Source organism: Mya arenaria, chromosome 3 (assembly GCF_026914265.1).
Source record: "Mya arenaria isolate MELC-2E11 chromosome 3, ASM2691426v1".
In the NCBI taxonomy this organism is placed as follows: Eukaryota; Metazoa; Mollusca; class Bivalvia; order Myida; family Myidae; genus Mya; species Mya arenaria.
Genome location: NC_069124.1, coordinates 50,532,860 through 50,604,948, shown reverse-complemented (window position 1 = coordinate 50,604,948; position 72,089 = coordinate 50,532,860). Strand labels below are relative to the sequence as shown.

General features: G+C 34.6%; 2 protein-coding genes across 3 annotated transcripts; one reads left to right on the top strand and one right to left on the bottom strand.

Moving 5' to 3' along the window:
- Positions 1–14,524: 14,524 nt before the first annotated feature.
- Positions 14,525–52,436, bottom strand: LOC128228378 (protein SDA1 homolog). The gene is made up of 21 exons (XM_052939668.1): positions 52,298–52,436; positions 52,013–52,117; positions 49,498–49,596; positions 47,901–48,083; positions 46,525–46,590; positions 45,516–45,608; positions 45,164–45,238; positions 41,725–41,826; positions 41,463–41,535; positions 35,697–35,800; positions 24,736–24,793; positions 24,498–24,556; positions 21,743–21,819; positions 21,161–21,258; positions 20,508–20,584; positions 20,017–20,092; positions 19,527–19,666; positions 18,865–19,067; positions 16,481–16,565; positions 15,752–15,910; positions 14,525–14,663 (listed from the first exon to the last, which is right to left on the bottom strand). Exons 1-21 carry the CDS (start codon positions 52,385–52,387, stop codon positions 14,616–14,618), a joined length of 2,070 nt encoding a protein of 689 aa, XP_052795628.1. The 5' UTR covers positions 52,388–52,436; the 3' UTR covers positions 14,525–14,615.
- A 1,118-nt stretch (positions 52,437–53,554) lies between these two features.
- LOC128227718 (hepatic leukemia factor-like) lies at positions 53,555–70,489 on the top strand. 2 transcript variants are annotated; one of them, XM_052938494.1, is made up of 7 exons: positions 53,556–53,745; positions 55,777–55,976; positions 56,358–56,616; positions 58,570–58,722; positions 60,957–61,115; positions 63,701–63,783; positions 65,826–70,489. In XM_052938494.1, exons 1-7 carry the CDS (start codon positions 53,655–53,657, stop codon positions 66,051–66,053), a joined length of 1,173 nt encoding a protein of 390 aa, XP_052794454.1. In that variant the 5' UTR covers positions 53,556–53,654; the 3' UTR covers positions 66,054–70,489. The 2 variants fall into 2 exon arrangements, with proteins under 2 accessions (XP_052794455.1, XP_052794454.1); XM_052938495.1 differs by lacking the exon at positions 60,957–61,115 and having other exon boundaries at positions 53,555–53,745.
- The last annotated feature ends 1,600 nt before the right edge of the window (positions 70,490–72,089 follow it).

Genomic DNA, 72,089 nt, shown 5'->3' with positions numbered 1-72,089 from the left:
AAACTTATCCTGCTTTTTTTAATGTAGACAATTTGTTGAGTTTAATTTTGGGAGATGTTAATAACTCATTGCAAATATCCAAAAGATTATATATTTCATGAACTTGATCTTCAAAATCTTTGTATTCCTGAACACTATCTATCAAATGCATTACTACATATTTACAGTGTTGTGTATGCCTCAAATGATTGCTTGCAAGCATTTTGCATATTTTAACAGAAGTATATGATAGTTTTGCTATGTGTTAAACATTGCTTTTATGTTATTTGCAGAGAATGAAGATGTAAGTTTTTCCTGTAGGACTTGTTCGTGTGTACACTATTTAAACTTGTGACATTTACAGCAAATGTGTTATTATTGAGCAGCATATAGACAATGACAGGTTGTTTAAAGGTTTGGGTCTTTGCATTTGGTTGTCAGGACTATTGCGTTTCATATATCATCCTCTGGTAAAATATTTTGAGAGGGTTTGAGAAGTCATTAGTATATAAATATGTACTGATCAGTTAACACTAGAAAGTCATATGATATGCAAATTTGGATTTGACTTTTTTCTTGCTAAATTTTAGAATATACTTTCAGTTGTGTTGCATGTTTGTCATTGTGATAAATGCATTTTTTTATCATATTGGGGTTTAAAAAATGTCCAAAAGGTTAAGAGAAGTCATTTGGATATACAAACACTTAGATAAATTAACATACTAAAATATACTGGGCCTTTAAAAGCTTTGAAACATTAATTTTTTCATACAATTTTGTTTCCTCGTCAGATGTAAAAAAAAAAAATATATATATATTTTGTTCAAAGCCAGACAAAAGGTTCACTCTAGATGAACTAAATTTGTAAAGAATGAATGTATACATGCATATTTCAATATCTAAAACAGAACTCTATTTGTATATACCAGAATTTAGCAATGCTGTGTAATTTCCATTTGAATCTTAACAACACATTTGTTTGTATTTAAGATTTAGAACAGTTTTTAACAGGTTTTGGGTTATACTATCTTTCACTTAGATGTTTTGCAGATGTAGTTTGATGACTGTGTCAGAGTTGCTTCGCTTCTTAAGATATCCATTTACATGTACAATCAATAATTACTTAAAATTTTAGAGTTAGGGATCCTTTTGTTTCATTATCATACTTTATCAAATGTATAGTTCCTCGATTTAAGTTGAAATGAGTAGGACAACTAAATTTTTGATAATATATATTACTATAATGTATAATATATAATGCATTCAACATCATTAATTAAATTGTCAACTGCAAACTGCTTGTTATTTAAAATGAGGTGAAAGAAATCCAAGTTGCATTAACATATATGACAAACGTTTCCCTTTTACTCTTAGTATGTTTGACTTAGTCAATAAGTAAACTTTAACTTTAATGCGGCGGAAAATAATACTTTAAGCCCATAGAAGCAGGGCAGGGCCTTAGTTCATATTATGCATATGTTAGTAGTCTGAGCAGGTGCACTTAAAACAAGAGCTTTCATTAGACTCAACTATACGCCGCTTTGTCTTTAAAATGAATACAATTATGATATAATATGTGCCTGTCAATAGCATTAAAACGTTCAAATTAAAAAGTAAATAAAAAACGCCGCCATCCGACAAAAACAGGTTTAAAATGATTGACAGAACTTCAGCGTTTGTTGTGAGATTCAACTTTTTTTCCCATTTATAGTAACAGTGACCTTGACCCCATGGAAGTCCTCCATAAACTCTTGCTCGCCACAATATGTCAACCCTAACTAAGTTATTCAGTACTAGCAATTTTTTATTTTAAGCAACAGTGACCTTGACTCTTGGGCTCTTTAACACAATCCCGTGAAAGTCTCTTTAAACTCTTCCTATATACAAGGTTTGGTCCCGATATGTCAGCCCTAACTAAATTTATTCAATTTCAACCATTTTTATATTTATTTTAACAGCGACCATGACCTTGATCCTAGGATTCCCAAAAGCAATCCCATGCAAGGTCAAAAACACAATCCTCTTCCTATACATATCAAGTCACTTTATATCAAACCTAACTAAAATTATTTGATTTCATAGATGAGTTGACACATTAATGTTGTTAAATGCTAAATTTTAACCATAAATAAAGGGCAATTATTTGCAAAATACAGTTATCTAACTTGGGTATTCAAGTAGGCTGGGTGGTTGAGTACAATTGTATAAAGACTCATTGCAATACATGAAGTAGTTGCTGAGATATTAACCTTTGTGTGCTTACATGCAAATACTTAACCAGAACTTCCAAGTCAAATAATAAAGGCCCATAATTTGCATTATATTCACAAGGGGTTATCTAACTTCATAAATTTAGTAGGTTAGATAATTGGGAATACATATCTAAAGTTACAATGCAATACATGATGTATTTCCTGAGATATTGACTAAAATGTGGTTACATGCAAAACCTTAACCAGAATTTTTAAGTCGAATAATAAAGGGCATTTATTTTGCATTAAATGCAAACAAGAGTTATGTCACTGAGTTTATTAAGTAGATTGGATGATTGTCATTGTATAAAGTCTCAATGCAATACATGAAGTAGTTGCTGAGATATAAACCTATGTGTGCTTACATGCAAAACCTTAACCAGAATTTCTAAGTCGAATAATAAATGGCAATTATTTGCATTAAATGCAAACTATAGTTATCTAACTTGGTTAATTCAGCAGGTTGGATGGTTGAGTACCATTGTATAAAGTCTTAATGCAATACATCAAGTAGTTGCTGAGATATTAACCTATGTGTGCTTACATTCAAAACCTTAACCAGAATTTCTCAGTCAAAAAATAAAGGCCCATTATTTGCATTAAATTCAAATAAGTGTTATCTAACGTCATTAATTTAGTAGGTTAGATAGTTGGAAATGCATATTCAAAGTTTCAATGCAATACATGATGTATATACTGAGATTATGACTTAAAGGTGCTTACATGAAAAACCGTAACCAAGGTGTGACGCCGACGCCGACGCTTGGGTGAGTAGTATAGCTTTCTTTATTCTTCGAATAGTCTAGCTAAAAAAGAATTAAAAAAAAAAGGTTTAAAAAGTCAATCAAGGGCCATTAACTTGTATTTAGGGTTAATATGGAGTTATGTAACCTAATTGTCAGATGGTCGTCAATAATTGTGTTAGTATTAATATTAAGTCAATTGAAAGAAAGGTTTAAGCCGGGGTGAGTAGTAAAGCCTTCTCGTTCTTCGAATAGTCGAGATAATAAAAGGCAATAATGTTATGCTTTTCAAGGGAAAAACAGAGAAAAACAAGAGATGTTTTTCAAACACTAGGCCCCACATGAGCGCAATGTTGTCAAGATTATTTGGGCTTTTGAATGAAATATGCATGGACCGAAATTACAGCTGATTTGTCATTGATAATGGATGCCTTTGAGGCACTTTTAAGATAATGACCATTCAAAAGGATAGTAGACCAGTTTTTAATCATGTTCAAATGATGACTGATCTTTGCAGATAAATATGTCACCTCTTAGCAGCAGGGAATAAGTATGTATGATGTAATTTTAATGGCCAATATGAGTTGTGACCTTAACCTTTGACTCTATGACCTCACAATTCATAGGGGTCATCTACTGGTCACCCCAACCTAAATGTCAAATTTGAGGGCCATGTGTGTAGGCATTGTTGAGCTATCACACAGACAAGATTTTTGCGTTCAAGGTCATTGTGACCTTGACTTTTGACCCAATTACCACTTAAATCAATAGGGATCACCTACTGGTCAGGCCCAACCTCCAAGTCAAGTCCGATGACCAGTGGTCCAGGAATTGTCGAGTTTGTGTTTAAGGTCAGTGAGACCTTGACCAGATGACCCCTGAAATCAATAGGGGTCATCTTCTGGTCAGGCCCAACCTCCAAGTCAAGTTTCATGGCCATAAGTGCCGGCATTGTTGAATTCTTTTAGCATTTAAGATCACTGTGACCTTGACCTTTGACCCCATGACCCCTAAAATCAATAGGGATCATCTACTGGTCAGGCCCAGCCTCAATGTCAAGTTTGATGGCCATAGGTCCAATCATTGATGAGTAATCCCTCTGACAAGCTTTAACAATTTTTCCCAATTAAAGGTTACTGTGACTTTGACCTTTGACCTGATGACCCCTAAAATCAATACGGCTCATCTACTGGTCAGACTCAACCTTCATGTCTAGTTTGCTGACAATAGGTCCAAGAATTGTCAAGTTATCACTCGGACAAACTTTGGTCTATGGACGGACCGACCGACGGACATGTGCAAAGCAATATACCCCCTCTTCTTCGAAGGAGGCATAACTAGAGCTATCACTGAAGGTGATTAATACCCCGAACGCCGCCTCTCATTATGATTTATCATTGTATGGGGTTTTATGAAATTCCATCTAGTAGTTTTCAAGTTACTGTCCGGACAAAAGTTTGACAAAAAAAACACAGAAAAAGGCAATAACTCTGTAATTTGCCAAAATAGTGTTATGATTCATGTACACTGAACCCCTTCTCATTTTGCTGTACAATTGTATAAAGTTTTATTACATTCTATCCGGTAGTTTTAAGTAATGCTCCGGACAAGAAAAAAGTAACAAAGGGCAATAACTCTGTAATTGGCTGAAATAGAATTGCGGTTCCTGTACACTGCACTTCCTCTCATTATGGTCTATCACTGTATAAAGTTTTATCAAATTCCATCCAACAGTTTTCATGTTATGCTCCGGACAAGAAAAAGTAACAAAGGGCAGTCACTCTGTAATTAGCTGAAATAGAATTGCGGTTCATGTACACTACACTCCCTCTCATTATGATCTATCACTGTATTAAGTTTTAATAAATTCCATCTAGTAGTTTGCAAGTTATTGTCTAGAAAAATATTTGACAGCAAAAAACAAATAAAGGGCAATAACTCAGTAATTAGCTAAAGTAGAGTTATGGTTCTTGAACACTGCACTTCCTCTCATTGTGCTTTACCATTGTATGAAGTTCCAATGAATCCCATCTAATACTTTTCAAGTTATACTCTGGACAAAAAAGTAACAAAGGGCAATAACTCAGTAATAAGCAAGAATAGAGTTATGGTTATTGTACACTGCACTTCTTCTAATTATGCTCTATAATTGTATGAAGTTTAATCCAATTCCATCCAGTAGTTTTTAAGTTATGCTCTGGACAAGGTAAATTGCAACGGACCGACCGACAAACCAACCGACCGACCGACCAACCGACCACGTGGTGACTCCATTATACCCCCTTCAAACTTCGTTTGTCGGGGGTATAATAATTACGATAACGCTAGCATTGTAAAAGTTGCAGAACTCAGAATAAAGACACTTGACTCTTGCGCATCTAATGAGACATTAACGGTATTTAAAGTTTTTATGTATTGCTACTGAATAAGGAGGGGCTGGCCATGACAAGTTCAACTAAGTGGGAGACGTGAATAATAAACCACAGTCAGTGAAAAGGACATTTATTCAATGTCAAAACTAATAATAAATACGAGTTTGACATCCTCGTAACATATTATTCACGACTAGCACATTGGGCGTCCAAATAACCGCCCAATAATGAATAACCGTGTAACAATAAAACCAAAATATACTAGAACAAATGCCTAAACATGTATATGTTCAAAGAAATGACAGTATAAAACAGTACACAAACAACTTAGAAATGAGTTGATTGCACTACAAATATACAACATAAAGAAATGCAAATTTTTTTTTTAAATAATATACACATAGATTATTTGAATATGTATGGAGGTGGATTGGGAGGTGGAGGAAAAATTATGCAAAAATATTTTTGCTCAAAATATGCAAGCACGCATCTCAGAAGATTTTTCTAGAATGGCTGACGCGGGAGGCTAGCGATAGGCTGACCCCCACCACGTGACCACTGGTCACGGCTTGGAACGCTGATAAGCCAAGCACACACCACGTGGCCACTGGTCACGGCGTGGAGCGCTGTTAAGCCACGCTTTGGATGTAAACGGTTAAACACGCACATTTAGCAAGGGGTGATTCAGTTCAACCCGCAGATCCATAAAACATTTTATGTCGGCATAAAATTATATTTTTCTAATATGGCCGGTATCTGACCAAGCACCTAGTTAAATACTCTGTTCCGAACAAAAACTGAAAAAATGATCTGAACAATCCGCCTAATTTTGACTACCCGGTATTTATTTTAACTGATTTTAACTGTTCATGTTTACCAAATTTAAAAAGCACAGCAAATTTTGTATCTAATGACTCATTTTTTTACAAAAGTCTACTTATTGCAGAGAGACCTCTGGGCCAGTATTCAATATTCATTTGATCTTATCGTTATCTTTAGACATGCCTCAATGAACCCATTAGGCCTATTGGTCTGCTAAATATACAGGCCAATCAAAACACTTAGTTTTTACTCTTAGATTTAAGGTCAATCTTAATTGCTTTATATTGAATATGGCAATAGCATGGCTTAACAATATAAATCTTATTTTTCTATGAAGATTATGTTTATGACCGGACCTGCTCAGTCATGCATAGAAGACCCACTCACAAGGTTTCATTGTTGCATAAAGAATAATCAATGTGGCAGCACTTTTTTCTGAGGTGAAAACAATATTGAAGAAAGTTTTTGTATTTATCAATATCTTATTTTCTTACACATGAAAACATGCATACAAATATTTCATATGTACATAGGTGGTAAAGTAATATTTAATAGTAATCATGGCAGCATTTGTTTTAAAAGTAGCATTGTACTTAATGTAAAACATGTTGTATTATCCTGGCTGCATGCCAAATTGAATCTTAATCTCTGTCGCATGCATCCAATGAAATGCTGTTGCACATCAAGGCCAGGTCCAGCCTGTTCAGAAGCTCATAGCAGTTACTCAGCATATTGAAGGCTGTGTCAATTTCGATATCAGCTCCACAAAAAAAACTTATGAAGTACCCTAGCCTCATGCCAATTGGAGACATTGTCCTCGTCTTGAATATTCAATAATCTGTTGTATCACATCAAAGCCAGGTCAAGCCTGTTCTGATGGTAATAACAGTGAAAGAGCAAGTTAAAGCATGTCAATGTGAATATCATAAAAACTTTTTTTAAAAGACATTGTCTCTTGTCATAAATTTCCAATGATCTGCTGTAGCACATCCAAGCCAGGTCCAGCCTGTTCTGAAGTTCAAATCAGTGGCCCAGCAAGTTGACGGCTGTGTCAATGTGGATATCGGCTATTTAAACACTGACGAAGTATCCTGTCTTTGTGCATGATGGAGACATTGTCTCTGTCATAGATTTCCAATGATCTGTTGTAGCACATCAAAGCCAGGTCCAACCTGTTCTGAAGTTCATAGCAGTGGCCCAGCATGTTGAAGGCTGTGTCAATGTGGCCTAGTGTTGTATCCATTGTGTACATGTGTAGGGTATCTAGTGCTTTTTGTGCTTTACTGTACTTGTGTAGCTCTGTGTAGGTGAGATGTTGTAGGTAGTACAGGAATGGGATACAGTCAGAGACTACATTCGACTTCCACCTTTCTCTAATGACCATTGGATCAACTGTAATCCATCTCATCATTTCTGATTGAAGATGTTGTGGAATGCAGTGTATTTCATTTATTGTGAAAGTCATACACATCATTATGTGCTTCTTTAGTACTTCAGTGGTTGACAATGTGATCAGCTTGTTCATAAACTCAGTGCTTGGTTCCAAGTGTTTTCTTTCATGATGTCCACAGCACTGGCATACTTCTGGCCCAAGCAGTCCTTGACAGTAAGTCAATACTTCTGCAGCTACCTCATACTGCCCACTGCAGTACAACATAGATGCAAACTTCAACCAACTGGACATTAGGTCCGAGTCAAGTGAACGCTGGTACCAGATTACGATATCCGGTGTGATTGGTTGTCCCTGGTAGATGCATCTTGAAGCCAGCATGGATGCATAGGTGCTGCACAGAAATGGTGTCCATAGAGAAACTACTTCCTTTTCTGATTCTTTTGGGGAATCTGAAAAAGTCTGTAAAACAAACAGGTGGTGTTTGATGTAATCAACTGGTTGAGCAGTTGTCAATATATCCATGTAAAATGAAAGCACATGTACGTCTTCAACCAGTAGTTCCTTTAAAACACAACAGGTTTGGGTTTCTGTGCTCACATTCTGACAGGGTATGTTTTCAAGACCTGAGCATTGTAGCAATCTCAAATCAATATTGTCCATACTAGTCCAAAACAAACACTGCAGTTTTGTGTTGATGAGATTGGAAATAATAATGCACAGTTTTGGAAACTCCCAAAAGTTCAATTTTCCCACAAACAGATTAACTCCAGAGATTGTAAAGTGGGGACAATACTTCCGTTTAACCCATCTTTTCAGTGTGTCCAAAAGCAGACACACACATTTCACAATATTGTCTTCCCTCCATATCTCAGCTGGATAGTTTTCTATTGTAAACATCATTGCAGTTTTAATATGAAAAGTGCTAAATCTATTTCTAAACTCAGACTTGAATAAAAAGTTTCTAATTATTTTGGTGAGTGTATATATTTTCACTTGAACAGGGCTAAAATCAAACATTAGAAATCGTTCCATCAATGAAGTTGAAAATCTCCACTGCCATTTTGAATAAGGGTAACTGGTTAACTTTGAAGGGACCATGAATGCTGTAGATCTACAGATTAATTGTTTAGCTGGGCTCTCAGTGTAGCCCTGTGGCACTAGGAAGACTCCAACCTCACTGGCCCTGGCTAGTGTGTCAGGTCTGGGCCAGTGTCCAGGGCGAGGTCTGTGAAACATGAACTGGCATTCCTGTGGCAGCTTGCTACAATGGTTAGCATTAACAACGTCATACTTTTCATCATAGGATAATGATGGCCCATGTCTAATTATTCTACCAGATTCAGATTGTTTCTGTACCCAGTCCTGTCGTTCAACACAAGTATTAGCCACTAGTATTCTTCCTTCTCCATCCAGCACATCATCAGGATAATGTGCATGTGCTGCTGGTAGTGGATAGTCACCTCTCAGTCTCTGTAAATAGCAGTGTTGAGGAGGTGTGAGCTCATTCTTTAACACCAGCAGATTTGTCTTTCCATATTGCCAGTCACTGAAGTCAAGGGCCACATGTTCATTGTTATAATATCGCAAGAGGTCAACATCAGATTTCATCCCAAGGGTTGTTGTACCCTCACTCTGGCTCCCAAATATGTAATTAGTCTGACTATAATTATCATTTGTCAACAAGTTATTTACATTGTCCATAATCTCCTGCCTCAGGAATGATCTCCTCCTCCTGGCAATCACCCATTTGTTGACCCCGATATCCCCCATCACCCGGGACAGCCTCAGGGAAAACAGTCTCTCACTCTCCCTATCGCTATCCATAATTCAGTATCTCACAATGAGTTGTTATACAATCAGGTTGTTTGTGGCACTTATCCTTAATATGTACATTGCCATAAAATGCATTTGAGTCAATGAATGTTTACTTTCGTATTCCAGGAATAAGTCATTGCATTGCTTTAACTTTCTCACTGCTTGTGTTGAAGATGAGGATAGGCAAAATATTTTCAAAATAGATCATATCTCAAATCTGCTACTCAAATTACTTTAAGTTTAGTGGTATCGTGATGATCTGTTTGTCAACGGGAATTTCCAAATAAAATGTTGTCTACGGTATATTTTTGAACTTTATGTAGTTTGTTTGAAACCTGGGTCTGTATTCACTAACGTTTAACAATCATTTACATATATTCTGTCAAGAAACACTACATTATAGATGATTCAGTGTATGACATGTCAGAATTTGCATTTTTAGTCCCACTCAGACTCATGATGTAAGTGAGTGCCCAGGGTCTTACATACTCAAACATAGCTTGTGTCTGAGTTTGAAACATTTTATTTTTGTTGTTAAAATGCTATTACAGGATCAAGGATGGTAAATAATGCAAAATAATTAGTTCTACACTGAGGCACACGTCTTTTGTCAAAATTTATTACATCATGTACCGTAAATGTCCGATTAAACGGCCTGTGTGTGTGTGTGTGTGTGCGTGCGTGCGTGCGTGCGTGTGTGCGTGCGTGTGTGTGTTTAGAACCCTGTGTGTTAACTGAGGAACTTTTATCCCCATTAAACAAACGTAAGAAATATCCGTTGCGTCTTAGCTCTTTAATAACCCTTGGGTGTATATTTATAAAATGGTCCACCGAACACATGGTTTCAATATATCAAGACACAACTTTTGTCAAGAATAATATTTTTTGTTGGCATTTGACTTTTTGATCTTAAAATCAGTAGGGGTCATTTACTGGACGCGGGCGGGCTGATGGACAGGGCAACAACAATATGTCTCAACCCATTTATTACATGTTTGCACGTGAATGTGTACCGATTTACAAGCACAGTGCTTTCCTTTGATTAATGAAGTATGTTGGATAGTTAAAAAATACATTTCTCTAGTTTCTATGCAATACATTATGTATGTATTTGTCGATATTTTGGGCTATCATAAATGTCATATTAGGCACACTGGACAGGTATTCTTAAAAACATTGGGCTAAATAAATTAAAACTTCTTTCCTCATTCAGCAAACTTCTAAAAATACTTAAAATATGGTGGTGGTGTTAGTAGTTTATACTCCGGTTCCCGGCGTGAGCACATTGAAGGGTTCCAGAGTGACAGTTCAATCACCGCACACCTATCCTGGGCAGACTATTAGGCGGTTAACCACTACTAGGTGCCTTCACCTCTGCAAGGAACTGACAATTTCGGTACATGCCAGCGGCAGTGGTACTGTGCGAATGGTCGTAGAAAGGATTTCATATCAATCACAACAGATGAGACCTGGTCCCCCCGGGGATCGAACCCGGGTTGTCAGATTCAGTGTCCAACGCTATACCGATTAGGCTAACCTTGCGGACACTTAATATATGATACAGGTAATCACTCCTATATAGAGTCATAAATATGATTTACCGACTACGCTTGTCAAAATCACCTAGACGGAAGGCGGAGTTGAAAGCCAGAGACTGACCAATCAAAGATCAGTATCCGCTTCAGCATAGATGTATACATCCCCTGGTAGAATAATCAATAAAATGGTCCACTGAACACGTGGCTTCAAATATATCAGTGCACAATTTTCGGCATGAAAAAGAAAAGTTTCGCTACTTCATCAAAGTAGGTTGTGTATACCTATAAATGATACGATTGAGTATTGGTTTATATGCATAACGTTTGCAGTCTGAGCAGGTGCTCTAAAATAAGAGATGTTTGTCAAACATAATGCCCACCCTGAGCGCCATGTTGTCAGGATTATATGGACGATTAAATGAAATATGCATGGACCTCCAAGTCAAGTTTTAGGGCCATGGGTGCAGGCAGTGTCAAGTTATCACACAGACAAGCTTTTTGCGTTCAAGGCCACGGTGACCTTAAATTAAAAGGGGTCAGCTACAGTTCAGACACAACCCCCTAGTCAAGTTTGATAATCATAGGCATTGTTGAGATATCACTGGGAAAAGCTTTGTTAACTTTTTCATGTTAAAGGTCACTGTGACCCGAAGAACCCCAAATTCAACAGGGGTCATCTACTGGTCAGCCATACCTTCCTGTCAAGTTTGATGACCATAGTTCCAGGAATTGTCGTCTGCCTTCAAGGTCACTGTGACCTTGATCTTTGACCTGATGACCCCAAATCAAAAGGGGTCATCTACTGGTCTGGCCAAACCTACAAGTGAAGTTTGAGGGCCTTGGGTGCAGGCATTGTCGAAATATCACTGGGACAACCTTTTATCATTCAATGTCAATGTGACCTTGACCTTTGCCCGATGACCTCCATCTCCAAATCAATAGGGGTCATCATCTGGTCGGGCCGAACCTCCAAATCAAGTTTGAGGACCATGGGTGGACACATTGTCAAGTTATCACTCGGACAACTTTTTATCATTCCAGGTCAATGTGACCTTGACCTTTGGCCCGATGAACCCCAAAATCAATACGGGCATCTACTGGTCAGATCCAACCTCCAAGTCAAGATTGAGGGTCATGGGTGCAGGCATTGTCAAATTACCAATCGGAAAACCTTTTATCATTCAAGGTCACTGTGACCATGACCATTGACCCGATGGCCCCTAAAAACAATAGGGGTCATCTACTGGTCAGGACCAGCCTCCATGTCAAGTTTGAAGACCATAGGTCTAGTCATTGTTGATTAATCACTCGGACAAGCTTAACAATCCTTTTACTATTTAATGCCACTGTGACCTTGACCTTTGACCCGATGATCCCTTAAATCAACAGGGCTCATCTACTAGTCAGGCCCTATCTTCATGTCAAGTTTGATGATCATCAGTCAAGGAATTATTGAGTAAATACTCGGACAAGCTTCGGTCTACCGACGGACCAACTGACCGACCGACCTACCGACCGACCGACATGTGCAAAGCAATATACCCCTCTTCTTCGAAGGGGGGCATAATAAATGGCACCAATGCCATGCTTTCTATGGGAAAATAAATGAAAAATAACTTTTACACGAGATAATGTTAGCAGTTTCCAAGTTGCAGAACTCAGAAAATAGACGCAAGACTCTTGGGCATCTATAAGGGCATGAGACTTACAGTTATTCTAAATTTTTTTCTAATATGCCCAGTTTCTGACCAAACACCAATTAAACAACTGTGTACCGATTGCCTTCCTGCCAGGTGCCCAGCATATAGGATTGACCCTTAATTACCAAAGACTGGAAGTGTTTGTTAGACTGTTGTTTTTTAGCCATAATTATCTATTGAATGTCATATATGTATTAACTTATAAATGGTTATAACTGAATGCTTATTACTATTACAGGTACAATTATTTAATAATAATATTTATATTATTAAATTTTGTTAAATATCTTTCAAAAATATGTTTTACAATATGCAACATATTGTTTAATACTTATTTAAATTACTTTTGTAAGATATTTCAATAAATTACAATGTACAACCACTTTTTGTTGTTTTCCAATTATCTTAGACACATAAACTTTCTTCAAAAATGATAAATATGTCATTAAAGTTTGCACAGCAAACAAACGAAAAGTCCATAGCGTAAATTATATGCAGATTCTCATCAAAATGTGTAATACAATTACAATTGCATTATTGATTTGTATTTCAGATCAATTTTTGATGCATCATAAGGTTTGTTGAGATCTCTTTGCCACCATGAAGTCAATGGGCTTTCAAATGCCCTTGAAGACAGAGGCTTTGCCAATTTCTGAGAAAAGATTGAAGGGTGTGATTGAAACTTTAAAGTTAAAATAAACTTCTCTTTGTCAATAAGACTGGATATGATGTGCCAAGTGTGATTCTTTCTGCAGTAGTAAATCGATGATTTCAAAGTATTTTAGCATCAAAATATATTGAACCCTAAAACTCGGTGACTATCGAGTCTCAAATGAAAGTGATGGTAACCCTACAAATCTTGTGAATTAAAACAGAAATGGTTCAATGACTGTATCATCATTAACAGCATCCATATAAGGCTAATGCAAGTTTGGACACTAGCAACTAATAATTTCTAAATCCATTTTCAATAAATTAAACCTTTGACCTTTTATGCTTGTAAATTTTAAATTGCTTCTGAAGTAGGTTATTCCTAGTCTGTAAAAAAAAATCGAGGTAGGGCCCCCAAACGGTTTATTTGCTTTTGTAGAGGGGAGGTCCAGTTCAAAAGTGCCTTCCCCCCGGGGTTTATACGTTTAAATGGAAAAGCCCTCAGCTATGTCTCTTTTGCTTAAATATAGCAGCACATAATCAAATAATTTACCTTTAAGTTAACAAAAATGCTGTTAACAATGTTGTGAACTTTATCAGAAATCGGGCCATTATGTCTAAATGTTAAGGTTGCATATAAAAGTCTGTACTAATCAATGGAAGGACATGAACAAAAATATGTATCCAGAGAAGTGGAAAGGTTACAAGCAATTAAATTTTATAGTTTTATTTTGACTGACCAGATGTTGATTTTTTCTTAAAACTACTGAAGCATTGCCTCTATCTCTAATAAGTGAATAATTATTACAATATACTAACAGTCTCAAGTCAATAGTTTAGACTCAACATGGCAAGTTTAATTACTTTGAAAACTGCAAGCCCCAAAAATCTTGATACTCTTCGAGTTCCTTAAAACAGGATTTAATAATATAGGCTCTTTATTTTAGTTTTTTTCTTTTTTTTGCCTAATGTTTACTTCTTTAAGTTTTTTGGATTAAGTAGGTATTATTTGTATGATTATCACAATAAACCATTTTTCATTGATCAAAAATCAGGTTCAAGTATGTATTTTGGCTAATTAAAGTAAATGTTTCCATTTAAATTCCAGAGCAGAAACAATTTGGAAGTTAACAACAATGTTGTTTATCACATTGTTAACTTTAACAGAGTTCTTAACAATCAGGCAATCGTGTCCATAACATTTTCTGAGTGTAAATCTCAGCTTAATAATGACCCAGGAGACATAATGGAAAACGATACATCTTCATTGTATTTATTTATTCATATCTTACTAACAATCTGATTCATATGTCATTAAAACTCAACAACAAGCCTTTTAGAACTCAATATTTATCTTTTCATTTTCTGCCTTTTCAACAGCGAATTCCTCAAAGAAATCTGAAAAAGAAACAATAACCTATAATATGTAACATGTGTATGAAAGGTAACTACAGGTTAGTCATTACAGAATTGTATTTTTTCTTACTTGCAACAAAGACATTATGGTTAGATATTGATTGACATTGTATTTCTGAAGGAAACTGTGCCTATATGTAGCCCAGTTTAACATGTTTATTCAAAATATAATGACATATCAATCATCAGATTACAACATTATATGTTTAACAAGCATATATTTCTCCGAAAGTTTCTCATGACTATATGAGTATGTTTATCAACAAGTAAATTTCATGAATACTAATTCATCTTAGTTCTATTGTATTTCACTGGAAACAGCTAAATGTAAAGGCTGATATTATTCATGCTCGTATTTCACTGAAGTCAGCTAAATGTAAAGGCTGATTTTACACATGCTCTAGACTATTTTCTACGTAGAAAGCAATACAGTACTAGTGTCCATCTACGAGAGGCCAGGAAAAAACCCTTTGAAGGCCCACAAGCACATAGTGTCCATCTTATCAAGGAAGGTATTGTATGATCGCCTTTTTTAAATTAATACATATGTGTAGTAATACAATTTAATCGAAAATTAAAGCTTCATTGCTCAGTTTAATCAAAGTGTATATGTTTCTGGAAGAAAAACTTTCAATTTAAATTGTGACACTCACTAAATAATTAACTGTAATTCTTGATCTTAAGATTCTCTGTTGAATGATATCGTTGATAAGATGCTGGAACTTCAACATTTTATAGATGACCTTTAGAGCACATTCTCTTGGTCTCACACAATGGACTCCCATAGTCAGCACTCGTTTCTACCATAGACACCCCAGAGTGATTCATATAAAGTTTTATCACGTCTCCAACATAAATGACGCAACGCCATTGGTCCAGGACTGGTCACGCGCTGACCCCATATTTTTCCATATTGGGTCACCAAATTTATATTATACCAAAATAGCATCTATTTTCTGATTCCGATGATTCAACAATTAAACCGAATATGGTTTCCTCTACCCCGTATGACCTATATCGGGTCACCTATAATCAAGCTTAAATCCATTCATACAAACTGAGTTGAATACCTGTTTGTCTCTGAAGGATCTCTTCTTCTTCCTGTTCATGACCTTGTGTTTGATCATGGTGTATGCTTTCCCGCGTAGCTTGTCCTTGTTCGTGGTACTGGCGTGGGCATTCATCTTCTTATGTCCGTGGGTATACTTCGGCCGATCCTCTCTCCCTGCCTGTAATGTATGGTATAGGTTTTATACACTGCGTTCTTAGTGCCAAATGGTTGAAATAGAAGACATTACTATAGTAATGCGATAAGCCCTTGATATGTTTGCTAGACAATAAAGCACTGTTATATACAAATGTAGCTAATAAATTAACATAAAACCAGATATAAACATTCTAAGATTGTCATCCCCCACCTGTCCAAACCACCTACCCCAACCCCCATCCAAGACTAAACCAGTTTGGAATGTCAAAGGGAACCTTAGACAGAGTGTGAATACATATTGTTAACATGCCAATATAAAAAATGCATTCATTAACTTGATCATCTTGCCATTTTTGATAATTTCTTCATATTTTGTCAGTTTAATTACCAGTTTTATAAATCTCATGTTTTTGAATTCTATAATACTGTCTCAATGTCTCAATGTGACTACTTTTAGGTTATCTTTTTATTAGCTTGATTGTGACAAACTGACAGCTTATATAATCTTCCCCCCCCCCCCCAATAAATCTAAAAATGGTCAACCAACATTAATTTCCTACATTACTCAAGTTTTATTCATTAATTATTTTACCATGACAGTGGCTAATCTGGACTCCTTGTCGTGGGCCCTTTTCTTGTGGACATTCTCAATCATAGACAGGCTCAGCAACTCCCCTCTGTAAAACCACAAAATATTGCATTAATCATTGATTACATATTTTTGTTAATGACAATAAAATGTTAGTTAAAATTTAAGTTAAAGAGGGCCCTGAAGGCCCTGTATCGCTCACCTGATCCAATTCAAGTGTGACATAAGTGTTTTCAGGGCAAGGGCAATTGTGACAGGGGAGGGAATAAGTGTTTTTCAGGGCGATGGAAAGTGCAACGAGAGGGGACTTAATTAAAACAAATTTAGAACTACCTAAAGATCATCAAGAATAACATTCTGATCAAGTTCCAGGAACATAAGGAAGATTGTTCCCAGCAAAGGTGTCGTTTCTTCAGATAAGCCACACTGGTTTAATGTTACCTGATAAATTACCGCTTTATCTCACTGCTAAAAGTTGGTATGGTTAAATACTTGGTTTTTGCGCTAACACTTTAACACAATATATTACTGTAATAGATGTGTATCTTTACTTGCTTGGTTTTTGCTGTTACAAACTAGGTAATAATGTTTCTGTTTGTTGCAGCAAGAACCCAGTATCAGAACATAGTGGGTTTATACAGAAACAACTGCCAGATGTGTTGTAAAATATGTGTGTGCAAAAACCCAGCACCTTGCCATACAGCATTTTTGCACACATCCCTGACTGGTTAACGTTGGCAATACAGAAATTATAAAAATATACAGGGGTATTGCTCTACATAAAATACCAGATAATTGATACTTGAATTGATCACAAATCAATATCTCAATAGTTAATTGAGATATTTCCCCAATGTTTTGACACAATGTGTATATAATGAAAAGACACACAATTATTGAAAAAAATGATTTTTGCAAAATCCACTAGATACTAGGTTTTTGCTGTAACCCCTCGATATGGTCATAAATGTGGCCTCTAGAGTGTTAACATGCTTTTCCTATTATTTGACCTGGTGACCTAGTTTTTGACCGCACATGACCCAGATTCGAACTTGGCATAGAGATAATTAATATAAACATTCTGATCAAGTTTCATGAACATACAGTCATAAATGTGACCTCTAGAGTGCTAACAAGCTGTTCCTATGATTTGACCTAATGACCTAGTTTTTGACCATACATGACCCATATTCAAACTTGACTTAGAGATTATTAATATAAACAATCTGACCAACTTTCATGAAGATACATTTATAAATGTGACCTCTAGAGTGTTAACAAGCTTTTCCTTAAATTTGACCGGGTGACCTAGTTTTTGACCGCACATGACCCAGATTCGAACATGGCTTATAGCTAATCAATATAAACATTCTGATTAAGTTTCATGAACGTACATATATAAATGTGACCTCTAGAATGCTAACAAGCTTCTCCTATGATTTGACCTAATGACCTAGTTTTTGACCGCACATGACCCAGATTTAAAATTGACTTAGAGATTATTAATATAAATATTCTGATCAACTTTCATGAAGAAACATTTATAAATGTGACCTCTGGATTGTTAACAAGCTTTTCCTTAAATTTGACCTGGTGACCTAGTTTTTGACCGCACATGACCCAGATTTAAACTTGACTTAAAGATTATTAATGTTAACATTCTGACCAATTATCATGAAGATACAGTCATAAATGTGACCTCTAGAGTGTTAACAAGCTTTTACTTAAATTTGACCTGGTGACCTAGTTTTATACGGCACATGACCCAGATTCGAACTTGACCTAGAGATTATTAATATTAACATTCTGACCAAGTTTCCTGAAGATAAGTCATAAATGTGACCTCTATAAAGTTAACAAGCTTTTCCTTTAATTTGACCTGGTGACCTAGTTTTTTACCCCAGATGTCCCAATATCGAACTTGTCCAAGATTTTATTGAGGGTAGCATTCTGACCAAGTTTCATTTAGATTGTGCCCAAATTGTGACCTCTAAGGTATTAACAGTCAAATTGTTGACGATGACGACGACAGAAAATGGACACAGGGCGATCACAATATCTCACCTTGAGCACTTTGTGCTCAGGTGAGCTAAAAACAAACAAGAGTGCCACATGTTATACCATCTTGGTTAACCAAACGTCATTACTCAACAGGTATTTCTGCCAGGGTAAAGACACTTGCTACACATATGCAAACTAAAGGTAATCATCTGTACAAACTTTTATGGCAATATATTTTCTGATGTTCTGCTTACTGTAGTGATAGCCATATTAAGTTTTTGCAAAATGACAACAACAACAATTTATTACAATTACAAAAAAATTACATTACACCTTTGCTGTGATGAAACTTCTATCATTTTACTTCAAAAAGCAAACCTCTATACCTTTCCTGTTCTTCCTCCTGCTTCTCCCTCTTTCTCTTCTTGCCCTTCCCCTTGGTCTTGGTCTTCATCCCCTCGGTCTCGCGCGCGGCCTGGTGCTGCTGGAGCTGCCGGAACTCTTCTTGGGACAGAACACGCGTCGTGGAGACAGACTTAGCCTTCGCTTCCTGCTCCTCCGAAGTCTCTGGTACCAGCGTGTCATCTACCTGTAACATTGGTAAACCATGCTCGTAATATTCATATAATTAGGACTATTATTAGGACTTCTCAACCTTGGCATACCACTCCAACTATATAACCACATACCTCCCCTCTTTAGATAAGTGGTTAACAGTTAACATCAGTAAATTCCCAGTAACTGTCAGTCATCCTCATACCTGACTACAATGAAACACACTACTATGTTACCACATTCCCCCCAGTCAGACAAGTGGTGAACATATATGAATTCACAGTCACTGTCTATATCCCCTTTAATACATGACTCCCAGGTTACACACAACAATACAACCACATACCTCCCCCTCTTCAGACGATTATGGACATCTATCAATTCACTCCCAGGATAAACACCACTATATAACCACATACCTCCCCATCGTCATACAAGTGCTGAACATCTATTAATTCACTCTAAGGTTACACACCACTATAAAAACACATACCTCCTCCTCATCAGAAGAGTGATGAACATCTAGCCATTCCCCGTCATAATCGTTATCTTCTTCCTCACTACACGACTCCCAGGCCTCCTGCTCTAGTTCCTCCTCATCTATGTCTTCTGTGTTCTTCAATGCCTCAGTGCCTGTTAACCATCAATAGAGGATAATGTGCATGTAAAATACATATCTTGCTGATAAAATTATAAATATAAATATTCAAAATAAGATAAATATTCATATGCCATTGATGTTTGTCAACATTATGGCCCCTGAGCGCCACTTCGTAAGAAACATGTCGAAGATTGAATAAAAGAGTTATAAGAAAAAATGCACCACGTGGTAGCAAAAAAGTTTTCTGGAAAATGAAGAGAAAAGATTTCATATTTTCATATTTGTTTAGTTCTGTATTGTTTTTTTCAGTTCATTTTGGTGTCTCATTGAATTCATATTTACTGGTATAGTGGATCAGTGCTTAATCTTTTATTTTCTTTACCTGGAATATATGTCCTGGTGTCTTTTTCACCATACTCAAGTACTTTCAAGTCTTTTGAAGCTTCTGTTGGCTTTCCCTGTAAAAAAACAACACCATTACCTTGAAAGTTTAACACAATGTACACTTAAGCTAAAAGTCAATTGGAGCATTTTCATTCTAGCAAAGTGGCATAACAGATTACCTAATTGCCAATCTCGTTGGTGCCAAATAGCATTGCACTAAGTACACTTTCGATTACACTTAATAGTTCAATTTGAGCTTAACAGAGCATTTTCATTCTAGCGAAGGAGCATAACAGAGTACTGTATTTAAATGCTGATCTCGGTGGTACAAAATAGCATTGCAACTGTGTTTGGTAAACTGACTGACAAGTATGTTTTGCTAAGTTTATTCACAAAAAAACTAGAATTTCTTCTGAGAATCTCTCTTATAAATCATTCTGAAATGGGAAAGAGAAATGACTAATTAAACCCTGTTGTAGTTTTTCTCACCTTATCTTTCTTCCTCAGGAGTTCCGGGTTTACTTTCCTGTACAGCTGGATAAGGGACCTGGACGCCATCATTACAGCTGAAAATGGTGGATGTACATTTAATTTGTGAATGGAACTGTTCTGTTTTATCATGTTACATGCACTGGAATACTTTGAGCTAGGCCTGCATACATTTCTTAAGGCTTATCCTTTTAAACAAACAACTCACCACAGGAGGGCAAGTAGAGAAATTCTATAGGGTAATGTTTCCGGTTTTCTTCTTCTCTTGTTTCAAAATTGGAAATAAACTTCTTATAAGGGACAGTCAACTTTAAGAGTGTGTTCACCAGGGGCCGTATTTAATACTCATCTAAGATTTATCTTCGTTTTACAATTAGAATCCGAGAGTTTTGATTGCACTGTAAATATTATTGACCAATAGACTGAATGGAATGACTGAGGCATGTCTAAGGATAATTATAAGAACTATATCAAATACAGCCCCTGGGGTAATGGACTAGCCCAAACTTACTGTTTATAAGTTGTAAATGAGAAAAACAAAATGTAATTGAATGAAGTTATTAATACACCATGATAGTAATCACACATTAGGAAAACTTTTTTCTTAATTAGGCTTTCACAGAAAATGAAATGAAATTCGAGTCCTGTCGTACATTTATCTCTGTGAGTTTTGTACTCGGCAAAGTCCTGCAGTAAATCCTCTGGTATGGCCAGTGGACAGCGGCAGCAGATTTCCTTCACAGCATTTAACCTATAACATGACAAACAAGGGGAAAGTGGGTTTGCATTGTTGTAATTCACTTTAAAAGTGCCATCTGAGACTTTCCATACACAGTGCAAGAATGGTTGGACATCATGTTTGAAACTCGAGAAAGTTTGAAAAGCAGAGAAAGTTTGAAAAGCAAAGTGCTAAAATTTAATTGTTACACAAATACAACACTCTAAAAATGTTTTTTCTGCTACATGTGCTTACTCTGAATAAAGTGTGTATTGAATATTCACAAGCGAAAAATAAATGCTAAATGCTTAAAGTTGGTTTCGTTATTTGTCCTGAAGGCTGATAGACAAATTCCATAGTAAGAAAATGGACATTAATTTTCTTACAAACAAATCATGCCATCACACTGTAATTAAAAGATTAACTAGTAAACACTCAACTTCAATGCTACTGATTCCTATTAAGAGCTTGTCAGCACAACAATGATACAGTTATATCCCTGAAACTAGGTACTTACCCTACTGCCATTACTTCACCAGAATTCCTATCTGTTATGAAGTTGTTGGCTATTGTTTTAATCATTGGTTCAATCATCTGCAATATAAAATACATATTGTACATGAATGATTAATGAAATATTCATGATGTGATAATTCATAACTATATAATGTCAGTGATTGATGCTATATAATGTCAGTAATTGATGCTATATAATGTCAGTAATTGGTGCTATATAATGTCAGTGATTGATGCTATATATGGTCAGTGATTGATGCTATATAATGTCAGTAATTGGTGCTATATAATGTCAGTAATTGGTGCTATATAATGTCAGTGATTGATGCTATATAATGTCAGTAATTGATGCTATATAATGTCAGTGATTGATGCTATATAATGTCAGTGATTGATGCTATATAATGTCAGTGATTGATGCTATACAATATCAGTGATTGATGCTATATAATATCAGTGATTGATGCTATATAATGTCAGTGATTGATGCTATATAATGTATGTAATTGATGCTATATAATGTCAGTGATTGATGCTATATAATGTATGTAATTGATGCTATATAATGTCAGTGATTGAGGCTATATAATGTCAGTTATTGATGCTATATAATGTCAGTGATTGATGCTATATAATGTCAGTGATTGATGTTATATAATATCAGTGATTGATGCTATATAATGTCAGTGATTGATGCTTGTCTGTACATGACAAAGACATGTTTGTCAAAGAATGGTCCTGTCCGGCTGTAGACAATGGCTGGTTGTTCAAAGTTTTGCAGCTTTTCATTTGTCTGTCAGAGCTATTATTGCTGTTTACTGTCTCAATCTTTAAGTACTGACTAGACCCTTGAGTTCTGTTGAATGTTAATTGTAATTGCAATAAATGCGTTTCTTAAATCATCCTGTGGGTTAAAATATTTTGATTGGGTTTGAGAAGTCATTTGTATATAAATATGTACTGATCAGTTAACACTAGAAAGTCATATGATATGCAAATTTGGATTTGACTTTTTCCTTGCTAAATTTAGAATATACTTTCAGTTGTGTTGCATGTTTGTCATTGTGATAAATGCATTTTTTTATCATATTGGGGTTTAAAAAATGTCCAAAAGGTTAAGAGAAGTCATTTGGATATACATACACTTAGATAAATTAACCTTACCAAACATACTGGGCCTTTAAAAGCATTGAAACATAACTGTATTCATACAATTTTGTAAAAGAAATAAACATTATTGTTGGAAAGCAAGAAAAAGGGTCACACTAGATGACCTAAATTTGTAAAGAATGAATGTGTACATGCATATTTCAATATCAAAAACAGAACTTTATTTGTATATACCTGAATTTAGAAATGCTGTGTAATTAATAATTAGGTTTAATTCATTTTCATTATAAAACTGTTAACATGATAATTGTCAAATTCATTTATTTTTCAAATAATTAAAGGTAATTTTAAAGTTTAAGCAATCATTGTTTAGATTCTTCTGCTGTATTGGTCTGAATGAAAGCAGTATTTGTATTTCCATTTAGATCTAAACAACACATTTGTTTGTATTTAAAGTGACACTCTTATTCAAAATCAATGCATACACATGTATAACAAACATCAATTTTGACTGATAAACCTTTAACTACTTACTAAATAATGCATTTCTGGAACATATTAATTACTAATAATAAGATTGTAACTGTGTATTTAATATCAGAAAGCGCAAAAAGATTAAATGATTGGTGAATGGTAAAATATTTACTATATATATTTGATGCTATATAATGTCAGTGATTGATGCTATATAATGTCAGTGATTGATGCTATATAATGTCAGTGATTGATGCTATACAATATCAGTGATTGATGCTATATAATATCAGTGATTGATGCTATATAATGTCAGTGATTGATGCTATATAATGTATGTAATTGATGCTATATAATGTCAGTGATTGATGCTATATAATGTATGTAATTGATGCTATATAATGTCAGTGATTGAGGCTATATAATGTCAGTTATTGATGCTATATAATGTCAGTGATTGATGCTATATAATGTCAGTGATTGATGTTATATAATATCAGTGATTGATGCTATATAATGTCAGTGATTGATGCTATATAATATCAGTGATTGATGCTATATAATGTCAGTGATTAATGCTATATAATGTATTTAATTGATGCTTTATAATGTCTTTGATTGATGCTATATAATGTCAGTGATTGATGCTATATAAAGTCAGTGATTGATGCTATATAATGTCAGTGATTGATGCTATATAATGTCAGTGATTGATGCTATATAATGTATGTAATTGATGCTATATAATGTCTTTGATTGATGCTATATAATGTCAGTGATTGATGCTATATAATGTCAGTGATTGCACATGGCCCATAGTTTTGTTCCATGCTGTGGTGCTCTTTCCTTGTTTCTTATATCAGTGATTAGAACTGTTTCCTATTTGAGAAACACTCTCGAGAATGAATCACAGCACCTTATAGTGGTCTTGCAAGTTAGCTTTAAAAGACTAACGCATGTACAATGTCATTCAAGTATAAAAAAATCAAATACAATAACTAATATTTTGTTATACCTCACATGACTTAGCCTTTGAAAAATACCTATAGTAATCACTTGGTATTCTATCAACTCAATTTTCACAATTTACTATTCAATTGCTGGATATTATCTTTACATGCGCAGTTTATAAATATATTTCTGAATAATACAGCGATACAAGTGTTGCTCACCTCTGGGGGTACAAGGTCGTGGCTGGCCTGGGCACCAAATAACAGCAATCGTGTCACCTCTAAATGAGAGAAAAACATGAGACATTATGACGGTACTAAAATGACATGGTACTGCATACTTACACACAAAATATTTCTTAGAAAACTGTTTTAGTTTGTTTTATTAAAGACTGACAAAACTACTGTGCATGACATTCCCTTATCACTGAAACACCTCAAACTGAGACAAGTCTAATACCTCTCTGATGGGGCTGAAGGAATCGCTGTATGTACGGGTAGAAACTGAACAGGAACAACTGAAATGTAGATGAATTAAGATGCAATACATCAAAGACTTAGCTGAATAGGCTCAAGTGTGAATAAATATTGTTTATCAATATTTGAATTAGGGAAAACATAGGTTTAAGAGTGATGGAAATAAGCAGGTGTGGTATGAATTGATATACCCTGGTCAAACATGACGCCATGTTATCAAACTATTAAAGAAACATGAAACATGTTAAAGATTAAAAACACTTTTATCCCCCACCACCTGAATGGCATTTTGCATTTAATGTCTGTTGGACAATTTAGGAGATATGTACATAATCGCTTTCTCTAATAAATAATTAAGCTCCATTTTTCAGAAATCTCATTATTGCAATAAACTGACACGGCTACCCTTTGTTTTATCTGTAAAACTTACGACAGGTCTGCACTTGAATATGTACTGATTTTCAAATTGAACACGGTTTTCTTCATAAGAACCATTGTTTTTGATATTTATTCATTCTTTTCAGGTAAATTAAAACAATTGTTTTAATTGTGATACTGCTTGTTTGGGAATAATAGTGCATCTTTGAATTTACTCATCACTTGACTCTCACATGCTAAATGTACACTTCATGGCTTCACGAAACAAGAGGCCCAAAAGGGGGGCCTATGCTCTACTGGCATGGCTTTTGTGGTCATATCAATCTACAGCATGTATGTATGGGTAAAAGGCAACAGACATATAGTTTATTTTTTGTGTTTGGGTTACCTGAAAACGTAGCACTTTCAACATCTGAGCCCAGAAAGTATTGTAAGCAGATTAGTTGCATGAACTATTTTAATATGTGCCAAGTAAAAGTCATCTGACAAAAAAAAAATGCTTTCAAAACTGTACTCATAGTAAAAATTTCTGTAGTTTTAAAAGTTAAAAAAAGTTGGTCAAAAGGTCAAAGTCAAGGGCATCCTAGGACAACATTGATCAATTTGAACAAACATTCACAATCAATTGTGCTGAGATGGATGCACGAACACACAAAAAGATTTTCAAACCTTTCCAGATTTATGTTTACCAAACCTGTGAACCCTGGGTGTGGCCAGTAATGACACCAGGTGCATAACTTAAACACTCACAACCAATTTTGTTAAGATGAATGCGCAAACTACAGAACTTAAAGCTAAAAAATGGCCTTTGGGCTTTCAACAAGAACAAGGCAGAGTAATTCACAAAATCAACTGCAGAAGCAAAAAGCAAATAGTCTCTCAAAATCCTAGACTTGCAAATTGTCTCCCTTAACTCTAGACTTGAATTTACATGTACATGTAAACTTGGCTAAAAATAGAATTCGCTCATGCAGACCTGGCTAAAAATAGAAAGCATTTCTTTAAAACTTTCATGACCCATAATCTAGGCATTTATGGGCGGATCTGGCTGGTTTTCGAAAGGATATTGTACAAGTTTCATCGAGATACAATCAAAACTGAAGACTGTATCATGTTCACAATCAATTGTTTACAGACGCACGAACGCACAACTGCACGGACGCACGACCGCACGGATGCACATACTACGTACACATTACCATCACATAAGCTCTTCTGGCCTTTGGCCAGTAGAGCTAAAAACTAATTATCTTCCTCTTACTAGGCTTGTTTTAAGGAATATTGGAAATACTGTATTAGCCTACTTTGGAACCATCTGGTGTCTAGTCCATATAATACACTTTAAAACAGTGTTCACACTAAGAACACATTGCCTGCTAAAATGGACAAGTGAAATGGCAATAGGGCTGGTTTATATTAGGGAAAATAAATGAATATAAAATTAGAAGGGCTGGTTTATATTAGGGAAAATAAATGAATATAAAATTAGAATAAGCAGTAGCTAGCCTGTTATTTCACTATTTGAGGTGGATCAACCACATTTTAATGAGAACCATGTTTATATTTATGGTCGCATAGACTGAGTTTACATACCGGTACATCTTATTTTTTGTATCTCGTTAAAATGACTTACAGTATGTATCTTGTTAAAACGACTGACATATTGTATATAAGGGCTCTAATGGTTGTATTTTGTGGTAATTACTGTTCATATATTTATTATCCAATTCCTAAATATAACTTCATTGTTAGAACAGGTGGGGGTGGGGGGCGGGGGGAATGATGACAGACCAGCCAGCCCAATTTCGATTAGTATACAACATCATGCGGTAATTTTATAGTGTTTCACAATCTCATTGTGGAAATGTATCAAAACTGTAGCATTGCATGAGCCAGATTGGTTCTTTAAGAAAACTTACCCTGTTAGTTTTATGCACAAATGTTTCATGACCATTGTGGCCGCGGTTTTGAGATAATATCATTTTTATCTGAGATCTTTTATTCGTCTGTGTTGTGAATCTACTTTAATATTATTGCTATTTCCTCCATACACATCAATATACTCTATACTCCTGTAAAAACACAAATGAATTGTTCATTCTTTCTATAGCTAGCCTGGTGACAAGAAGCTGTTTGTCAAAGAATGGTCCTGTCCGGCTGTAGACAATGGCTGGTTGTTCAAAGTTTTGCAGCTTTTCATTTGTCTGTCAGAGCTATTATTGCTGTTTACTGTCTCAATCTTTAAGTACTGACTAGACCCTTGAGTTCTGTTGAATGTTAATTGTAATTGCAATAAATGCGTTTCTTAAATCATCCTGTGGGTTAAAATATTTTGATTGGGTTTGAGAAGTCATTTGTATATAAATATGTACTGATCAGTTAACACTAGAAAGTCATATGATATGCAAATTTGGATTTGACTTTTTCCTTGCTAAATTTAGAATATACTTTCAGTTGTGTTGCATGTTTGTCATTGTGATAAATGCATTTTTTTATCATATTGGGGTTTAAAAAATGTCCAAAAGGTTAAGAGAAGTCATTTGGATATACATACACTTAGATAAATTAACCTTACCAAACATACTGGGCCTTTAAAAGCATTGAAACATAACTGTATTCATACAATTTTGTAAAAGAAATAAACATTATTGTTGGAAAGCAAGAAAAAGGGTCACACTAGATGACCTAAATTTGTAAAGAATGAATGTGTACATGCATATTTCAATATCAAAAACAGAACTTTATTTGTATATACCTGAATTTAGAAATGCTGTGTAATTAATAATTAGGTTTAATTCATTTTCATTATAAAACTGTTAACATGATAATTGTCAAATTCATTTATTTTTCAAATAATTAAAGGTAATTTTAAAGTTTAAGCAATCATTGTTTAGATTCTTCTGCTGTATTGGTCTGAATGAAAGCAGTATTTGTATTTCCATTTAGATCTAAACAACACATTTGTTTGTATTTAAAGTGACACTCTTATTCAAAATCAATGCATACACATGTATAACAAACATCAATTTTGACTGATAAACCTTTAACTACTTACTAAATAATGCATTTCTGGAACATATTAATTACTAATAATAAGATTGTAACTGTGTATTTAATATCAGAAAGCGCAAAAAGATTAAATGATTGGTGAATGGTAAAATATTTACTGTGGTCTACTATAGTCTCATAAGGTAGAAATACCGTGTTTTATGCTTATTTCTTTCAAATTAAACTCGTTAACCTTCATAAGAACCATTGTTTTCTACATTTATTCATACTTTTTGGAATGTTAAAACAATATTATCAATTGTGGTAAATCTCATTTGGGAGTAAGAGTGCATCTTTAAGATTTATTAACAGTTTTTAACTGGTTGTGGGTTATGCTATTTTTCACTTAGATGTTTTGCAGATGTAGATGACTGTGTCAGAGTTGCTTAGCTAAATATAGCCATTTACATAATTGTGAGTAAGGGATCCTTTTGTTTCATTATCATACTTTTTCAAATGCATAGTTGCTCAATTTAAGTTGAAATGAGTAGGACAACTCAATTTTTGATCATAATATGTTAGTATAATATATAACGTATTCAGCATCAATAAATAAAAAAATGTCAACTGCAACAAAACTGCTTGTTATTTGAAAATGTGGTGAAAGATTTCCAAGTTGCATTAACATATATGACAAAAATTTCCTTTTCACTCCTAGTATGTTGAACTCGGTCATCAAGTGAACTTTAACTATAACATGTCGGGAAATAATACTTCAAGCCCATGTAATATGTGCCTGTCAAAAGCATTAAAAAGGTCAAATTAAAAAGTAAATAAAAAATGCCGCCATCTGACAAAAACATTCCGGTTTCATTTTGAAAATAACTAAAAAAAGTTAAAAAAGTCAATCAAGGGCCATAACTTATATTCAGGGTTAATATGGAGTTATGTAACCTAATTGTCAGATGGTCGTCCATAATTGTGTTAGTATTAATATTAAGTCAATTGAAAGAAAGGTGTAAGCCAGGGCGAGTAGTAAAGCCTCCTTAGTATATATGATGTAATATTAATGGCAAATATATATAGGGGTCACCTACTGGTCAGGCCCAACCTCCAAGTCAAGTCTGATGACCAGAGGTCCAGGAGTTGTCGAGTTTGTGTATTAAGGTCAGTGTGAACTTGACCCGATGACCCCTGAAATCAATAGGGGTCATCTACTGGTCAGGCCCAACCTCCAAGTCAAGTTTGATGACCATGAGTGCCAGCATTTTCGAGTTCTTTTAGCATTCAAGGTCACTGTGACCTTAACCTTCAACCCCATGATCCCTAAAATCAATAGGGATCGTCTTCTGGTCAGGCCCAGCCTCAATGTCAAGTTTGAAGGCCATAGGTCAAAGCAGTGATGAGTAAGCACTCGGACAAGCTTTGACAATTTTTCCCAATTAAAGGTCACTGTGATCTACTGGTCAGGCTTAACCTTCATGTCTAGTTTGCTGACAATAGGTCCAGAAATTGTCGAGTTATCACTCGGACAAGCTTTGGTCTACCGACCGACCGACGACATGTGCAAAGCAATATACCCCTCTTCTTCGAGGGGGGCATACTAATTACGATAAGAGTTTAAAGTTAGCATTGTTCAAGTTGCAGAACTAAAAGAAAAGACACCCGACTCTTGCGCATCTATTAGGACATGCGCATCTAATGAGATATTTACGGTGATCTTTTTCCTAATATGGCCGGTTGCTGACCAAGACAAAAACTGAAAAAATAATCTGAACAATCTGCCCAATTTTTGACTATTTTTTTTAACTGATTGTTACTGTTCATGTTTACCAAATTTAAAAAGCACAGCAAATTTTGTATCTAATGACTTATCTTTTGACAAAAGTCTACTTATTTCAGAGAGACCTCTGGGCCAGTATTCAATATTGATCTTATCATTATCTTTAGACATGCCTTAATGAACCCATTCAGCCTATTGGTCTGCTATATATACAGGCGAATCAAAACACTTAGTTTCTACTCTTAAAATTAAGTTCAATCTTAATTGCTTTATATTGAATATGGCAATAGCATGGCTTAACAATATAAATCTTATTTTTTCTATGAAGATTATGTTTATGACCGGACCTGCTCAGTCATGCATAGAAGACCCACTCACAAGATTTCATTGTTGCATAAAGAATAATCAATGTGGCAGCACTTTTTTCTGAGGTGAAAACAATATTGAAGAAAGTTTTTGTATTTATCAATATCTTATTTTCTTACACATGAAAACATGCATACAAATATTTCATATGTACATAAGTGGTAAAGTAATATTTAATAGTAATCATGGCAGCATTTGTTTTAAAAGTAGCATTGTACTTAATGTAAAACATGTTGTATTATCCTGGCTGCATGCCAAATTGAATCCTAATCTCTGTCGCAAATATCCAATGAAATGCTGTTGCACATCAAGGCCAGGTCCAGCCTGTTCAGAAGCTCATAGCAGTAACCCAGCATATTGAAGGCTGTGTCAATTTGGATATCAGCTTAACAAAAAAAACTTATGAAGTACCCTAGCCTCATGCCAAATGGAGACATTGTCCTCGTCTTGAATATTCAATAATCAGTTGTATCACATCAAAGCCAGTCTAAGCCTGTTCTGAAGGTAATAACAGTGAAAGAGCAAGTTAAAGCATGTCAATGTGAATATCAGCTTCATAAAAACTTTTTTTTAAAAGACATTGTCTCTTGTCATAAATTTCCAATGATCTGCTGTAGCACATCCATGCCAGGTCCAGCCTGTTCTGAAGTTCAAATCAGTGGCCCAGCAAGTTGAAGGCTGTATCAATGTGGATATCGGCTATTTAAATACTGACGAAGTATCCTGTCTTTATGCAAGATGGAGACATTGTCACTGTCATAGATTTCTAATGATCTTCTGTTGCAGGTGAGGCCAGGTCCAGCATGTTCTGAAATTCAAATCAATGGCCAGGCATGTTGTAGGGTGTGTCAATGTGGATATCGGCTACGTAAATACCGAGCAAGTATCCTGACTATGTGAAAGATGGACACATTGTCTCTGTCATAGATTTCCAATGATCTGCTGTAGCACATCCAAGCCAGATCCAGCCTGTTCTGAAGTTCATAGCAGTGGCCCAGCATGTTGAGGGCTGTGTCAATGTGGCCTCGTGTTGTCCCCATTGTGTGCTCGTGTAGGTTATATAGTGCTTCTTGTGCTCTACTGTACTGGTGTAGCTCTCTGTAGGTGAGATGTTGTAAGTAGTACAGGAATGGGATACAGTCAGAGACAACATTCAACTTCCACCTTTCTCTATTTACTCTGATGTCAACTCTAATCCATCTCATCATTTCTGATTGAAGATGTTGTGGAATGCAGTGTATTTCATTTATTGTGAAAGTTATACACACCATTATGTGCTTATTTAGTACTTCAGTGGTTGACAATGTGATTAGCTTGTCCATAAACTCAGTGCTTGTTTCCAGGTGTTTTCTTTCATGATGTCCACAGCACTGACACACTTCTGGCCCAAGCAGTCCTTCACAGTAAGTCAGTACTTTTGAAGCTACCTCATACTGCCCACTGCAGTACAAAATAGATGCAAACTTCAACCTACTGGACATAAGGTCAGAGTCCAGTGACAGCTGGTACCAAATTAAGATATCCGGTGTGATTGGTTGTCCCAGAGAGATGCATCTTGAAGCCAGCATGGATGCATAGGTGTTGCACAGAAATGGTGTCTCTAGAGAAACTACTTCCTTTTCTGATTCTTTTGGGGAATCTGAAAAAGTCTGTAAAATAAGCAGGTGGTTTTTGATGTTATCTATTGGTTGAGAAGTTGTCAATGCATCCATGTAAACTGAAAGCTCAATCAGATTTTCAAACAGTAGCACCTTTAGAACACCACAGGTCTGGGTTTCTGTGCTCACATTCTGATAGGGTATGCTTTCAAGACCTGAGCATTGTAGCAATCTCAAACCAATATTGTCCATATCAATACAAAACAACTGCTGCAGTTTTGTGTTGATGAGATTGGAAAAAATGCTGCACAGTTTTGGAAACTCCCAAAAGTTCAATTTTCCCACAAACAGATTAACTCCAGAGATTGTAAAGTGGGGACAGTATTTCTGTTTAGCCAATCTGTTTAGTGTTTTCAAAAGTAAACACACACATTTCACAATGTTGTCTTCCCTCCATATCTCAGCTGGATAGTTTTCTATTGTAAACATCATTGCAGTTTTGATGTGAAAAGTGCTAAATCTATCTCCAAACACATCCTTGAAAAAAGAGCTCCTAATTATTTTGGCGAGTGTGTATGTTTTCACTTGAACAGGGCTAAAATCAAACATTAGAAATCGTTCCATCAATGAAGTTGAAAATCTCCATAGCCATTTTGAATAAGGGTAACTGGTTAACTTTGAAGGGACCATAAATGCTGTAGATCTACACACTGATTGTTTAACTGGGCTCTCAGTGTAGCCCTGTGGCACTAGGAAGACTCCAACCTCACTGGCCCTTGCTAGCGTGTCAGGTGTGGGCCAGTGTCCAGGGCGTGGTCTGTGGAACAGGAACTGGCATTCCTCTGGCAGCTTGCTACAGTGATATGCATGAACAATGTCAAGCTTTTTATCAAAGGATAATGATGGCCCATGTCTAATTATATCACCAGAGTCACTTTGTTGCTGTACCCACTCCTGTTGGAGAAAACGTGTATTAGCCACTAGTATTCTCCCTTCCCTATCCAGCACATCATCAGGACCCAGTGCATGTACTGCTGGTAGTGGACAGTCATCTCTCAGTCTCTGTAAGTAGCAGTGTTGAGGAGGTGTGTGGTCATTCTTTAACACCAGCAGATTTGACTTTCTACATTGCCAGTCACTGAAGTCAAGGGCCACACGCTCATTGTTATTATATTCCAAGCTGTCAATGTCAGATTCCATCCCAAGTGTTGTTGCAGCCTCACTCTGGCTGCCAAATATGTAAAAAGTAGTATCGTGATCAGTTAACAAAGAATTAACTTTAGACATAGTCTCCTGCCTCAGGAATGATCTCCTCCTCCTGGCAATCACCCATCTGTTAACCCCAATATCCCCCATCACCCGGGACAGCCGCAGGGAAAACAGTCTCTCACTCTCCCTATCACTATCCATAATTCAGTATTTCACCATTAGTTCTTATACAATCATGTTGTTCAGGTTCTTATCCTTAATATATACATTGCTATCAAATGACTTTGAGTCAATGATTGCTTTCTTTCGTATTCCAAGATTAAATCATTGCATTGCTTTAGCATTGTTACTGATTCATGATCTGCTTATAATGAGGATGAGGATAGGCAAAAAATGTTTAAAAGAGATCATATCTCAAATCTGCTACTCAAATTACTTTAGTTTAGTGGTATTGTGATGATCTGTTTGTCAACGGGTATTTCCTGATAAAGTTTTGTGTATATTTTATTTGAACTGAATGTTGTTTGTTTGAAACCTGGAACTGTATTCAGTAAGGTCTTAAATCTGAATGTGAGACTTAAGACTCAAACCTTCATTTTATTGAACAATCTTTATTAAAAAAATAATGTGGAATGTTAACAATTATAAACACATTTTCAGTCAAGGAAAACTACTTTACAGATAATGTATGGCAATAAGGAATTTGCTTTTCTACTCAGATTCAAGATGTAAATATGGGCTAGGGTCTCATAATATTCACACATACTTTGTGTACGAGTTTTAGACATTTTTTTGTTGTAAAAAGGCTATTATTGGATCAAAGATGGAAAAAAATCTGTTACAAATAATTAGTTCTACAATCAGGCACACGTCTTTTGTCAAAATTAATTACATAACATAGCTTAAATGTCCTATTAAATGTGCAAGGCATGTTTTTGAGAACCCTGTGTGTTACCTAAGCACCATTTTTCCTCATTCAGCAAATTTTTAAAATCTGCTGAATTCAATTCTTAATCATGTTAAAAGTAAAAAAAAAAAAAAATTAATACTTAATACGCCAGTCGCAATCATCCATCACCTAGTGGATAGGCAGATTAGAAAGCCAGCAAATGACCAATCAGCAATCAGTATCCATTGCATCGTAGCTCCATACATACCCTTGTGTGTAAATCAATAAAATGGTCCACTGAACACATGGCTTCAATATATCAATATACAACTTTTGTTAAGAATCATGAATGTTCGTTTTTGTTTGTTTCTGGTAATGTGTAAAAAATGTTGCAAAATCGAAGACTTCCAAGATATAATTTCTATTTCATAATTGTGGAGAAAATCGTCAAGAACATTTGAGTTTGAATTTTATATCACCTTTAAATATAAACTTCTAAAATTGTTTGGCAGCAGTGACCACCTTAGTATGACGACGTGCACATAAGACCTTATCCTTACCTTCAAGCTCAAGGTCACTGTAACCTTAAGAACTCAAGAGTCAGTTCTGCTATATAATCCTACTGATTAAAGTTTGTGTCTGGTCCATATCTTTGTCAACAATGGTTTGATTTTGAAAAAAGTTTAGCAGAAGTGGCCACCATAGCATGAGGACCAGTCAACCTTAAGACCCATGTCCCTACCTTCAAGGTTACATCAACCGTCTGAACTTAGTCATTTCTGCTATAAAAGCCTAACAACAGTTCCTGTCAGGTCAATATCTGTCATCATGGTTGAATTTTAAAATATTCTAAATAATAAAATATATTATATATGGTAAAACATAACAATATTTTTCAATCTTCATCATATCTCCCCATGAAATGTGTTCTATCTGATTCCTTTAATTATTTGGTCCAAACATTGTTTCTGACATTTTGGCATGCGGGGGTATTAATCACATTCTGTGACAACCCTATTTTATTCTTATTTTTAGAGTTTTTAATGTGGTCATATGCAAAACCGTATCTAGAATATCTAAGTCGAATAATAAAGGGCCATTTTAGCATAATATGTACAATAAATGAAGATTGGTTGGATGGTTGGAAACATTTTTGTATAGTTCCAATGCAATACATGAAGCATTAAATTTAAATTTTGCTGAGATATTGACTTAAATGTGCATACATGCAAAACCTCAACCAGGTTAGTAGTGCAGCTCTCTCTAATTCTTTGCATAATTGAGCTCAAAAAGTAATAATTGCGATCAATAAAGGAACATACGAATTTCTCAAGACAGTCTTTAAGGCATGTCAGAATGATATAATTATTATTTTATTACAAGAGTGGCTACGGTATGCTGGGAAAATACTCACTAACATCTTAAAACTGAGTTTGAGACTCGGTAGCAAAAAAGTAAATTCTTAATGTTATGAATTATCTTTATTAATAAAGTTATTTTTAACTGAAAATTTGTAAATAATTGTTAATCAAGTTATTCGCAACATATACGGCCAGTTTTACCGTAATTGCTCATTTATTAACACTTGTACAAAAAATAAGGAATTGCAATGTTGAGTGTTCAGTCTCAAACCAAGACAATAAGAACTCGGATATCAAATTCCATGTTAATGTAACTTATTTTAAATGTATTCACAAGCATCAATACGGTAATACCCATATCCCAAGCCATACCTGGTGTACACCAATGAGTCGAGAAACCAGATCTATCATCATCAGCTTTACCTCGAACCTCTCTGTGGTCGCATCCAGCTGCCGGAACAGACGCTCACAAAAACCTGCAAGTATCCGTGAAATGATCAAAGTTAATACAAGAAGATCGAAACCATCTATCAAATGATCATAGTTAATACAAGAAGATGGAAACCGTCTGTCATATGATCATAGTTAATACATGAAGATCGAAACCGTCTGTCATATGATCATAGTTAATACAAGAAGATCGAAACAGTCTGTCATATGATCATAGTTAATACAAGAAGATGGAAGCCGTCTGTCATATGATCATAGTTAATACATGAAGATCGAAACTGTCTGTCATATGATCATAGTTAATACAAGAAGATCGAAACAGTCTGTCATATGATCATAGTTAATACATGAAGATCGAAACCGTCTGTCATATGATCATAGTTAATACAAGAAGATCGAAACAGTCTGTCATATGATCATAGTTAATACAAGAAGATGGAAGCCCTCTGTGAAAGGATCATAGTTAATACAAGGAGATGGAAACCATCCGTGAAATGATCATAATTAATACAAGGAGATGGAAGCCTTCCGTGAAATGATCATAGTTAATACAAGGAGATGGAAACCATCCGTGAAATGATCATAGTTAAGGCCAAAAAAATAAAATATGTCTGGTTCAGGAAACGTTGTCCCAAAAAAATAGGAGGGTAGGCATTTTTTCCATTTTTTTTTTTTTTTTTTTTGGACGTATGTTGTCTATGTGTAGACGATGCACAGAGCAGTCAGATCACTTTGTAACTCCCAGCATGTGGTATTGTGATGTGTGCTTGTTTCGGATAAACCATAATTCGGATATAAAATTTTGTGTCGGACATTCGGACCGGCAGAGTTCATTATTCGTCGGACCAAACCACTTGAAATGGCAATTGTCCGACGGTCATTCGCCATGCCTGCCTTGGTCGGGGTATAATACCCCGATGGAGGATATACCTCGATCAGCAAAATTCCCCAGCCTGTAAAATACAGGTATGACAGATCTGACTGGCTGAGTATTTATTTTAAATAAATCTGACCTCCTATGGCTTTATCAACTACCTGTACCTTTCTGGTATTAATTTTAAAAGACATCAAAAATACAAATATTAAATTCGATCTTTTTTTCAAAAGCAAAGGAAGGCACATTTCACCTGCCAAAACGTTCCGCCCGGGCCTAAACTAGTTGCGGCTTCATATTTGGTGGCAAACAGTTTGGGGTTGGTTGGCCCATGGAGCTCCTCGAATACTTCCGAAGCTGTGCAACCATGCTGGACCGCTTTCATGACCTGCCGCTCTGCTCCATGTTCACATTTTTGGAGTTTTATGGCCATCAAAGTGGCTGGTGAACACGCCATGGGCGCCGCCATTGTTGTGCGCTCTATTAACCCAAAGATCAATATAAACGCGCTCTATTAACCCAAAGAGCAATAACTACAGAAAAGAAAATTTTCAATACACAGTATAGCGGTTTTCGGCCGCGATTTCGAAAAAAAAGTTTAGGGTCGGCGGGTAAAAAATAGGGTCGGTCGGGTTTCCTGAACCAGACATATTTTTTTTTTGGCCTAATACAAGAAGATGGAAGCCCTCCGTGAAATGATCATAGTTAATACAAGGAGATGGAAACCATCCGTGAAATGATCATAGTTAATACAAGAAGATGGAAGCCCTCCTTGAAATGATCATAGTTAATACAAGAAGATGGAAACCATCTGTGTAATGATCATAGTTAAAACAAGAAGATGGAAACCATCCGTGAAATGATCATAGTTAATACAAGAAGATGGAAACCATCCGTGAAATGATCATAGTTAAAACAAGAAGATGGAAACCATCTGTGTAATGATCATAGTTAAAACAAGGAGATGGAAGTCATCCATGTAATGATAATAGTTAATACAAGAAGATGGAAACCATCAGTCAAATGATCATAGTTAATACAAGAAGATGGAAGTCATCCATGTAATGATCATAGTTAATACAAAAAGATGGAAACCATATGTCAAATGATCATAGTTAATACAAGAAGATGGAAACCATCCGTGTAATGATCATAGATAATACAAGAAGATGGAAACCATCTGTCACATGATCACAGTTAATACAAGAAGGTGGAAACCATATGTCAAATGATCATAGTTAATACAAAACAAGAGGCACATCAGTGCCTGTGCTCCACTGGCCAAAAGGTTCAAGCAAAGACCACCTAACGAACATTTTCGTCAAGTTTCATAGAAATACAATCATCAATTTTTGAGGAGAAGTTATTTAAAAAAAAAATTTTACTTTAATAGCTCTGGCTGCCATGTTGTGCAGTGGACCGAAATGATTTGGGCAATTTGAGTAAAAGAGCACCAAACAAACATTTCTGTCAAGTTTTATCGAAAAAAGGTCATCGGTTTCGACGACAAGTCGTATAAAGTTTTTTTTATTTTTTAGCTCTGGCAGCCATGGTGTGCAGTGGACTGGAACCATTTAACAAATTTTGGTTAATGACCACCCAAGGAACATTTCTGTCAAGTTTCATCAAAATCTGATCATCGGTTAACATTTAATCTGAATAGATTATGAAGCAAATATCTAACCTGAACAAGAACTGACGAGATAGAATCGACTTGTTGTTTCACTTACACTTTTCGGCCATTTAAGTTACTAAAAATAGCTGTTTCATAAACTTTCAGAATGTCACTTAAACGAAAATTAATGTTCAGTCTATATGTACTTTCCTATGTATAAATGTAAGGTTTTTAAATTGATCTTTTTGTGAGAACTTTATGCTTATATGTTAACTCATAAATTATTATTGTTTAAAAATTATTTAAAGATGCTATACGTGAAAAATTAAGACATTATTTTTTTTTCTATTAAAGGGAGGTAATTCAGTAGTAAAATGTAATCAAAGCTATTAAAGCATGGCATTTCTTTTCTAACCATGTTGATATTATTACAGTCTATTCAAGCAAGATGCCTTTTGTTTTTACATAGTACCCATAGGTTCTGAAAAACAAGGAGCACTATTCCCAACAGAAGGATGTCACTCCCTATCACTGCATGAGCATCATAATAAAGAAATGTTTACTCAAACTGCAAGCTGCTCAATTGAAATAGGTATTTACCTCAAGCATACAGTTTTATAATGTGGCAAAATAGTCGGACTACTAGATTGTCATTCGGACTAGTAAAATATGCCATTATGCTAGTCCAACTGGCTAGTAGGTTAAAATGTTTTTCGTGAAGACTGCGGACGAGAAGTCCTTAAAAGTTTTTCTATTTTTAACTCTCGCAGCCATGTTGTGCAGCGGACCGGAACCATTTGGGCAATTTTGGTTAAAGGGCATCCCAATGAACATTTATGTAAAGTTTCATCAAAATCTGATAATCGGTTTCTGAGAAGATGTAGTTTAACGTTTTTTTCTATTCTTAGCTCTGGTGCCCATGTTGTGCAGCAGACCAGAACTGTTTGGGCTATTTTGGTTAAGGACTACCCAAGTAACATTTCTGTCAAGTTTCATTGCAATACGATCATCGGTTTCTGAGGAGAAGTCGTTTAAAGGTTTTTCTATTTTTACCTCTGGGGGCCATCTTGTGCAGTGGAACGAAACCATTGAAGCAAATTTGATAAAGGACCATCCAAGGAACATTTCTGTTAAGTTTCATCAAAATCTGATCATCGGTTTCTGAGAAGATGTTCTTTAAAGGTTTTTCTATTTTTTTGCCCTGGCAGCCATGTTGTGCAGCGGACCGGAACCATTTGAGCAATTTTGGTTAAGGACCACCCAAGGAACAATTCTGTCAAGTTTCATCAAAATCTGCCTATCCGTTTCAGAGGAGATGTCGTTTAAAGATTTTGCTATTTTTAGCTGTGGCGGCCATATTGTGCAATGGACCAGAACCATTTGAGCAATTTTAATAAAGGACCACCCAAGGAACATTACTGTCAAGTTTCATCAAAATCTGCCGAACCGTTTCAGAGGAGATGTCGTTTAAAGATTTTGCTATTTTTAGCTCTGGCGGCCATATTGTGCAATGGACCGGAACCATTTGAGCAATTTTGGTAAAGGACCACCAAAGGAACATTCCTGTGAAGTTTTGTCAAAATCCGCTTATCAGTTTCAGAGGAGATGTCGTTTAAAGTAAAAGTTTACGCACGCACGCACTCACAACGGACAATCTGTGACGACATAAGCTCCATGGCCTTCGGCCAGTGGAGCTAAAAATGGAAACCATCAATTAGATGATCATAGATAATACAAGAAGATGGAAACCATCTGTCAAATGATCATAGTTAATACAAGAAGATGGAAACCATCTATCAAATGATCATAGTTAATACAAGAAGATGGAAATCAACTATCAAATGATCATAGTTAATACAAGAAGATGGAAACCATCAGTCAAATGATCATAGTTAATACAAGAAGATGGAAACCGTCTGTCATACAAGAAGATGGAAACCATCTGTCAAATGATCATAGTTAATACAAGAAGATGGAAACCATCAGTGAAATGATCATAGTTAATATGAGGAGATGGAAGCCATCCGTGAAATGATCATAATTAATACAAGAAGATGGAAGCCATCAATCAAATGATCATAATTAATACAAGAAGATGGAAGCCATCAGTCAAATGATCATAATTAATACAAGAAGATGGAAACCATTCGTGAAATGATCATAATTAATACAAGAAGATGGAAGCCATCAGTCAAATGATCATAATTAATACAAGAAGATGGAAGCAATCCGTGAAATGATCATAGTTAATACAAGAAGATGGAAGCCATCCGTGAAATGATCATAATTAATACAAGAAGATTGAAGCCATCCATGAAATGATCATAGTTAATACAAGGAGATGAGATCAACTGTCAAATGATCACAGTTAATACAAGGAGATGAGATAAACTGTCAAATGATCATAGTTTATACAAGGAGATGAGATCAACTGTCAAATGATCACAGTTAATACAAGGAGATGAGATCAACTGTAAAATGATCATAGTTTATACAAGGAGATGAGATCAACTGTCAAATGATCACAGTTAATACAAGGAGATGAGATCAACTGTAAAATGATCATAGTTAATACAAGGAGATGAGATCAACTGTCAAATGATCATAGTTAATACAATAGCTTCTTGATACTTGTATTAAACAAGAAACAAGGTAAAGCATGCAATTAAAGTAAAGCGTATGCTGCTCTGTTGTCACATCTTTTTTATTGTTTTTTTTTAGTAATCATATTTTGAAACAAACCTTGCTTCATCAATTTCGTACTAAATAAGCATCAAATGAATTTATATTCTTTCTAAAAATCCATGACATAAACTGTATTTGGACACGGGGAAAAGCTTGTTTCTCAAAGTGGGGCATAAACCAGTAACATCTTCGGTGAGAAATGATGTGGGGATCAAACCACCATCTCTGGAGTGAGATGTGGACACCTTCACCACTAGACCACCCTCACACTGGTGGGGATCAAACTAACACCTCTGAAGTGAGAAGTGGACACCTTCACCACTAGACCACTCTCACACTGGTGGGGATCAAACCACCATCTCTGGAGTGAGAAGTGGACACCTTCACCACTAGACCACTCTCACACTGGTGGGGATCAAATTATGACTTCTGGAGTAAGAGGTGGAAACCTACACCACTTGACCAATTACACCAGACTTCTATATAAACACCATAATTTAAGCCTTGTACTCACCCTGTGGATCATGAATGAGATGAAGGGCAGAAAAGTTGAAACATTCAGCAACTTTTTTCTTCTTTTTATTTTTCTGAAACGAAAAACAGCAGAATATACTTAGACAATTAAAACATTGATAGAGTATGTGGTACATTAATTATTGATTACTTTCAGTACTGTAATTTTATCACAAAAACAGTTACTGTGCCTATGTTATTGTTTAGTAAGCTTAAGTGAGAGAAAACAATTATATTGGTTCCATCCCGGTTTTTAATCCTACCTTGATGTTGTGTAGGGCCCTGTCCAGCTTCTTCTGTCTCTTTTTTGTGTGTTTCCCCACTCTGTATCCAGTCATCAGCTCCTTGGCTGATTTTTGATCTTCCTGTGCATAGTTATTAAACAGAAGTAAATATTGTTTTCATGTATATATGTGTGTTTGAAACAAGCACAGAATTAATTTCATGAAATTCAGGTGTAATTTGTAAACTAACATTCAGAATAACAACGTGGAAATTGACGTTCATGAGTTCTGACATACATACAAGTGCGTGTAAGGCCCTAAATAACTTTCAAGATTTTTTTAGCTCAAAGAAACATGAAAAAAACAGCATACCGTAAATGACTGGGTATTAGACGCACTTTTTTTCCTCAGATTTTGATGCAAAAAAATGCCTGCGTATAATACCCAGTAACAATTTTTTGAACTTTTTTTCTGATGTCAATTTCAAGCCGAGAGTTTGTTTAGATTTATGTAGAAAGGGATGTTACTCGCGTCATATTGATCGAGTATATACGGGTTAAAACGGCAGTTGAAGATCGGGATACGGTATATCGTAAGACGTTTATAATTTCAACAAAAATATTTTATATTTGGACACCCATAATTATTTCCCAAAATAATTTATTTTGCGTACCTAATTTTCGGACACCCAAAGGACATCAATCATAACTTTCATAGTTACCAAGTTTCACAGACGAAGAATATTGATTTTTATCTTTACACTGCCTGGCTAGATTACCTAACCGTATACAACACTGTGACAATTTAATTAGTTACTACCCATCCTAAACGATTTATTGCCTGTTGAAAAGGAAGTGTGATATATTTATTTGAGGATTAAACAAACAACAAGGGCAATCAAGGGATTAAGAAAACATCGACATGGCATGTTTGTAAAACGATCTGCCAATAAGCTTTCAAACTTGTACCACACTTATAGACTGTATGAAGCAATAATCGTACAGTTATACATTAATCCTGCATAGCAATGTCCATGCTCTCCACGAGATCCTCGTGGGCATAACTGTAAGTTATGTGACGTCACACAGAGTGACTCTGATCTGAAGCCGATAGAATGTGTTTATTCAGTTCAGTGCATGTATAAAATGGTGTTTTAATTAACTTCATGAAGGATTTACACTTATAGGCGTAATAAATAAGTTTATGACCATTGATTACTACGGATAAATTAATAAGTGGTAAAAAGCAAACATGAAGAAAAAAGGCAGGTTAAACAAACATGTAAATAAAATGTAAAAATGATAATTTTCTATGTATTCGGAGAGCGAAAAAAATAATTAATTTATGGTGTCCGAACTCTTGTGAATTACGGTATTCAATATTATTTTGAATAATAAATTGAATTAAACAATAATCAAACTTACATATATATAAAAAAGCAAAGTTGGGCACTGTCAAAATATTTTTTGCTTAACATAACTTTTCATTCTCGACAGTATGGTTTTAAAGATAACCATCGCCATTTTCACGAAAAAAAAATTTTTTGTCACTGTCAACAAACATGGTGGCTGAAAATGCCGGACGATTATGACATTTTTTCTATGCGTCTTTTAACCAAAAACATAGATTAAAAGTTTTTTTCTCGGATTTTTCACAGATTTTTTTCCCTGCGTCTAATACCCCCTATCGTCTTATACCCAGTCATTTACGGTATACTACAGTGACAACATAATCTATGTAGATGTTGATATTCAAGATAAGGCCAATATAAATAAATAAATTGCTAGATTTGTATCTAATGCTATTTTAAATGGGGGCGGGGTGGGGGGGTCTTTCTTTTTTCTAAGATGACTGTAACAACATTGAATATGTTTTCTTGCTCTACCTCATTGCATTGCGGAACCATATACATGAGTTTTAAGACGAACCACTATCACCATCGCAACATTTCTTCTTTTTTAAAAGTGAATGTTATACGGTACATCAACTCCATAGGTATGAATAAATGCCGTTACCTGACAGTACTGGACCAATAAGCAAATACAGTTCCTAGTTCAACATTTTCATTCGTGTCAATAAATTTTAAGGGGCGGCGAAAAGAGGGAGCGGGCGGGGATGAAAATTAGCAATTAATTTATAGTCGCCTAAGAAATCAAAAACCTGAATGCAGTTACAATCACAATGTTTATCTAAACTGTTACTTTGACATAATATGTTATACTTATAACTGGCCTAACTGCTTTTACTTTTCTCACTTTATAAGTGTACATCTTAGAATTTCCCATTACCCAATCTATCATATGAAAGATGTGACTGTAAAATCACTTAAGTATATAAAGTTAACCTGGAAGAAAGTGCACATGGTGTGGGCCATGTACCCATTAACAACAGAACACTAGCTAGCTAGTTTCACCAACTGAGCTAACCAGGAGGCTGGTTCTTACCCACACACACTACACTCCTCTCCCTATAAACCTTTCAGGCTGATCCAGGTTCTTTTGTCTTTTACTTCTGACACCAGTAAACAGTGTGTGTATACCACATGATAAATTATGTCATAAATTTTACATCGAAAGGCAAAATTTTGCTTTGAATGAAGACTTAAAACAAAGATAACTTTTCTTTTCTTCGCCATTTCAAATGAAACAAAGGGCAGTCTATGTTGCTTAGAGAGCCCCGCTATTACCGGAGTTTAATAAGGTGATTAGTTTCGTCAAACACTTCGACAAACCTGTTTCCAAAATAATGTTATGACAGTGCTCCATCAGGTAGCAGTTTTGTCAAAAGGTTTGTCGAAGTGTTTTAAGAAACTAAACTCTCGAACTCTAGCAAAATACCGAACTCGGGGCTATGTAAGCGGCGTTGACTGCGCCATGTTTCATTTCATATGGTGAATAAATAGTAAAGTTATTTGTAAAGTTATTTGTTTAAAGTCTTCTTCTGAATCAAAATATCGCTGTCCGACGTAGCATTTATGACGTTATTTATCACATGGTATACACATACTGGTAAAGTAAACCTGGGAAGAAAAGTGCACCAGGTCTGGGGCTCGAGCCCACAACCGCAGGAAGACTAGCATGCCACTTTAAGCAATTAAGCTACCTGGGAGGTTGATCCTTACCCATACACACTAAATACACTGTACTCTACATCATCACAATGTAACAAAGATTGTAGGTAAACCGCATCTGATTCACTGTCACTTGAGTTAACCGTGCGGCTGGTTCTTACCCTCACAAAATACTCTCCTTCCCACTTAACATTTCAGGCTGATTCCGGCACTCTTGCCTTTTATTTCTGACATCCGTAAAGTTAACCTAGGAGGAAAACTGCACCCGGTGTGGGGCTAGAATCTACGACCACTGGAACACTAGCATGGCTCTCTAACCAATAAAGCTAACCGGGCAGCTGGTTCTTGCTCATACAAACTACATACATGTTACTCTATCCACGACAATGAAGAAGATTGAAAGTAAACCTCATCTGATTCACTGTCACTGCCTTTGTCCTCTGCATCGGTTCCCAGGAAAAATTTAATAGCAGCAACCAGAATCTGAAATCATAGAAATAATGTACCTTAAAAATAATGTACTTTAGAAACATTGTATATAATACAAATAATGAATTGCTCAAAATACAACACATTTGTGAGACAGTCATAAAGCAGAATAATGTTCATAAAGTAATCGGTTGTAATGTTTATTCTTCAAGAAGAAAGAAGGCTGAAACAATGTGTTATGGTGGATATAGAGTACAGACTGGTTTTCTTGATAAAATTTGAAAGCCTCTCCCAGTCCATACATTAAAAATATGCATGAACAGTTATTTACCTTTGTGACTTTGGAAAAACATGCCGTTGTTATGACATTCACAGTCTTGGGATCCTTCCAAATGTTACGTCTGTACAGTTCTATCATGACGTCCTAAAACAAAAGTTATCTTTCATGATCTCACATTTAATATACCGGTAGATCAGTGCATTTATGTTTTTCAAGCTTTTTCAGAGGTCACAGACGTATAAACTATATAAAACTATGGTTTATAGGTCATTGCAGAGATGAATTATATAAAACTATGGTTTATAGGTCATTGCAGAGATGAATTATATAAAACTATGGTTTATAGGTCATTGCAGAGATGAATTATATAAAACTATGGTTTATAGGTCATTGCAGAGATGAATTATATAAAACTATGGTTTATAGGTCATTGCAGAGATGAATTATATAAAACTATGGTTTATAGGTCATTGCAGAGATGAATTATATAAAACTATGGTTTATACCGATAGGTCAATGCAGAGATGAATATTTTTCAAAAATGATTTTTTCTGAATGTTAAGTAAAGAAAAAAAACAATTTAATGTTTTACTTCATGGGAATGCTTAAATCAAAATGTTAACACCCTTTCAATAGGAGTATTCAACTCACTGGATACTTTACACTGTACTTCAAACATTACATGCACATATTAAAGGCGCAAAATATAAGTTGATGCAAAATTATTATTTTTTTAATTTTATGCATTTTCAAGTTTAACTCATTTGACTTTAATGATAAAAACAAAAAAAGCATATGATTAAGGTTTCGATAAAAAAATAATACCTTTTTATATAATATTCTATTTTTTTAATTTAATAATAGCTGTGTAGCCACTAATTCCCTAATTTAAAAAGCGCCAAAATATCACTAATATTTTTTATTTGTACCTGAATCTTAAGCTTCTTTTTTTGTTTTGATCATAAAAGTAAAATGAGTTTAACATGATAATGCATTAAGATTAAAAAAATATATTTGCATCAAACTATATTGTGCATGTTTAAACTGTTTTCATTATTACCAGGGACATCTTAGCTGCCACTGGGTTGTTGTCCTTCAACATTGTGTACATGAAGTTCTGCAGAGTCTGAAAAATTTACGAAATAAAAATCTAACTGGCATAAAACCATTTCAGATAAATTGCAAATGTTATTACCAGAATTAGGACACCATAATGGACTAGCTGCAATTTTTAATTCAAAGATTTTCTGAGTTGAGGCCCTATGAGTTGTTTTGTCCAGATTTCATTTTATGTCAATGGATAATTGTTATAAATTGTTTGATATTAAAGGGACTAGACACCAGATGATACAACTGCAAGTAAAAAGAAAATTGTCAAAAACTTGCCAGTACATGAAATTTATATTGTTGTGTACAACGCATTGAATCTTAATTTCTGGTGTATCACATAGCATACAACACGTGTCTTTCGAAGTTTTGCAAATCTTTCCATTTCAAAAATTAACTGAGCTTGTCTACTACATAAATCCCAGTTAATTCAATATTGTCGTTGATATATGTATCTGTACTAGTCACGTGACTTCCACACCCTAAATATACGCACTAAAAACAGGCAAACCATGATGCGCTATTTTCAAATGGGCCGAGACAGCAACAAAATATTATTTTCATCATGTAAAATGATGTACTATCAGCCTCACACCAGCTCTTTTTGACAATTCTAGTTTTGTTTGGAGGAAATACTTTATTTGCCGATTTCAGAACCATCTGGTGTCTAGTCCCTTTAAAATAAGTTTATCATTAAATAACTTTCATCGGGGCCTCAGGTTGTGTGTTGCAATCATTATAAAAGAATGTGTGCATCTAAGACTAAAAACTATGTAAGCGCTGTTTTTTGGGTATAAAAAAATAATTTCAGGATGACATGTGTTCAAGCAGATAATGCATGTACACAATTCTTGCCTCTCATTGTCACAGTGAAAATACGACAATAGCCTTTAGATTATTAAAATTATACATCAAATGCAGAAATTCTTAAGGTAAACCCTAGGGAAAGTTTTCTATAATGAATCTATATAAGCTTTAAAATAGTCAATTGGAACTGTGTTTTTTTTCCTTTGATACAGAGGAGAAAAATAGAATCATTTGGAAAGAAGGGATTTATATTAACATGATTCATATTATGTTTTACTTTGTTTCGTAACTCTTATTCAACAATCCTATGGTAATATTCATGTATGACACTATATTGCTACAATTGCTAAATGTTAAGTAAAACGTCTCTGGATTTTTTAACAATGGCTGTGGAAAAATATTTAAAAAAAATCAAGAGGGAAATGTGGCCAAATTCGGCAGAAAAATGGGCTGAAATAATCACAGCAAATTGAGATGATTATTATGATCCAATCATTCAATTTACACAGTTGATTTACTTACAGTGTTGAGTTTTGCATTCTTGTGGGTCTGGTTGACATTCTTTATATCATTGACGATATATGTGTACAGCGTTTTCCTCAACAGTTTGTCCTGACATCTGAACATTTCAAAGAACAGCTCCAAGACACTTGTGGCAGGAATAAGACTTTTGTTTCTCAACAAAATCAAGGCCTTACAAAAAGTCTGAAACAAAATAATATTATATATATATATATATATATATATATATATATATATATATATATATATATATATATATATATATATATATATATATATATATATGTAGAAGGACATGCCTGTTCAGTTTTATGGATGAAAATAATGACAGTGTGGTCTGTAAGTTGTCAAGGACCTCAACTAGAAATAATTTCTGGGGCCGTATAAACAACTTAAAATGATCTTAATCTAAAGGAGTAAAATCTAAGTAATTCCATTGGCCAAATAATCTAATAGTCCAATCGAAACAGCAGGCCTCAGGGGCCGTTTTCAATAACCAACTTAGATCTAACTTAAGTTAAGCGATTGGAATTTCAAAATAACTGGCCAATGGACTGAATGGAATCATTGAGGCATATCTAAGGATAAGAATAATATTGAATGTTGAATCAATAGTGGTAAAATGTATTACCATGTGCATATCGAGGGTATTTTAAAGTGACTCGCTCATGGTTTGTAAAATGCACTCTTCTTTTGTGGCAAATCATAAGGAATGTTAAAACAAAAATACCAAAAGCTGGAACCCTTTAGCAAATGTTGATATTTGCTCAAATATGGTCCTTAAAGACCACAAATTTCATTAGCATTTATAACGCGATTAAGAAATTAATTGCGGCTGTAATGTTGCTTGATTTGTTGATTGACATCATCACATGATGCTATCAATGTATCATTAACAAGTCAGCATAGCATATCCACCACTTTTGTTAAAGTCATGATGGCCTTGTGGACTAGCCAGCCGTTTTCTAATTTTTTCTTGACTTTACCAGCTTGGGTTCGAACCCCACTAAACCAATATACTTTTTTATGCTATAACTGTATTTTTTCTGCAATTTCAATATCAAAGAGTAAAATTATGATAAAATATGTGTTTTCAGATGCATTACCGGGAAAACTATTTTTGGTCCAAAAACATGAGGGAGTCACTTTAGGCCTGAATAAACATCAATCAATCATTCAAGAAGTGACAGGAATATGTTTTGTGTTCTTCAATTGGGTCACATGTATTGCAATGATGACCACAACACTATACAATTTATCTATTTTAAATACTCAAAATATAATTAATACCCAGCATTCTTTAATGAACATATATATATATATATTCCTTATAAACATTTAAAAAAAACTGAAATTGATGTTTTTCTCCAAAATATCTCCAAACTAGAGGCATATGATTAATTGTCACATATTTGGCACTGCATATGCCAATAACATTTGTGAAATACTTCAAAAGCATTATGTTTGTTGCTTGTAAAAATCATAGCATATTCTAACCAACTATAAATATACATTCAACAATGTAACATAAAATATTTTCTTTGTGACATTTGAAATCACCATTTGGCACACTTGAACTGATTGAGACATTTCATACCATTCTCATAGTCCTGTCGAGGATGGAAGAATGTCTCTGTAAGGCATCCCTCAGCTCCTGCGGATAATCCTTCATCTCATCTGGATAGCAGTGAGCTACCTGAAAATAAGAAAGAGAGAGAATATTATGTCGTAGAGAAATTTATTGGAGAGATATACATGTGATTTGATTTCATTGAATTGATGTATATTGGAAATGGTATTACAGTGAAATTACTTGCCAAGCATTTGGTTAACTACAGCATCTCAAATTACAAAGGCTTTCTTATTCAGGCATTGGAAACACATGTATATGACAGGATGCTAAAACACTATCCTAACTATAGTACTTTGCAAGAGCAAACACAAACAGATGCCAAATTTTACATGTTATTGTTTTTATTTTCTATATCAATCAGGGGTGATAACATGTAATAAGGATTATAGAGCTATCTTATGTTATTGTCTGATTGTTAAGTATTATTGTATTATTTCAATTACCGTACATGTATGAAAGGTTTTGAGATGTGACTAAACTTTCCATCCTGCCAAAAACTTAAAACCAAACTTTCTAATCGATGAGGGGACATAATTGGTATTGAAGATCAATTAGAATTATGTAACTGGATTGTCTTAAGGCCCTGACATTTACATTAAGTATAATGTTAATTCCTTAAACGTTTTTTAAGTGCTGAAAAACTTAACCCAAACTTTCATCATCAATCAGGAACGATAATTGGTTTGAAAGATCATACAGAGTTGTCAACCATTATTTTTTAAAGACTTTGAACACTTGTGTACAGAATCAAGTCAATCAAATGAATAATTTTTTTGGATATGACCATAAAAACATAAAATTAATTGGATGCTCACGCGAGAAGAATAGCCCTCCTTGTTCTACAAATAAATGGTCTAGCTTAAAAGAAGAGTTTAAGCCATTGTAACAGTAGTGTTTATCATGACACTAACAGTTTTTATATGCTGATTGGTCAATATCTATAGTCATGAGATAGACTCTGTCAAGGCAATTTAAGATGGCTACCAGAATGTAGAGCGTTGATATACAGAAGCATGTGTTTAATTCCGTGTATGTAACTGTGTTTGTTTTAAGTGTTTATGTTGCAGTATCCTTATTATCACATTTCTATTATTATTACACACAGAGCTAACCTGTGTATATTTATAATATATTTTTTGGAGCACCTGTTAAGTTGAGTGTTACAGATTTATCCTTCTAGTGAGTGATTTTGATTACAATTAAGTTTCCAAACTACCCACAAAACTTGGTGTTCTAACTCATTGAAAGGACATTTTAATGATTCTCTATTCACCACAACACCACAGAATTGTAAATCAAATTCTAAAAAATAATAAGCAACATTTTTCTCATTTTAAAAAAAATAAATAAAAAAAATATATTTTTAAAAGTTTTCTAGGGGACACATGAAATCAAAGGTTTGATAAGGTGTGTGTCATATCAATTTTAACTGTAATGTAATTGTAATGCTACTGATATCTTGAGTTTCTGGACTGGGACCAATAGTGGTGCTAGGAATGGTTAAAAAAATAAATACAATTTGGTTGCAAAGCAATCAGTGTAGACATCAATATGGTGCCAACATGTATTCTGACAATGGTGCTGCATTTTTTTTAAAATACTGGTTGGAGAGCAATGTCAGGCAGTTTTACAGGTTTTAAGATTTTCTCATAAGAAACGGTATTCACAGAAATAAAACTTGAAGTTACACAAACTAGGGCTCAATGTCATATGACTGTTTATTATTAAAATTTGTGATGTCATGAACCTTGCAACAAATTTGGCGCCAAAGGGGGCAATCAATAAGGCCTAATTTAAGCTAAGTGAAAAGCAGTTCCCGGCATTTCCTACGTAACACTCAATAAATGTTTTAGTGTCATTATGAATTGAATGCTGTCCAGATATGAGCTCAAAACACAAATTCTTAGTCAAATCAAGATTATTATAGTCATAACACATGTACAGTTAATCTCACGCGACCATGCCCCACGTGAAAATTCGTGGATTTCATGATTTTCATATTTTTGAAACACCAATCATCCTACATAATTCTTTAAAAAATAACATTCCAGGTAAAATTACACATTTAACGAATATAAACCTACAATTGCCATGAAAAACATAAATGAAAGGAGAATATGGCAATTTCCAGCTACTGCTTCCCGCCGGATACTGCTTTCCAACCAGAAAAATGTTCAATCTCTTAAATTGACAGATTACATGTAAATTAACACACAGATCAGTTGTAGCACTTTTATTGACCTACAAAATTAACAGCGTGTACAGAAATATAAGTTGTTGTGTTTAAAAGGGCAAAAGTCTTGATAGAAACCTTATTTGAGGAGAGTCTAACAAGCTTCGTCAATCATTGCAAATGACCCCAAATTCTTGACACAACTTTCTACACAACTCAAGAGTAAAACACATATGAACCTATAATAAAATTCTTGAATATAAGTGTTTAAAAGTGCTATTAGTTTGTTTCATACTACATAAATACCTGTGAAAGAAATATCAGTAACTCATCCAACGTCTTTGAAAACTGTGAGGGCTTCAAATGGAAGATCTGCATGTTGGACTGATAGTGTCGATACTGTTGGGTAAACTGAAAGGAAACGAGAAAATAAAGTTAAAAACTCAAAGTTTATTAAAAAGATAAAGCCTATAAAAAATCACACCCACATACATATTATATATATTTGTCCGAAATTCATATTTGTCCGAATTATTGGGAAATTATTTACATTTACATATTGGCAATTGAACGTATAAGCTGTATATATACCTCATCTTTATAAGATTCCGGGTCTCTCTTTATCAAGTTCTGTAGCTGTGGTAGGTTGTTTGGTAGCTGATTTCGGTTTCTTTCACTCATAATTTCAAAGCTGTCAAAATAAACACGTGAAAAATACCGGAAGTAAACACTGAGTAGCAGGCAGCACTTTTCTTAGATGAAAGTTAAACTAAATGCAGCAGTTACTTCCCCTTATATAATACAGATACCAACTTGCGAATGGTAGACGCACAAACACTAGTGGTCAGTGGATCCAGGAGTGAGATTGTCTGAATTGTCTTATATTTTTCAAGTGATTTTGTATTGCCAATTCGGATGAAACAGTACTGTATGACCCGTCCGTTGAACTTATCAATGGCAGATGTTACTTACCAGTAATTTGTGTAACTGTTAGAAAACGGTGAAGACTTCATGAACTATTTTGTAAATGAGAGTCAATTTCATAACAATCATTACGTGTTATTGATTTCTTATGGGGACAATGTCATACATATTTTATTATATTGTGTAGTCGCAGCGTTATGACATAAAAAGTGCAGTTTTGATTCTTAAATCAGTTTCAATATCAATAAATATAGGGGGGGGGGGGGGGGGTAATGGTTGCCTTTTTCCGGAGTCCAGGAGAGAGTTGAGTATGCTGGGGGGGGGGGGGGGGGTCTAGGGGTTAGAAGAATAGTTAATAATATGCAAGCTAATTCTGCTTATCGAGAAAATATCTTGAAATTCAATGGCTTGATATACGACTTCCCTATATAATAGAGGTAACACCTTGTAATACTGTATGTATTGCCGTGTGGGTCTTTAGAGTCATTTGTGAATACATTGTTTGTTTTTCTATGGCCTTTGGTCCTCGTGCAATTCATAAACAAGCTATTTTGCTGGGCTGGTCCATATATGTTTCGCTGTTTTTTTTAGTAGAAGTTCATTAACTTATAGCTTTGATTTTATTCATGTGCAGCAAACCTGGAATTTCCCAACAAGAACAAGTGCATTTTGACAGCTGTTGTCTCCCTTAGTGCCCAGGATCAGTACTGGGTATCAGTATATGTAATAACAAAACATCGACAAATATTTTGGATACTATATTTTGCTTTATATATATATTTTTTTAGAACCGATGAGAACTGAGAAGATCAAGTTTAAACTTTCCATAAGAGCACGGTCGTGTGCTGTCGATCTCAAGGTCAACAGTTATTTATAGAAACCAATGAAAAGCGACTTGGAAGGTGGTAGGCGTTAGTGATTGGTCGTCCACAATCAACATAAAGATTGTTGACTTTAGACCAGTGGTTGTATATCGGAGAGAGCTTGGATCGTATACATTTTTATTAAACAAATATCGCTTAAAATGTCGACTTATCGTCCTGCCGGACAAGGTTTTTCCTTAAAGGCACTTTTAGAGAATCCAGATCTTCAGAACCCGACCAATTTTCAAACGGGTAAGCAAATTTTACGTAATTTAGTAGTATATTTACACTCGGCTCGTGATTGACCTAAATAACAAATTAGTGCAAATGTACCTCCAGTAAATGTACTCTTGTACGTTTCCGTTTTTAGCAGTAGCCTAAAACTGGTGCACTCGATATTGAACCCGTCCCAAGGGTGGCATGATCCAATGATGAAATATGGCAACATTTTTCATTATTATTATTATCATAATAATTTCTAGTTTTCATTTTATGTGTTTAATTGATACTATCCTGTCGCAATTAGCAATTTCACTAATGAAATACTTTAAATCGCAAAATAAGATTTGTCAATCTATGTACCAGTCAATTGTAACCACTGCCCCCCAGGTCCTGGAAATGGCGATGACTTTAACTTCCGGACCATCAAATCCCAGGTAAAATAATACAGTCCCGTCCAGCGGGGCCAAAGTGCTGGTAAAATCTCGGCCAAATCCCCCCACATTCGGGGGAAATCCTGTGATTTGGAGCTCACTTCTGTCAAATTGGGAGAGAATCATTTTGAGGCGTTATCTTCTTTAAATATCTCTCGAGAACTTGTAAAATTCCGGGAAAAGCTTCACCAAAACACGGACAAATCCTGTTAAAAAAACGGATATTTCCCTGCTTTTTTTGCTGGAAAACAATACCTTAATATTCACTCGGCACTGGAGGTTAAAAACATGGCCCATTTCCCCCGCTTTTCCCCGACCTGTGGGGGTCTTGGTTACAATCGACTGGTGGATTAATTGGCGCTCAAAAATTTCTTACACAGTTACAAACCAGTGATTTTTTTGGTGCAATTTACTGCCTTCTAAAGGCTGTTTCCCCTTGCGAAAAAATGTCCATTTTCCCCAAAAATTTATATTTTTTTTCCAATTTGATCAATGTAGATTACGTTAATGAATAAGAAAAGCAATGAATTTCTTGAAATATAAACAAAATCTTGGCAATTCTTACTCTTTCACAGCATAATGTATGCAAAAAAAGTTAGAACAGGTATATTTACCATGGCTGTCAGACTTTTTAACCCCGAATAAACAAAGACTTTTCAACCCCTTAATATCTCACCTTTATTTGATAATATGTACAACATTATTTAGCAATAGATTTTGAAATTTATTTTCAAAATCAAGAATATATTTAAGAAAAAAAATATAGCAAACACAAAATATACATTCTTGAAACACATGATAATACAAGAATCCATAAAATATTTACATGAAAATAAATAAATAAAAATGTATGACTGTTCAATTGCTTAGAAATAAACCTCCCTTTTATCCCTGAGGAAATCCTCACACAATATATCATGTGCATTGTACTGCTCCCACAATTAGTTGAAACAGCATATATTTTCTTTATGTTTGTAAAAAATACATCAAATAATTTAATAATTTAAGAAATACAAAAGTATACATTGAGTTCAAAGTTGTTCAAAATGTAGTATACACAGAGTTTCAAATTACATAAAAGAATAGCATAGAATAATTATTATGTCAAGCCAGGATTAAACATTTTTAAAGAGTGAATAAAGAACATTATAAGTCTAAGGCTTGAAAAGTCTTCGTTTTTAGAAGGGATTGAAAAATCTTGGGGTTGAAAAGTCCCGCTCCCTTTACCATTATATTAGCTATTTTGGCCTGATTTTGTATTTTTCTCAAAGTCAACTTTTTTCCCAAGGCAATGGTGGTAAAAATAATATAAAAAAAAATCACTGCACACAGGGGGCAGATGCAAACTATGGTTATTTTTTCGTAGCCATTAAATACTGTTACTTTGTAGTGCACGTGTGAAAAAAACGAGTTTACGTGTCCCAGAGATAACTGACAATTTGTCCAGATGGATTCAAATTTACCCATGTTGGTTGGGTCATTGGTATTTCTGTTGATACATGTATGCATACATTTGACATTTTGTTCCTGAGGTCAAAATCCCAAACAGACTCAACAGGCTGAATTTTGCAGACAGTTACACATAAAATGTGTGTGAATCTTATATAAGATTATGGTTTGTACATTTCAGGTGGTTCAGACTTAAAGAAGAATGGAAAATTGGGTGGGATGGCACCACATTACAACTCTGCCTTTCTGGGCTCGAACATGTGGGATCGACAGACAGGCAGAGGCGATTCCGATTTAATTGACCTCGAGTACATGGACCTTGATGAGTTTCTGACAGAGAATGGCATTCCAGTCTCCCTTGAAGAGCAGGATGAAGCAGAGGTACATTTGGTTGGAAAATAGTATAGAATTCCGCTGTCGTAAAATTGAAAATTTTTAAGCACTATTTTGGAAATTCTGTACTCTTATGTAAAATATTAAATAAAAAACATTAAAGCTTAACTATTTATTTATAAGCACTATGTGGTTTGATAATATACAAATCAAAAGGCAGTTTTACCATTTTTTTACAATCCAGGATTGTTAGTTTCGAACAATGGTTAATATCAATCGCAGTTTTTACCGCAAGTGCCTGATGAAATAGTACATGGAGATATTGAAAGAGACGTTTTGTCTTTCATCAAGCACAATCATGTATTATCTTAGAAACATATCATAAATCAGAAGGCCACTGCATTGCCATGTTATTATTTTGTTTTAAAGACTATCAACTTGTTAGCAAGTGCCTTGGGAAGGTCTCCGACTAGGTCCTCAGAGACGGGATCTCCTCTTGGTGCCCTCTTGAGCTCAGAGCCACCAAAATACCAGCCAATGAAGCTCAAAAATGATAGCCCTGGAAAGCCTGTTGACATTGGCGGCTATCTGCCCGAGAGCCCCGTGCGTCAGCAGAGTTTCTCACCTATCAGCCTGAGCCCAGTGCAATCCCCCAAGTCTGTTGAGCCCACATCAGCCATTGAGAGATGTAAGTACATGTACTTGATATTCTTATTGTGAAACTGTTTACTTTGTTAGTGATTATAGGGCAAATTAAACCTATTCAGAAGTGACTATCCCAGTTGCATACCATCTCATTGATTCAGACCATTGGTTACTTTTTGTCTTTATACAGTGATATTTTTGGTGCAATTTACTGCCTCCTAAAGGCTGTTTCCCCTTGTGGAAATATGTCCATTTTTCCCAATTTGATAAATGCAGATTACGTTAATGAATGAAAAAGCAATGAATTTCTTGAAAAATAAACAAAATCTTGAAAAGACAAACTATTTCACAACATAATGTTTGCATAAAAAGTAAAAAAAATATATATATTTGGCATTATATTAGCTATTTTGGCCTGGTTTTGTATTTTTCCCGAAGTCAATGTTTTCTCCCAATTTGCAAGGTGAAAATATTTTTTTTTAAAAATCACTGTTTTAGGTAATGAAGGTTAGTAAACTAAATGGTATGGGTCCAAAGTAATCTGATTTAGTAAAACTTGCTGGATCTACTGGATCTACTTTTTTATTTTCCCTTCCACTGTATTATTTGTACTCCTACACCAGATGTGGTTAGAACACTCAAAAGAGGATTTTCATCCCATATATGGAATTGGGGGTTATGGAACACTATATCAGTGTTAGTTTTGCATACAAATTGGTCTATTGACTATAGAATATGTAGGAAATTTGTTTAGTGGTCTCTAACCTATACATGTAATATATGAGCGCCTTAATTTACTTTGCTATAAAAAATTGCTCAACCCTACAGCAATGTTTTATCACCCTGAAACACTTAAAATTTACAATTTTTATTGAATTATGTTTATACTAAAAACATAATAATTATAAAGTATAAATAGATATTTAAGCAAATAACCTTGAGCAATATGTTACATAAATTTTGAACATGTGTTGATGTAAATGTGTTTTAGGAAGAAACAAGTGCCGTCATAATTAGAGCATACATTTATACTTGTTTTCTTCAATTCTATTTATATAATTTGATGTATCAGGTAACACGATTATATGTACGACTCTGACCCCATTTCTTGTGCTAGTAGCCGTAGGTATTGGGTTCATCACACATGGAGCAAGGATATGTCCTTCATCTTTATGTTTTATGGAAGCATATTTTAGGAAAATTATTAACCTTTTTCTGTCACAGTACAATCATCGATCAAAATTATATTGAAGTCTGATTTAATCACAAATTTTACATGTTCAAGTAAATTGTGATTTACAAGTAAAATTATATAATATATTTGCATATTAATGAACTGTTCTCATAGTTTCGGCTTGAGTGTTTTAATTAAATGCTTCTTCTGATTTGTAAATTATCGCTTAAGTTATGAAAACTGTGTCACAATCCCTAGCTACGCTTTACATGTATATGAACCTGATACTGTATGGTGAACCGGTACAACTTTTTCTGTATCGAGCATATTCCTGCTTAAGAAAATTTAAGAGGCTCTAGTCCTCTTCATAATAGTATACCAAATCTTGTATCAGAAAAGCACAAGCAACTGTAAGCTTGACATTAGTTTTGTGGTTGCCATAACAACAGGCCGATAATGGAAACTTCCTGAGAAAATCAAATGCCTTGTGGTATAACCTGATACAGGAAATTACTCTCTAAAAATAGAGTGTAAGAGAAGGTTGTACGAATTTGCAAACTTAATTCATGGCTTGAAAAAGGAACAAATTGATTTTAACATTATATAAAATAAGTTTAATCCGAATGATGTTGGTCATAACATTTCATAACCAGTTATCCTAGTGTGGTAGCTATTTGTTGGGGACAATATTTCTGATAGCATTGATTTGTTTTCTCATAAATGATTAAAACCTTGGTTCTTACTGTACATAAAGTGAACATCTGTATTTTTTTCCCCAAATTTATCTCAACATCATATCAAATAGAAATGTTTTTTTTTCAGGTCTGTTGGATGACAACTTTGGGATCAAATCCGCAGCCCTGCAAAAGATGAAACCAAAGGTCATCCCTAAAGTATCTATCCCCACCCCCATTGCTCCCAGCCAGGCCAAGAAACAGTACCCAGCAGAGGACCTTTCAGTGGCTAGCATTCCAGGTAATTGGTCCTCTGAACTTCTGAAGTAGAAAATGGTCCTGGTTTGTTATTATCCAAATCTGTATAAGTTTCTTATAACCAACCCTTTCCAAAAAAATTAGTTACAAGTATTATGGCTTGGCGAGGAATTGAATAAAAGTTGAAAGTTGATTTTGAAAACAATGTAATTCCAATTTTGAGTCTAGTAGATTTGCAGTAAATCTACATGTAACTTAAATGCATTTGAATTTGGTCTGTTTAAATTGATTCAAACTTTTTGGAAGGCATTTCTTTATTGCCCTCACAATCGTTACTTTCATGTTTATCCAGCATTCCTCATAGTGCATGTAGTTTCGAGCCAGTCTTATATTTGGAGGGCGGGAAACTGGAATGCTAGGTGTGTTAACTTACCTATATCTATACCAGCCTCAGCCATATATTTCATACTATCAAAAATTAGGTCTTTTAATTTATTGAAAAGTACATGTACTTGATTCACTCATTTGATAATTTCATATCAGTATTATTTCAGGTATTCCTTCATGTAAGCTGCTTCAATTAATTGTCAACTATATGCTTTCATAATAACGTAACAGCTGTTATGACTTTTTAATGAAACCTCATGCAATTTGCAGCAAATGAAATCAATTTGAGCTCAAAACCACTGCAAAGATAATAGCAATGAACAGTGAGCATTTATGACTGGGGCTGGTCTTATCCCTTACTGTCACTGAAGCATAATCATCTGGTGGCGTGTTTCAATAAAGTTCTTAGCGTAAAATAAAATTATAATAAAATTACATTTTCATAACTTGTCATAATTTTATTATGAAATAAATTCTGGATGGTATTAAAGATTCAAACACAGCAGAGAAAATCAAAAAGAGGAGCCAGACAAGACACCTCCTGGACAAAACACCTCACGGAAGAAACATCTCCTGCTTATTTTTGTTTAGGTGGACAATACTGCCTCGTCGTTTTTTTTCACAGCAGACAAAACACCCCCTAAGGTTTTAAAGTGCATCAGACTGAACTAAATTGGGCTAAACATTGATAATTATTGGTATCTTATTATGTACGAACTTCCTATTTATGATAGGGACATGCATCAGATTGGCACATCTTTAGCCCAGTTTATTTCAGTCTTGTGCATTAAAATCTTAAAGGGTGTTTTCCCTACATTGTACCGGTAAAGACAATTTGTGGGATTTGTCCAATATTCAAAAACAACCATAACGTGTTTTGTGTTTTGGGTGTGCTTTGTCCTACATTCAACAAAAATATTAGTTGATGCCATCTGTGATGTTAGTAAAGATTTATGATTTCCAAACTGCAATAAATAAAAACCTTTATTGAAACAGGCCCCTGTATAATTTCACCAAGTACCAAAAAGTCACGGTCGTGATGAAGCTCATTGTTGCACATTGTATATAATAATAATTGAAGAATAAAATTGGTTTCAATCACTGAACAATTTTGCTACAAGTAATGCAAATGAGGGGGAAAAAAGAAGTTAAAATAACCATATATTTGTGGTTGTATTCATGTTCGTGATTTGATTTTACATGAGTGAATGAAATTAAAGGCCATGGATTCGTGATAAACATCGTCTCAAGTTCACTGGTGTTATGTTTTACCATCCCTACCATGAATTATTCTCAATGCAGTCCATATTACATCATTTTATAGAAACATTGTTCATTTCCTGTGACTGTTTCTTGATACGATTAGCTTACTGAATTTTAGGTATACAATAATGTCTTATTGAAACAGTCTTTTCTACAATCACAAAATCAATAGGGGGGTATAAGAGAGCCATTGTATAGCAACAAGGGGCTAAATAACTTTTATCTGTTCCCTTATATGTTTTGTTGTGAGACTCACAGGCATACCAGTCTTCTGTCCAGCATGTGGATAATGTAATAAATATCCATACTGAAGCTGGCAGATAATTCATATACAACACATCTGTGGTCTATCTCTTAGGGTACACTGAGAAAACATATCATAGGTTTCAAGTTTGCACAGTGCTTTGCAGTTTGAAGAATATGTTGTTAAAATCATGTACATTGCCATATGACTGTTGTATACCCCATTTTTTAAAATATGCCCAGAACCCGCTAGAATATAAGCCATGTATGACATATGACTGTCCTGTATTCCATATGGACACATCTTTGATGTATGACCAGAATGATTAAGAATTATACGCCATGTATGCCATATGTCTGTATTGTTGACTTTGCCTATTGTAGTTTACACGCAGATGAATCCACCACAAGACTACTCTCATTCGTTAGCCTCTAGTCTCCGTCAGCAGTGGAGTGAGGCTTCTAAACAATCATTCCACTCTGACGACTCATTTTCTGACGATGGCAGTGAAGATAATATGGTCACAGGAAATTCCCTCCCAGGTACAGTGATAAGACACGGCGTTAATACTTGACGGTGTTAATACCTGGAGCGCAAAAAAAATCCTGGTGGAGTTTCAAAATGATTTGATTTTATATCTTTTACACATGACTGAGTATCCTCAGGCCCCATAACAACTTTTGTTTTGTCACTCAAGTGATACAATATGTTCACCAAGGTACCACGACAATATATACATGTACTTCCTTTCAAACAGATATTTATACTGGTCTCATGTTTTTCAAGTTATCAAATATTGCTTAAAGAAGATAATGATGTAGGGCCAATGAAGCTGTAATGACCCCTAAGGAGAGAGCTAGTCTCTCTTCTATATGGTGATCTTGAAGAGTTCTAGCATCCAGGCTTTGGTCAAACTTTAATCTTCCACAGTTTTCACATAATTCACACCTTTCACACCAAGTTCTTATATTGATTGATTTTGCATGATTTTATTTGGGAAGAGTTTATCATTGTTCAACATGTATCTGCTCAGTATGCTAGATATTGGAAAATCACAATTATATTTCTAGTCTCTTGATAAAGTAGACACTAGATACTAAACTACCTGTAATCTCCTCCTCAAAACACCCAATCCCACCCTCACCTTTCCTGGGGATGTGTATATGGAGCTATTGTCATTTGTAGAAAACAAGGCTTGTTCGCAGTGACCCAATCAAATAACCCCAAATACTGCCGCTCCAAGAAACATTTTTCACTTGAGTGGGTCAAAAAGATGTTGATGGCCAAATTCCAAGTTCAAATGCTGTCAGACTTGTCTAAGATGTTGTCTATAGAAAAAATAAACTTGTCATATGAGAGGGCCTTGTATGCCTATGTGGCTATATAAACGTTCGATGTATTGTGGCTCCAAATATACTGAACTTATGGTCCCTTAAAAGGCTGTAGCTTGCTCATTACAACTTACCATCTGTTACTTTAATGACTTGAAAATGTACTATGAATGACTTGAAAATGTACTATTAACTTCTTGCAATATGTATTTCTTTTCTTTATTTGAATGGAAATCTAACATTAAATGACCTATTTGCACCCTTTGCAAGCGTAACCCATACATTTGCAACATTATTATAAAGGGTGTTTTTTACGTATTTTTCCCCTCCTGGTTTGACCATTTTCAAATGTGTAAATAATGTTGGTCCTCACAGCTCAAACAAAACTCTCATTTATGAAATGTATGGGGCATATATTCTGCTGAGTAATGATTTACTTTATTTGTGATTTTTCATCCAATATGATTTTATTTGTCTGAAAATAAATCCTTTCATCTCAGGCATTTGGCATGTCCTTAAATAAGACACCTTCAAAATCAAGTTACATCAATTTTCATCATCAGCGATAGTTTATTATGCAGCGCACACGCGTTAGTGAGAATAGTTATTATATCAAAAGAAGTAGTTTTCATCAATAAATATATACATGAAATAGGGTTCAACAACCATTTTATTTACTAAGAGCTTGTTCCTCAGAAGGCTGCATATTGAACACATGTTCATCGGTTTATAACAGTTTAGCAACTTAATGGTTGGCATTAGCCCAGCAGTAGTGTATGATATTTTGATCACGTCCATTTTGTTGTTTTGACTGTCAGTGGCTTATACCACTAACTGGGCGGGTGAAAACAGTAAACAATTCTGCTACTTTTCATTAGTACTATCAAACTGTTTAAGATAGACGCCGCTGGGCAGCCTGGTGTGAGGATCAGATGCTTCTGTAAACTATCACATATTTAAAGTGATGCTTGTATTTATAATCAATATAACAAACATAAATTTTGAGTGATAAACTTCTTATTTACTAAAAAATGCATTTATGGAAAATATATAATACTGATAACTGTGTATTTAATAGCTGAAAACGCACACATTTTAAATAACTGGTAGGTCCTATAAGATTTACGGAATTCAACAATCGTCTCATAAGGTAGAAATACCGTGGTTTTCTGCACCTTTCTTTCAAATTACTGTAAACATGGTATCCTTCATAAGAACTCTTGTTTTTGATATTTATTCATTCTTTTTCGATAAATCAAAACAATTGTATTACGGCAATACAATTGTAGTTCTGCTAATTTGGGAGTTAGAGTTCAGCTTTAATTTGAAAGGATGAAATCCTCACATTATTTGCCTTAATTCATAGCAAATTTATTATTTCACATTATAATAATAGCATAAATTCTAGAACATAGGAATTGACTCATTTTTAAAACATTGCGAAATAAAGCAACCATGAATTTAAAGCCATATACAGTAAAGGATGCATGTACGTTAATGCTAGTTATCTAATCAACATGTATATATATCCTGGTTTATTTTAAGTTATTCATAAAAATCACTTGTGCATTGAAGGCAAAAAATATAGAACTTCTTGGGGATGTTCATATAAGTTCACTTACATCTGTTGTGTAAGTTGGTAATAAAAGTAGTGCAATGAGGTGATTTATAATAGGGTTGAGTTTAACTATTTTCGATCTTCATCCAACAGTTTTGACATCAATGGAACTGGAGCAATGGGTGAAATATAATGCTGTCATCTCAGATAAGTGCTACATTGACTGTTTTTGTTTCAGGTCAGGAGAACTTTGACCCAACGGCCAGAAAATTCTCGGAGGAAGAACTGAAGCCACAACCCATTATAAAAAAGTCGAGGAAGGTGAGAGGGAATTAGGATTTTGGCTGAAGAGTTATAGGAGGGTGCTGCACCCTGTCCTTTTTTGGAAGCACCCTTCTGCCCTCATGGTGGCCAGTATGGTTACCCTTCTGTCTTCATAGAATTTTAAGACTGTCAAATAATACACTGGGCACCCTGTCCTTTTCAGAGCCACAGACCCTACTCACTTCACACCAAGGTTTAATTTTTTAGGGGTTTTAAGGGAAATATCCATCTGTTTACAAGGAATAAGAACTGTGTCATGGATTAGCTGTTCTTCAGCCATCGCTGATACAAACATTTGAGGCCATCATAGATAATTTTCATGTATAGTTTTATTACCGGTAATCAATGATGACCAATACCTTTGAAACTTTCAATCAAGTTAATCTTCAAAAAGATTTAGATCAGGGCCTCAATTATGATCATCAAACTTATCATTAGACAAAGAAAAAAGATAGAAAAAGAAGAAAATGGATATTTCCCTAAGCTTACGGTATATAAATCTGCAGCCTTTTTTCTCTGGCTTAAAACAAGCAAAATGATCTAATATATTAGCCAGTATGGAAACGTCAAGCAAGTATGTTTATAATCCGTCATAATTAAATAATTTTGTCCAACTCCTATGACTGTAAATGTTGATCTGTAAATACAATAATGGAGAGATTTGGGGATTTTATGGGATATTTAAAAAAACAAACACATCACGCTATTGGTCCAAAAATAATTTCAACAATTACGCATAATGTTTTATGAGATATATCAATCATACATTCACATGCATAAGTCATTGTTCTCCTGTGCTCTGCAGTAAGCTCAATCTGTTCACATTGATAATATTTTAGAGCAAATAACATAATTGCCATTTCAGCATCATTAAAGTCACAGCTTACACTTTGAGGTGTGCAAGCAAAAAGGTTCTATCTTCCTATATTTCATGTCACTTAGAACCTTTTCGCATTCACTCCTCGACTTATTGATTACAGACTAATTCATAATAGCTACAAAGGCTTTGAGAGCATAGTAAGATTTTACAGCTTACAGTAAATCTTAATATTTTGCTCATGAAAAGAAAAACATCAAACATAAGTTAGTATGAATTGAGATGGATGATGAAGTCAGGCATATACAGTTCAAGCTGGTTCATGACTATCATCTTGTAACAAGATTGGGGGCAAAGGAGTAGCCCATTACGTGTCGCACAAGATGAAATTAGTGACACAGTTCCCTCCCGAGGTCATTTTTGTTTAGGACAGTGAGAGACAAAGAGCTCGAAAGTTTCATGGGGTCAAAAGTTTCCTATAGACTTGAAAGACTTACCCCGGTATATTATAAGAAATCTTTGAAAATCTTCTGGCCTGAAACCGCTAGGCCCATACCCTTAATATTTTGTAGCATTTTGGCCATGTGTACAGTTTTGAAAACAAATATCAATGTTGTTCACGGATGACTTTGGCTGTGATCTTTCAACATACTTTCTTATTTTTGATTCTACAGCAATGAAATTTGAACCATGTTGTTTTGAAAACAAAATTCAATGTTGCGCTTGGATGACTCAATTTATAAACATTTTTTTATGTTATAGTAATGAAATTTGGACTATGTGTACAGTTTGGAAAACTGATATCAATGTTGTCCTCTGATTACCTTAGATGTGACCTGTCTTACTTTAGGATGTTTGACAATCCTCCATCACAGTTTATCTCTGGTTGCATTGCCATAAACCAAAAAACCAAAAGGTTTAAAACTCAGGACGGCAATTTAGGGCAATCATGGCCCTCTTGTTTATGAGTTAATAGTGACCTTTTTATGTCTTGATAAACTCATCCCACAAGCAATGATGGAATATGTTGATGAAAAGTATTATTGTAATTTTTCTCAAGAACATTTATCAAAGGCACATTAGTTACTATGTACTGGTCTGTAAAACAACATATTTTAAAATAATAAAAACCAGATAGGCTTTACAGACATTTAAAGTTATGAGCAATGAGGCCCTGATAATCATGTACCTGAATGTATATACAAGACTCACTTATTTTCAGGTGTTCGTGACTGACTCAGCTAAGGATGACAAGTACTGGCAGCGACGAAAGAAGAACAACGTGGCAGCCAAGCGCTCCAGGGATGCGAGACGCGTCAAGGAAAATCAGATCGCCATGAGAGCGTCATTTCTTGAGAGAGAAAACGACGACTTGCACGAAAAGTATGAGGAGATTTTGCGGCAAAATGAAGAGCTTATCAAACGGCTGTCAAAGTACGAAAAGGTGTAAGACGTATGTGGGTCTCCTTCATACTTATCCTTCATACTAAGTATTGACAGTTGTTGAGACAGACGTTGTTATTGGGCATTATGTTGTGTAGTGCTGCTAGGTTGTTACATGCATTGCTGTGTCTGTTCAATGTTGTATTCATATCGCATGATACCATTGGGCATCATTTCATCGATCATCATATTGGCTGGCACAATTGTGAGATCTTGCATTTTGTTTCCTTGGAGTTTCACCTATTTGCTGTAAAATAATCTTCATTACCTTGAGATAAATGCTTTCAAACAATAAGAGTTTAAAAAAAAAAAAAAGAGAGTATTTGTTGAGCATCCACGTTGACTTCCTTCCATGATGGTAAAGATTAAGGCAGTAGGCCATGAAATGATTATAAAACCGATTATTGCTGAGCCTAGGGTTTTAGCTACAGGGTTATGAGAGGGTGCTGCACCCTGTCCTTTTTGGGAGTCCTCTTCTGCTGTCATGGAAAAAAGATTGTGCACCCTCCTGCCTTCAAAGAATTAGTTGCTTAAGATTATCAAGTATTTCTTATGTTTTGATTAAAGCTTGAAAAATTATTATGAATTCAAACAAACTTGATATACTAAATAGTTAAAACCTAATATAACGGTACTTAAAAAAAAAACCACAATTTCTATGAAATTCACAATGCTTTAATTAATCACTGCCAGATACAGTGTGCCCTTTTGAACCTCAGCACCCTGTCCATTTTAAAACCTGGCTGATACCCTAGCTGAGGCCGTGCTTAGGTTTTATGAACTATTCTCCAAAATGGTCAAAAAAGAAATGTGACTACAATTGAACATGTACAAGGCTAGTAAAGTCTAGATGCATTGAGGGAAGGGAGGTGATTGGCTTGATCTGATTGGAGCATTCATGTTGGTCAAGTATTGTTATCTTTACAATTGTTACATTAACTTCTCATATCACATGATTTGAACTGTACATACAATTTCTGTTTAGTATTTAGTTTTGTAGATTATATGATATTTTCTGTTTGATATTATAAATGGTTTGAATACGTGTATCGAATTTACTTGGTCGCATGTTTATGACATTCGACAGTTTGTAGTAATATGAACTTAAGATGTTCATGAATTCAAGTATATATTGAATATAAACATTTTATTAATGCTTATTCAAAAGTTGATATTAAATATGCTTCTTATCATTCAGCTTTTATTTTTGAAAGTTTTCTTGTCAAAAGTTTATTTTGAAAATAAATAAATAAGCATATAACATGTTTTTACATTTCTTATGTGCTTATTTTGAAAAATTGAATAAATGCCTTACTAGTTTGCTCAATTGTTAAGCGTTTCTTTCACAACTGAAATCATATGTATTTGTTACTGTGTGTGATGTGATGTCGTTTTTTCGCAATTGTGAATGAAATGGCACATAAGCTTTTACTTAAAGTCATTGTTGTTTGCACATGTAGATAAAAATGTATTCATATTATAACAAAATGTTAAAAAAAAAGTAAAAAATGAATATAAAATCGAAAAAAAAAGGTGACAGGATTATACCAGTTTCTTGAGAGAATTTGTTCATTCTGTGTATAGTAGAATAAATGATACTGAAATAAGTGTTATTAAACATTGATCATCATCGTTTCATTGCATTAAATTTTCAGGGAAAATAACAGACCAAAAATTCAAACCCTGACAATCCTGAATTATTGTTTTGAGGATAAGGGATTCAGGTCGGAGCTGGGTAAAGGGTCGAGAACCCTTTTGATATTTTTTGAAAGCCATATATATCAATTTCTAGGTACTATTTACTATTTTTAATGAAATGTCCAACAAAAACGCACTAAAAATGTATAATAGTCTTAGAAATTGAAAGCTCTTGATCCAAAATTTAAGTCCTGAATTTTATTAATCCTGGTCTTATATACAAGTAAAACATGTGCTTCAATATCAGACATCATAACATATTGCGCATTAATATGAAATGATTGTTCAATGACTTTAAAATGTAGTTATTATTATTAACATAAAAATGGGATTGTACAAATGGCTTTCATACTATAAACATGCTTTCCTGATTGTATTTGTGTAAACAGCCAGATATTTTCTAGTTAATGGCTCATCTCCATATTCGTTTATTAAATGTACACATTTAATTATTCACAAATATTCTTTTCATAGAGCCATAAAACTGATGTTAATTTTTTTATTTATTTTATCTCATGGTCGTCGTTCATGAAAATCTACCTCGTTTTTTGTTTCCTCCTAAACTACTGTCGTCACAAGTTATATTTTGTTTACCGTAAGTTTAGATTATCCCTGGAACATGCAGTGTGGTATATAAATGTTACTTACATCCCTTAAATGGTTGAAATTATATTTGAACCAATGGGATGACAGTATTTTTCAATTTATTTGATGTTAATTGTTCATATTGGCTGACATTTTTATTTGCCCTACTTATAGGCTGATTCTCCAATGTATTCTCCTGTCAAATTGAAGGTCAGCTTATATAATGTCATATTATCTTATGTGAGTAATGAGATTCATACAACCCGACACGTTAAATGAAATTAGATGTAGGACGTCGTACACATGTAATTTTCGTAGAGGATAAATACTCGTGAAGAAGACCATGAATGATGTTTAATTAACAAAATACTAAACCTAACCTATATATATATATAATATACCTACATTTTATTGCATTAGGCAAAAACATGTTAAGTGTAAAAATGAGTAGAGGTCAATAAGGCTGGGCCTTGTAAGAAACAAAGTTATTTCAACCATTATATTAGTTATCATTTATTTGGGGGTCTATACGCTGCACCAGGCAATAACCTAATCTTATTTATAGCTTTTATTGCATGAAACCCATCACCATAAAATGTGATAGTATGCCAATGTCTTATTTCAAGCGTTTGATTATAAAATAATGTAATAGTTACCGGTAGTGTTGATTTTTGGTCTTTTGTTTATTTTTGGTTTCGGCCAAGAACTGAACTATTGTCTAGAAGACCGAAAATAAATGCTTACTTTTTTAGTGTTCAGCGCGAAATGTCTCTAAACTAGACAGTGTACATGTGCAAACTTCTACATAACTCACTTTTTAAAACCAGTAAATGATTTATGGAAATTTGGCGCTTGTTTTCATTTCTCAATGGAAAGTTTGTGATTGTAATCTACTTAATGGGTTTTTTAGTTGTCCAAATTTTCTAAATGATTTCTCTCGTGAGTCTGTCTGGTGGACCCATGGCCAGGGGCATGAGCATGAACATTAAGCAATATCATAATTTCATCATTTTAAAATCAATAATTATTGGCATAAGATTTTGGTTTAAATAGTTGTTCTACTTAAGTTTTCTTTTTTTCTGTCCTTTTAACACAGCATATTGAGCTAATTTAGTTTTGAAAAGAATTTATTGTTTGATAATCAACTTGTATGAATGTAAAAATATATCAATTCTTCATTATTACTATCATCAATTTTGTTCATCGGATTGTACATTATTTCCAAATGTTATTATTGTATATGCTATGATAACATATTGTTACAAATTAATTGTGTCATATATATATATATGTATAATAGCACTATTCTCCATCATACTTGTCATTCAAAAAAACAAACATTACAATTTCATTCCTATATTTTGTTATTAACTTTTAAGTACTTAAATTCATAATTTCACTGGATTCATTCGCAACGGTTCAAGAAAATTCACAACGCATTTGGTTTTAAACTGCATGTTTTGTAAAAATTGTTTTGTTAAAATCTGATGATATATATATATATATATAGCGAATTCCTTTTCTCCTTATTATAGCATTAAGGGCATTTCCTTAGTAGTATATTTACTTAACTTTGTGAAAGGTAGCAGCCTTTGTATTGCATTAATCAGAGAAGTGAAATTCAAAGTTACACTTTCTTTAGATATACCCTTATAACATGTACAGATATATATTTTCCTACTCTGTGTTTACTGAACTACTTTCAGGCCCTTGTATACAGAAAAAATAAACAGTCTTTCTAAATTCGCCAAATATATCGATGCAGCGTCTGTAGTTATTAATCACAATAAAAATGTTTAACACTTTATCGAGTCACAGTGTTGTTCTATCATGGTTTTTATTTTCTATCTACGTATGTAGAATGTGTCCACATCAATCATTTCTCCATGGAATATTTATTTATTTTGAATTCTCCGAATATTTTTAATCACATTTTATTTTTTGGCATTACAATCACATTCTATTTTGGAATTATAATCACATTCTATTTTGGAATTATAATCACATTCTATTTTGGCATTATAGTCACATTCTATTTTGGCATTATAGTCACATTCTATTTTGGCATTATAGTCACATTCTATTTTGGCATTTTTTTTCCTCACTTAACTAAGTAAAATGTTAACCTTACTTTGTGAAAAAATAAAGGTCAGTCTGTTATACTGCTTTGTTCTTCTTGATTTGGCTTAAGTTGAAACATTATTTAACAATGATTAAGAAAATTATATAAATTATGCTATGTCTCTCTTGTTAGCACAATGTTACGTGAGATTGTGGTCTTATGCTGTTGGGGAAACCTGAGAACCCATAGAAAACCCACTTGTCCGGCTTGGTGACAGTCAACCAAACTCAGATGTGCCCAGGCTGGGAATGGAACTCGGACTACCTAGGTTAGAAGCGAGTGCGCTAACCGGAAAACCAGATTTTGCTTTGTATTGTTTTGAAATAGCTCGGATGGTGTGACACATCAATAAAAAGAAGAAGATGTGCAGAATATAATTAATATTGTGAGCCTTTGCAAATTCATTTCATGTTCTGTGCCCTGGAACATTTGAGGATTGATCACTGTTATGATGTATGAAAGCAGTAGGGCATTTGCACAAATTCCACGAAGCACGCTAGCATAACAGCAAGAAAAAATGTGATACATATTTATATTAACTTTTTTAATAATTATTCATTAAGATTGAAAATGACCAGTATCTTCTGCAACTGAGTATTTGTTCTTATCGAAATGTAACTGACTTCAAATGTTTGTTTAAAAAAATAGCTGATATTTGTAAAGTCATTTATCATTGGTTAAATGATATAGCGCTGATCCAATCTGAGCGCAATATTGATATAAACAATGACGTCATAACTCCTTGCGTGTTATACAATTATTTTGAATGTCAAGTTTTGTCTGTACAATGGACAAGGCAAGTGTAAAAAATATAACTATAATGCTGCAGCTAAATAATTGGACTATTAGGCTAGATTCATCTCAAAGTGTGACCTTGACATTCAAGCTGAGAGTACATATATCCATGATGCCCTAAATCTGATAGAAATCCCATTAAAGGTAACAAGATATTGGCCGAGCGACAAAGTTTTGCTGTGAAACCATGTCTTCATGTGGTTTGAGCTAAGAGCATGTATGTTATGCAGGAAATATCTCCCTGTGATGCCCTACATAACTATAAGGTAAAATTTCATTGAAATCCAGTTACATTTAATACTAGCAATGTGATGATCGAGACACAATTGTTTGCTGTGAATTTCATTCCTGTATGTTGGTAAAGTGACCTCTAAGCATGACCTTGATTTTTTCGAGCAAGTTTGTTACATATTCTTATGGTGATCTACATTTCAGACTTTTTGGATGGAATCCCTTAATAGTTACATTTTTATCATGTCCAAGACACAAATTATTGTAATGAAATCTCCCTTCAAAGTGTGACCTTGACATTTAGACATTGGAGCATGCTGTAACGCATCTTCCCATGACACTTCTTGGAAGTTCAATTGAAATTACCTCTAAACCAAGGTACATCTCGGAGACTCGGACATAGGGTCAACAGGCTGACAGTGAGAATAGTTCATCACCAAGTGTGACAGTTAAAACTGATTTTTACTCAAGTAGGTTTTAACACTGCAGGTATTTATGGGGGGATTTCTGCACAAAACACGGAAATACAGTATTTTGCATACAACATTTACTGCCAATTAAGTACAACTTGAAGGCTTAATCATTAAGAATTTCAACTTTTGCAGGTTTAAA

Bases quoted from the DNA above. Each gene is read 5' to 3' on its own strand.
- LOC128228378 (XM_052939668.1), bottom strand. From the start codon at position 52,387: ATGAGTGAAAGAAACCGAAATCAGCTACCAAACAACCTACCACAGCTA. The intron at 45,239-45,515 runs GTAAATAACTGT...CTATGATTTCAG, and splicing joins GTTTTTCCAAAGTCACAAAG to ATTCTGGTTGCTGCTATTAA. The intron at 35,801-41,462 runs GTGAGTACAAGG...GGATACTTGCAG, and splicing joins TCTCATTCATGATCCACAGG to GTTTTTGTGAGCGTCTGTTC.
- LOC128227718 (XM_052938494.1), top strand. From the start codon at position 53,655: ATGTCGACTTATCGTCCTGCCGGACAAGGTTTTTCCTTAAAGGCACTT. The intron at 53,746-55,776 runs GTAAGCAAATTT...TGTACATTTCAG, and splicing joins CCCGACCAATTTTCAAACGG to GTGGTTCAGACTTAAAGAAG. The intron at 61,116-63,700 runs GTACAGTGATAA...TTTTTGTTTCAG, and splicing joins CACAGGAAATTCCCTCCCAG to GTCAGGAGAACTTTGACCCA.